The sequence below is a fragment of the Raphanus sativus genome, chromosome 2 (assembly GCF_000801105.2).
Source record: "Raphanus sativus cultivar WK10039 chromosome 2, ASM80110v3, whole genome shotgun sequence".
In the NCBI taxonomy this organism is placed as follows: domain Eukaryota; kingdom Viridiplantae; phylum Streptophyta; class Magnoliopsida; order Brassicales; family Brassicaceae; genus Raphanus; species Raphanus sativus.
Window position 1 is genome coordinate 30,913,009 of NC_079512.1, and position 70,380 is coordinate 30,983,388.

Below are 70,380 nucleotides of genomic sequence, written 5' to 3' on the forward strand. Positions count from 1 at the left end.
CGCAATTGGAATATATTTGAAATTTTCTATAATAAAAAGTTAATAAGTTAATAGTCACTAGTATATTGTTATTGCTTATTGCTACTGATTGACTGTCATCATCATCCATCAACGTTATTATTGTTTTGATATCTATTTCTTATGCATAAAGTTACAATAGGCTTATATGATTCAACAATAGCCACTAAGCAAAGCAACTTGAAGAAATTAATAATTCACCAAAAATGATTGATTTGGGTTGCTAAGTCGTACAAGGGATAGCTTAAACAAATATTTCTGGAGGAATTTTAAAAGATAAGTATATCATAACAGTGCGTAAATAACCACATCAGTGACCAAAAAGTTAATTAACAAACCATGTATAATAATAACATTTTCTTATAAATTCTTTTAAAGGAGCTGAAGCACCTTCTGACGGGTCCCATCCATTGATATATATTCTCTCTTTCGTTTAATAAAGAACTAATGCGTACTAATTTGTATTAGAGTTTATTACACTAAGAGACAGTTTTGAGTTTATTATTTCACTCTAAGACAGTTTCAGCTACCAACACACTTTTTGTTACATCTCAACACATTCTCTCTTCTTTTCATCATATGAAAACCCATCACTACCCTTTTCCATTATTTCTCACTGAAACCTAACAAAAATAAAAGAATCAAATTATGTGGCCATAAATCAATCTCCTTTACTCGTCTCTTTCTTATTTATTTAATTTTTTTCTTGTCTAAAACAAACCATGCCTACGCTCTTTAACTCCAGTTTCTCTTACGCCTCTACTCTCTAATGGTTTGTAACCGTCGCGATAACGATTTCGGAAGGGGTGATGATGTTTCATTCCAGTACTGAAGTTTTGCATCCAGATTTGAAGCCAAAGGACTTCTTTTACGGAGAACAAGAAGGACAAATCAGTGTTAAAAGCCATCAATTACAGTTTCTCTATGTTCATCAAACCTTGTAAATATTACATCTTTGCAATATTAATGTTCATCATATGAATTTTCTACTTATTTGAAGTTTTTTCCTTTATTATAAGAGATAGTTCAACATAGATTGTAGGGAGTTCATATTAGATAAGGTTTTGTTGAACCAACACAGTTTTTTATGTGTACATATAAATATGTATACATATGAACATTGTGAAATTGTGTACATGTGACATAAAGTCATAATGGTGTACATGAAAGAAGTGTACACATGGATATCAATTTTTTGTCAACTATTTTAAAAGATGCACATGTTTCTAACATTATCTAACTACCTTATTAGCCTTGCATTAGGAAAAATTAAAACAAAAAGATGTACATGTAGTCTCATCAAACGATGTACATGAAAACAATGTACACATGGATTGTGTACATGTGACAATGTACACATGGATTTTGTACATGTGACAATGTACATATGGATACATGTAATCTCATCAAACGATGTACATGAAAATAATGTACACATGGATTGTGTACATATGACAAACGATGTACATGAAAACAATGTACATGAAAACAAAAAGGTGTACATATAGTCTCATCAAACGATGTACATGAAAACAATGTACACATAGACTGTGTACATGTGTCAATGTACACATGGACACAATGTACATGAAAACAATGTAAACAATGTACACATGGATTGTGTACAATGTACACATGGATACTATTTTTTGTTGTACATATGTGTGTACAAGAACGCTTAAAACAAAGATCATCTTCGCTGTACAACGATATGTGTGTACATATGTGTTTTTATTGCTATTAAATGTCATAAATCTTACTATGTTTGGGTCCGTATGTCTCTTGTTTGTCCCTTTCGTTCTCTTAGCCATCTTCGCTGCATTCTCAAATGTTGAGTGCATGGTTATAAGAGTTCGGTTGAAGTGGTAGAAATGCGGCGAAGAAGATGATATAGAAGATGCCAAATAAAGCATTATAATAATTTTTCTTTATACGAGACTGATGAATACTCAATCTCGTCAAGCCATCTCTGTAACTTATATGGATTATTTGCCGCCGCCGAAGCTATATCAATTTGTTTCACCACCGCATCTTCACCACACTCTTCACTTTTAAATAAAGTAACTTTTTGTGTGGTTCAGATTAAAAACAATTAAATGAAATAATGTATTTTCACTTTTAAATAAAGTAATACTAGACCCACGTGACCAGAAAAGAAAGGAAGAGAAAGATATCAAAAGGTTTGGTTTCATTTAGGGATATTAGTGTCTTTGACCACCAACAAACTACCCTAGTATAACAAACTGTTTTATTTTGTTATAAAAACTTAAAAACTGCCCTGCAGTGTAATTGTTTCTATATATTATTACAGAGTCGATATTTTAATAAGTGGTGTGTGTACGTTGCTAAAGTATTTTTCTAGGATGATGACAAAGAAAGTCATATAGAAAGTAACGTGTGAACCTAACGATAACAAAATACGTACAATCTCTATAAAACTAGTATACAAAAGGATAAAATCTCATTAAATAGATCTTCTTCAATTGTCAAACGTAGTATGGAATATGGATTGGTCATTAAGATATATAATTAATATATACGGTGTCTCTGAAAACAATATAAAGCTTTCACATTATCTTATAAACATTTTTATAAGATCTAAACTAATCCCGCCTTTGCAATGATTACCTTTTTGATAGATTGATATTTACAAGTTGTATAGCTTGTATTTAAATTTACATGATATTTATATACAGTTATCATTATTTAGTTGCAATCGTGCATCACAAAAACTGATTATGATGATATATTTGATATCTTCAGTTATTGTAGTCCTATGTGAAATTATTTTTTGTTTTCTAAAAATGTAGTACGCATCATTACTTAAAATGTATATATTCTGATTCAGTTACATGGTATTCAAATAAAAGCAGATAGAATTTTCATATTCGCAAGAAATGTTAAAAGAAAAAAATAACTGTCGTTTTATTTATGTACATTTTCGTAAAAAAAACTTGAATATATTATCTCCTCGAACAAAACTTAGCTTCACCCCCTAAGGTGAACCTCTACATTCACCCACCAATAGGAATTAGTTAATTGAGATTTGATATCTCTTAAAAAAGGAAACCAAGTAATAAGAATTTAATGAAATAAAATTATATTTTTAGATAAATAAAAATAGTAGCAATTATAAAAAAAATATTTCTTTTTAGTATTGATAAATCCGTAAAAAAATACTAGACCCTAAACCCTAAATTCTAAATACTAAACCCTAAACTCTTGGGGAAAGCCTGAACCCTTGGGCAAATCTTATACCCTAAATCGTTAATCTTAAACCCTAAACCATTAATCATAAACCATAATATTAAACCCTAAATTCTAAACACGAAACCCTAAAACCCTAAACTCTTTGACAAATATTAAATCATAAACTCTTGATCCTAAGCTATAAACCATTTTGGAATTTAGGATTTAGGGTTTAGTATTAGAAGTTATGATTTAGGGTTTAGGGATTAGGATTTAGTTTATGATTTAAGGTTTGGTTTAAATTTAAGGGTTTAGGGTATAGGATTTGTCCAAGGGTTCAGGCTTTTTCCAAGGGTTTAGGGTTTAGTATTTAAAATTTAAAGTTTAGGGTTTAGAATTTAGGGTTTAGGGTTTAGTATTTTCTGACGGATTTATCAATATTAAAAAAATATTTTTTTTTGATTGATACTATTTTTTATTTATCTAAAAACATAATTTTATTTCATTAAATTCTTATTACTTGGTTTCATTTTTTAAAAGATATCAAATCTCAATCAACTAATTCCTATTGGTGGGTGAATATAGAAGTTCACCTTAGGGGGTGAACCTAAGTTTTGTTCTATCTCCTCGTTCCATTATTTCTCAGTACTACGTATCTCTCTCTTTCCATTACTTTATTGCCGCTTTTAAACCTGCGATTTGCTCATAGACCAAAAACATATACCTAATGATGTCTCCGGAGCATCACACTCACACACCAACAAAAGATCCACCGGATCATCCATCTTCTTCCTCCAACCATCACAAGCAACCACTTCCTTCTCAACCGCAACCGCTCAGCCGCTACGAGTCGCAAAAACGCCGCGATTGGAACACGTTCATCCAATACCTTAAATCGCAGAATCCACCGTTGATGATGTCTCAGTTTGATTACACGCACGTGCTAAGTTTCCTAAGGTACTTAGATCAGTTCGGTAAAACCAAAGTACATCACCAAGCTTGTGTCTTCTTCGGACAACCCGATCCACCAGGACCGTGCACGTGTCCTCTCAAACAAGCTTGGGGAAGCTTAGACGCTTTGATCGGACGGTTGAGAGCTGCTTATGAGGAACACGGTGGTGGGTCACCTGATACAAACCCCTTTGCAAACGGGTCAATCCGGGTTCACTTGAGGGAAGTGAGAGAATCTCAAGCCAAGGCTCGTGGGATTCCTTACAGAAAGAAGAAGAGGAGGAAGACCATAAACGACGCCGTAGTGGTCAAGAAAGATGTTGCAAACTCTTCATCGACTCATAATCAGTCGTCCACTTGATACTTTATCATATTTAAATATTTCCACTATATATAGGTAATCAATATATAAATTCTCTTTCTTATTTAATTTAAAATTTCATAGGCTATTTGAGTTGGAATTATTCCCTCTGAATAATTAGACCACAAAACTCAAAATGTATCGGTTTAATAATTGTGATGGATTCCATCAATTTTTCCTGATCTGATTATCTAGTGTCGTTAACCTTATGTAGCTTGAGTTCTTGGATTAGCCCATTTACATAAACCTGATTATCTAGTGTCGTTAACTCAAACTACGACTTGGTTTGTCATTAGCTATTAGACTGTGTCCTTTAGTAGATGTATTTTAAGGACATAAACATTTTTGTATACGTTGCATGCATGATGGATCTCTCATACACTGGTAGTCTGGTACATATGTAGGTCTGCAGGTAAATGGTTTTTCGTACATGTACATATATATTTGTTGTCAAAGGCAAGTTATATATACCTGTATAAATTAAGGCATGTGTATGTATGTAGCTATGGATTGGCTATCGACCATATTATATAATAATCTTGGCTTGGAGTCTGAACACTAGGTAGGATGATTATTAGGACAAGCTTATTTTTATATAATTCGAGTTGCCCTGCTTCTTGCCATTTTATCATGAGTTCCAAATAAAGAATTTGTTACCGGAAGTTCTAATATCTATCATACATAATTGCTATCAACTTCGCTTTACTTGCGCGCCCATTAGATGGTTGATTCTAGGTTCACTTGTTGACTCAAATGAGCATAAGCATTGAGTCAAAAGAGTGACTATAAATTATAACTGATGTTTTATTTTTTATTTTATAACTGATGTTTTAGAAATAAGTATTGTCATGCAATCGTGATATATATACTTCAAACGAAAATAAGTTTGTGATAACTGTAAGCGTAATGAGTCGAATCATTTACAATTCGAATAATTTACAATTGGTTGTTCATGAGTAGGTTACAAAAATAATATAAAGGATACTTTTTACTAAAACATAAGCATATTGTAAAGCCTTTATTCAAAAAAAAAAAAGAAGAAAACATATGCATATTGCATGTGAAGCGAAGCTATGGTGATCTCGTGGCTTGTGGGCTGGGCAAGTATATAATGTAAAATACTATGGTAAAATGTGGGCTTAGATGGAGCTCACTGGGCCTTCTTTTTAGTTGGTCTAGTTCTCTTTCTTTTTGCAGAATAAAAACTAATTCTCGTCTTTGTTTTCGCTCTCGTCGGCAAACCTTTCCGATTCTTGTGATAGAAAGTAAAGTTGTCAGTAACTACGATATGAAATGTTTCGCTAAATTACAATTGTATGCTTTTCGGTGTAAATGACACCATATTTAGCTCTCCCTGCAGCAAACTTCCAAAATAGACCGACTAAATTCTCATGATTGATACATTTCCTAAACATATATAGCAATATAGCGTGTGAATATACAAGGCAGTAACTCATATGCTTCAAGCCGCAAGATATATATCAAATTTTAAGGTCACATTTGTATGACAGATTCAGCCATACTCGATGATTTCAAGCACCCTTTGTAATATTTGTGTTACTATTTTTCGTTAGTATCTATATGAAAGGTCACATATTTGTGCTTTCAGCCAATTCAACCTATGCGACGGCACTGCATGTGATCATTATTTGGCTCCCTATGTCAATATGAAATATTTGAGTGATACATGGAATTCTGCTAATTTGTTTTGTAGTTTGGTAAGATTTTTTTTGCAGTTTCTGTTAACCCCATTTAACAAAAACGAAGAAGGAAATATAATAAAGTTATATCTGTTTAGATTTACCGACATGATTCATGAGTGTATAATATATCGCAGTGTTCTATTGTTTATAGATAGAGAACATATATACGGAGAAAAGTGCCTATTCTAACCCGAACAATTTGGATCGTGCCAAATACAATCCGAACTAATGGTTAGTGCCAAATACGATCTGAACTCAATTAAAACTTTAAAAACCTATCCGAACTTTTTAAAACGTGCATAAATCTACATTGAAATATTATTAAAAAGTTGAAATTACATAAACTACTATTTTTTCATCGTATTAAATTTTAAAACTTTGGTGATAATTTTTCTGATTTATATAAATACATAACATGTTTTTACTTATTATATCTTCAATAAACTTATATATTACTAAAATATAAATAATAAAATATTTATTATTAAATTATCTTAGATATACTTAAAATTTTAAAGTTATTTATAAATAAAAAATGTATAGATTATTTTTATTTTTAAAACTTAAGTGATTTTTTTTCAAATTTATTATTATATATTTTGATATTTTGTTCAAAATTTTTGAAGTTATTTATATTTTGAACCTTTTACCTTGCAAAATTGAACAAAATATTAAAATATATAATAATAACTTTTGAAAAAAATCACTTAAGTTTTAAAAATAAAAATAATCTATACAAGAAATTTTTATAAATAACTTCAAAATTTTAAGTATATTTAAGATCATGTAATTATAAATATTTTATTATTTATATTTTAGTAAGATATAAGTTTATTGAAGATATAATAAGTAAAAACATGTTATGTATTTATATAAATCAGAAAAAATTATCACCAAAGTTTTAAAATTTAATACGATGAAAAATAGTAGTTTATGTAATTTCAACTTTTTAATAATATTTCAATGTAGATTTATACACGTTTTAAAAAGTTCGGGTAAGTTTTTAAAGTTTTAATTGAGTTCAGGTCGTATTTGGCACTAACCATTAGTTCATGTTGTATTTGGCACGATCCAAATTGTTCGGGTTGGAATAGGCAATTTTCCCCATATATATGTGTGCAAGTTCTGAACCTTTAACCATTAATAGTAAAAAAGGAGAAGGAAAACGTCAAAATTTCACTAACTTCCGTATCAGACCAACCCACAGGATTCTGGTATCCTAAACACAGCCCACGGTTTTCATACACTTGCAATCTTTGGATTGTAATCTTTAGTTTTCGGGCTTGGTTCAGTTGGACCTTGACCCATAAATAATATTCCCAGATGGCAAAAAAAAAATATCGCAGTGTTCTATTGTTTATAGATAATTAACATATAGAAAAAATTACTAACACGTGTGCAAGTTGTAAACCCTTTTTTTTGAGAAAAGTTCTGAACCTTTAACCATCTATCTTATTAAATCAGAAACATTACAACTTCTTATAGGTAGATTTTAAAGGTGGACCTCATATATTTAAATTAAATGTCTCATTCTTTATATATAATACGTACTATAGTCTAACTTTGCATTGATGCATTTCCTTAAATACAATTCTTCTTTTTGTCCATATTCCATATATGATTTTCACATTTATTACATGTCGATTTAAATAAGATAGATACTAAAAATACTAAAAATATTAATCGTTTTAGAATTACCTTATACAATTCATTTTAAATTGATCAGTATACTTTCATTGATCATATTGATATAGAGTTGGAGGCTCAATTCGTTTATTAAACGTAAGAAAGGTATTTATACAAGTATACAAGTAGGGCTACTGTATTCTTAACTAATTACATAGAGGTCCTTTGTATATATATTATTTACTTAACACGCTCCCTCAAGATGGTGGGAGTTGACGCACACCAATCTTGCTTCTCAAGTCTTGAAACCGTGCTCGGGATAGTGGTTTCGTGAGCCCATCCGCCAGCTGATCATGTGTGGAGACATGAGATACACGAAGTCTACCATTCTGAATCTGACCTCGAACAAAGTGGTAGTCAAGAGCAATATGCTTCATTCGGGAATGAAACACTGGATTAGCACATAGATAGGTGGCTCCTATGTTGTCGCAGTAGATGGTTGGAGTTGTCGTTATCGGGACGCCAAGTTCATGTAAAAGCGAGCAAACCCAGCGAACCTCTGCTGCAGTGTTGGCAACTGAGCGATACTCCGCTTCTGTAGAAGAACGAGCTACTCCTCGTTGCTTCTTGGACGTCCAAGAGATGGGTTGACGACCCATGTAGATGACATAAGCGTTTGTAGAGACAAAGTCGTCGGAGTCACCTGCCCAGTCGGCATCAGAGAATGCATGTAATGCTGGTTGCTTCTGTTTAGGAAGGAAGATTCCATGTGTGAGAGTACCAGAGAGGTAGCGTAGAACTCGTTTAGCAGCTTGCCAGTGATCAGTTGTGGGACAATGCATATATTGTGAGAGCTTGTTCACTGCATAAGAAATGTCCGGTCGCGTGAGTGCAAGATACTGAAGACTACCAACAATCTGACGGTACTCATGAGGATCAGATATAGGCGAGCCGGAGTGTTGAGTTAACTTTGGCGAGGAAGGCAAAGGAGTAGCAACTGGCTTGGCGTGAAGCATATTAACCTTGGTGAGAAGATCCGTGATGTATTTTCTCTGCATCAAGTGTAGACCTTGTGGCGTCCGTATAGCTTCGATGCCAAGGAAGTAACCAAGTGTTCCCATATCTTTAATAGAGAATTTCTTGGCTATAGTGTCGATGATACGTTGAACTAGCACTGGAGAACTTCCTGTTACAAGGATATCATCGACATAAACCAGAAGATAAATATAAGTGCCATTGAGTTTCAAGATGAACAACGAGGTATCAGATAAAGAGTTCCTGAAGCCGATCGAGAGAAGATATGTTTTGAGTTCGGAGTACCAAGCTCGTGGAGCTTGTTTGAGACCGTAGATCGCTTTTCTGAGCCGACACACATGTGTAGGTTTACTCGGATCGTGAAACCCTGGAGGCTGAGACATGAACACTTCCTCTTTTAAATGACCTTGCAGAAATGCAGTGTTGACGTCAATTTGACGAACTGGCCAGTCGCAGCTAACAGCCAATCCAAGTATGATTCGAATTGTTGTAGCTTTAATCACCGGGCTAAATGTGTCCTTGTAGTCTATGCCTTGCTGCTGATGGTAGCCTTTCGCTACGATTCTTGCTTTGTATTTGTTGATGGTGCCATCTGGATTGTACTTGATCGTGAAAATCCATCGACATCCAACGACGTTCATCCTCTGTGTTACCTCAACCAAATCCCAAGTGTAGTGATCAGTCGTAGATGTGAACTCTGCACTCATTGCCTTACGCCAGTGAGCATGTTTCATCGCTTGTTGCCATGTGGATGGGATCCAATGAGGATCACATTCCACAGTCGCAGCTAGGTTGTACTTCGTTGCCGGCTTAGTGATATTGTTCCTAGACCTCGTTTGCATAGGATGTCGCGGAGCTATTGGAGCAAGTGGAGGAGGTGCAGGTTGTTCCACAGGAGGCGAGGGCTGTGGTGATGGTGCAGGAGAGACAGATGACTGTTGCGGAGCCTGTTCTTGTTGTGATCCTTCTGGTGTCGTCACAGTATCAGTGCTGGAGGGTTGTTCCGATACTGCAGGTGCAGGAGCAGGAGCAGAGGAACTCTGAGCCGGTGACGAGGAGGCTGATGAATCACTTGGTGACGACGAATCTGGTGGAGTATCTGAGCCCGGGGGTTGCGTGTTCGTGGCCAACGGAGTAGACTGTATGAGTGGCAATGTTGCAGGAACATTAGTGAAAGGTGGAGCTGAAGATGGTTCTTGGTTTGGTTCAGGTGGGGTTTTGGTTTTGCGATTGATGAGAGAGGTGTAAGGAAATTGTTTCTCATTGAATCTCACATGCCGAGTAGTGTAAACACGGCCTGTAGTTGGGTCAAGGCATTGATAGGCACTCTGGGTTGGGGAATAGCCAATGAAAACACAAGGTAAGGACCTGGTTTCAAGTTTGTTGGGAGCATAAGGTCGTAACCATGGGTAAGCAAGGCACCCGAAGGTTCTAAGTTTTGAGTAGTTTGGGTTTTGATGGAAGAGCTTCTGAAAAGGGGATTGGTTAGAGAGGTTCGGGGTGGGTAAGCGGTTAATAAGAAATACCGCGACTGCAAAGGCTAGAGGCCAAAGGGTTAATGGCATATTGGCTGTAGAGAGAAGGGATAAACCTGTTTCGACAATGTGCCGATGCTTCCTTTCAGATATACCATTGTGTTCAGGGGTATGAGGAGGGCTTGTGAGATGGGTAATGCCGTGTGTGGCAAGGTAAGGGCGTAGGGCTAGGTATTCTCCGCCATTGTCGGAGTAAAGATGTTTGATCTTTGTGTCAAAGCGGTTTTCGACTAGAGGTTTGAAAAGAAGAAATATATCCTTGACTTGAGATTTGGCTGTAAGCGGGTATAACCACGTATATCTTGTATAGTGATCAACAAATAGGACATAGTATTTGAAGTTTTGGGGTGAGAGGATTGGTGATTGCCAAACATCAGAGAAAATATATTGGAGAGGTTTTGTGGAGATGATTGAACTTGTTTGAAAGGGAAGTTTATGAATTTTATTGAGAAGACAATCATTGCAAGGAATAGAAATAGAGTTTGAAAAACATGGTAAAGCAAACTGAGAAACAATGGTTTTAAGGGTAGCAGGGGAAGGGTGTCCTAGGCGATGATGCCATTGATCTAAGGTGGCCTTTGTGTCTGGGTACGCAGCATAGGAAGCAGGAGAGGTTGATGCAGACATAGGCCACTCATACAGTTCACCCTTCGTTTTGCCTTGAAGCAGTTTGACCCCCGTGCTGAGATCCTTCACCTGAAACGAAGCAGGAAAGAATTCAACAGATACTTGATTAGCATTGCAGAGTCGATAAACAGAAATCAAGTTCTTATGAACATTAGGAACACAAAGTATATCCTTAAGATGTAAAGATTTGAGCCGAGTAGGGAGAGAGGAGGAACCGATATGCGTGATTTGCAAGCCTGATCCATCAGCGATGGCAACCTCATCACCTCCCTGATATGGTTGATGCAGTGCAAGGTTGTTCAAGTCAGAAGTCAGATGGTGCGTGGCACCACTGTCCAGGAGCCATGGCGCCGAGTTGTATGGATACGAGGCAGCTAGGTTCGCTCTTGGTGGCCAAGGCGTTGGATTTGTAGCAGCTGACATCGGACCTGCACTCGGAAGTTGATTGCAGCGCCTAGCACTGTGGCCAAAGACTCCACATAGTTGGCACTTCCCTTGATAGCCTCGCGGAGCAGAGTTAGCCGGAGGCGCATGAAACTGCTGCTGCTGCTGCCATGTCTGATTCCCACGGTTGTTTCCTTGATAACCACCGCGCTTGTTGCCTTGATAGCCACCACGATTGCTTCCTTTGTAGTTGGTGAAGTTAGCAGTGACCGGAACAGAGGTCGGAGTGGATTGCTTCGACTGGAGTTTTGCTTCATGATTGATCAGCTTTTCATGAAGCTCGGTGATGGAGGGAGTAGTGTCTCGGCCCTCAACTTGATCAATCAAGGTTTTGTAGTCCTCTGGAAGTCCCTCGAGTATGAAATCAATTTGATCTTCGGGATCTTCCGGTTTGCCAAGCAGAGCAAGCTGATCAAAAATAGCCGTTAGTCCTTGAACATATTCATTGATGGACTTGGTTCCCTTCGTGGTGGTTTTGAGTTGCTGTTTGAGTTGTTTGAAGTGTCCGCGACTCGGCTTGGCGTAGGTAGCATTGAGCGTACTCCATATCTCAGCCGCAGTGGTGGTGGTGGAGAGGATGGGTTGGATGGTAACCGTAATAGATCCGAGCAGTGAACTGTAAATCAACCTATCCTGGCGCTTCCAAGCAGTGTGCGCAGGATTTGTGGTCACCGCATTGTCTGTGGTGATTGTCGCAGGTGGGACAGCAAGAGAGCCATCGAGATGACCGGCAAGATCATAGCCATCTAGGAGTGCTTGGATCTGACGGCTCCACATCAAGAAGTTTGAAGCTGTAAGCTTTGTTACGTTCGCCATGTTGATGTTAAGAATGGCGTTGTTGGTGTTGGTGAGCAAGACGGTTTCGCTGGAGTTCGACGACATGATGAGAAACCGCGGAAAGAATGAGAAATTTTGAAGAAGATGATTAGGTCAGAGGTGGCTCTGATACCATATAGAGTTGGAGGCTCAATTCGTTTATTAAACGTAAGAAAGGTATTTATACAAGTATACAAGTAGGGCTACTGTATTCTTAACTAATTACATAGAGGTCCTTTGTATATATATTATTTACTTAACAATTGATTTTATTAGTATGAATAACATTAAGTAGATAAGTCACAGACACATACATAAAGATATGACTATTCTTTAACTACGTTGGGCCTAATCTACTTTCTAAAACAAATAACACATAGCTTTATATATTGTATAGAATATAGTAATGTTGTATAGTATTATACTTATACAATAATACTAAAAACAAACCAAACTGAAATATAATATATATCGAAAATGCTTTGAACCATTACACACAAAATATATTAGACCTCAGAGATAAAATTCACTTTGAAATTATGTAATAGTTATTTTAAAAAATTAAATTTCGTAATGTACAAAAAACATAAGTTTTATATAAAATTTTGTGTTACAATAGAAAGACACAACTCGCGCTTGCAAAGTGTTATTTTTACATAAAGACAGATTTGATATTGTTCTTTAAACACAAAATTGAATTATACAAACTCGATACTACATAAAACTAAACAATATAGAATACATTTTAAAAATAAAACCCGTGCGGGTGCGCATGGCCTTTGCGAAAAGTGTTATATTTAAAAAAAAGTGTTATATTTCAAATAACTTATTTGTAAGTGTCATGATGATAATTGGCATCTGATCTGTTAAGGAATATAGTTCATAATATCTTAATCCAATTATCAATTCCACGAATCAGGATGTAAATATTGCATACAATAAAACAATTTCATTATGTCATGCAGGTTTGATTAACATCAACAAATTGATAAAATCATGTCATGTATTGCAGCAAAAAATATCTGTTATATTTCTATCAATTGGCACTATGTCGGCATGCCCAAATTATTATAGAAGTTTTTAGACCTTTTTTGCTATATAAGTTTTTCAGACCACCAATTTTGTAAGGAGTTAATAAGAAAAAAAAACTTACGTCGAAATTTGACTCAGATATTGTTTTGTTCCAAGCAGTTAACTGGATTCACCGAATGAAATTATGGACTTGGATTATATACTACTATATATTCGCAAAACGTGATATTGTAAGTTTGTCCTGGTAATCCGACAAACTTAAATAGTTATTTTGTAACATGTATTAATTCAAAATAACTCATTCCTACGTGGCAATCAATTAGATAGTTAAATAGTCCAACGTGTCAGCTTTATAATGAAATTGAAAAGCATGTTGGTCCAATTCAATTTTTATATCTCACTAGAAAAATTTAATACAACTATATGATATCTCTTATATATTATAGTTTTCATTAAACTAATTATAAAATTAATTAAAATGTACAATTAATATTTTATTTTCTTTCCTTAAATAAAAGTTACGGAATTTCCAAATATGACTAATATATATATATGTCAATTAATGATTCTAATAATAAAGATTTGGTAACAATCTAAATCTCCTCCATAATTTTTTGTTTAATTTTATATTATTAAAATAAATTAAACAATAAAATTAACTATAAAACTAAAATTTATATTTTTCATATATGTTATATTTTGAATTTTAAAAACGACAATAAATTACTAAAACGGTTAAAATTATTTTGTTAAAAATTAATGATCAATGGTTTAACATTTTTATTATAAAAAGATACACATTATTTTAAAACCAGATGAGTAAAAAGTATCATTTAATAATAAAACAAAAATATATATAGATTAAACTATTTACCATATAAGATTACATAAATATTTTAATTTCAACAAATTTAATGAAATTTCAAGAACATTTATAAATTATAAACTTATTAAATTTTTTACATTGAAAATTTTGTTATCAATGATTTAAATAATTTGTTACAAAACGATATGAATGATCATAGAACTGTATGATTATGAAATCTCATTTAATAAATAACCATATGAAATATACTATTTATAAAATATACTATTCTTAGAAAAATAGGTTGGTCCATCTTAACTTATATTACATTTTTTTATTAAACTAACTATCAAATTGATAAATAATGTACAAAAAATAATCTCGCACTTTCCTTAAATAAAAACTACGAAATTACCTAATATAATTAACGTATATATGAAAATTAATTATTATGAATAATAAATATTTGATAACAATTTTTGTATCTTAGTTCTTTTTTAAAAAGAATTTTATATTATTAAAAGATATTAAACAATCGATAATATGGTTTTAATTTGGTATATACCATACAAACCGAATGTATGTGATTTTATAAAAACCGTAGGATTTGGATATGGTTTGATTTATAACCGATTAAACTGAAACATATAAATATATGTATATTTATAACGACACATGAAATTCCTATTTGTTACATGAGTTGAACTATAATTATAATTTGTAAATCACTTGAATCACTTGAACTATAATTAAGTAACAATTTACTGCAAATAAGATTTCTTATTTTCTTAGTTTTTTTGATATTTTTGCTTATTTTAACAGTAACTAAATTGAAGTTAAGATTATAAATTTGATGGACAACAATTAGTTAAAATTCTCAACAACTTTTTTTATCTTTAAACAAACAGAGTTGTGTTCAATAGAAGACATATTAATTTGATGAACACCAAATATGGAAGAATATAAAAACTTTTCTTTCATGCTTCTGTTTTGTTTTTTTCAAAATTTAGAGCTTTGATATTAATTCTAGATTTGATTATTTTATTAGATGATAGAAGTTTTTTTGTTTTTTTTATTCTTTTATTTAAATATATAATATTTTATAATAAATGACTTTTTGACAACATGACTCTAAAATTTGTATAATATATAATATGATTTCAAACTAAATAATTATGTTTTTTATAAAACTGAATAAACTGAAAACCGACGGTATATAAACCAAACCGAACCAAAGTAAATATGGACTTAGAATAGTAGTTATATTTTAATAACCGAAATACCGACAAAATCGAACCGAACCGAAACCCGATATCCGGATTGAATACTCCTAATCCAAATTAAACCGAACTATTGTTTCATTTTTTTTTTTGTAAAAATATTGTTTCATTTTTCAAAATATAATAAAATACTAACTTCATTCCGCGGAAGGCGCGGATCTTATCCTAGTTAAACTATTAAATTACAATGTTTTTGTTTTTTTGAACAGCTTAAATTACAATGTTAACGATCTATTTATCATCATCATGTCTTGTTATACAGTCGTGAGTCGTGCTACGTTATTTCTTTTGTTAGTATATAGTAAGAGGAATCCAAATGGAACTCGAAAGTTTCACATAACATGACGAAACGTAAAAAGATCTATTTTAGTCGGTGTTTTACATAACATATATATGTAGTTTCGTTCGATAAACTTTAGTAGAAATTGACAAATCATGAGAAAATTCTAAAGCTAGACACAAAATATATAAAAGACAAAAGTCACAAAACCCCATTCAAAAGAAACCGAAAATGGAAAGTTCCGAGCGAAAACGATGCCGTTCCACCGTAGTCGAAACTATCGATGCGCCACTACCAAAAGTGTGGTCGATATTACGTCGTTTCAACAAACCCCAAGCTTATAAACGTTTCGTGAAGAGTTGCAACGTTCGCTTCGAAGGCGACGGTGACGGAGGAGAAGGCTCCATTCGGGACGTGACGTTAGTCTCCGGCGTTCCGGGGGATTTCAGCACGGAGAGACTGGACGAGCTAGACGACGAGTCTCACGTAATGGTAGTTAGTATCATTGGTGGTAACCATAGGCTTGCAAATTTCACATCGAAGACAATGGTGGTTGCGTCGCCGGATGATGAGGCGGACAAGACAGTGGTGGTTGAGAGTTACATAGTGGATGTGCCGGAAGGAAACAGCGAAGAAGATACTATAATGTTTGTTGATACCATTATTAGGTATAATCTCGTATCACTTGCTAAGCTTACCAAGAAGAAGATGGGACCATCTACTTCTCTTTAATTAGTTAATAATAGTTATCTTTGGTTTTATAGTTAAATTACACAGTTATAAAGTTATATAAATCGTTGGTTTAGTATAGCCTCGTGTTAAAAATAAAGCATGTCTTTGGTTTCTTGCGTACGTTTAGTCATATATATTTCTTGTGCTATTTTTATATAAAAATCTATGTAAGAAATACAATTAAGCAGTGCTATTGAAGAGTTACTTCAATTAGTGATCTTTGAAATAAAGGAACGACAGCTAAAAATCACGAATCCATTGTTTTTCTACTAACCGTATGAAGCGTACGTGGATTTTAAAGTTTATTGTTTTTGCTAACATTTGGAAAAATAAAATGGATTTTAAAGTTGATCCCTGTGTTTGAACAACAACATGCATTTCAAGATTGAACTCATTTTTGTTTGTTAACTCTGTTGTGCTAATTGTATTATGAATTATTATGTTATAAACTCTACTTAGTGAGTAGTACAGATCTTTTAGAATATCCTCATCGTTTGAAATTCTTTTTTAGTTTAAGAAGTTCAGGCAGAAGCACATAAACTTTTTGGGTAAATAACAAGAGTCGGTTGCTAAATCTTTTCTATGCAGTTGTTGAAATTCGAATCTTACACCTCTATCTACATTTGAAGAAAAGCTTTACGAAGGCAAAAGTTAACAGCTCTGGATATCTCAAAAATTTATATAATTATTACTCCTTCCGTTTCTAATTATAAGTAGTTTTGGTTAAAAGCACGAATATTTAGAAAGTTGTTATCTTTTTAAAAATATCATTTAATCAATTAATTCAACCAATTAGAAAATGTCTAACATTGTTTCATTGGTCACACAATATCCAATAAATGAAAAAATTGTATTGAAATATGTAAACTATTTACATTGTGAAACAAACTATTTTTCTTTAAACTACTTACAATTGGAAACAGATGGAGTATATAGTATTAAATTAAAATATTAATAATATAACAAAAATATATTTCAAAAACTGAATATTTACTTAATAGTTTTCCAAGCTTAGTACCTAAAATTTATTTTTAAGTTTTAAAATAAATATTCATTATAATATTAATATTTTGGGTTATTAGTTATTATTATATTCATATTCTTTTGAAATATATATTAAGAATATATTTAAATCTTTGCAATAAGGATGTTATATCTATATATTTATATATAAACAATATAATACGTTTATTTGACTTTTCTCTTGCTATTTTCTGTAAAATGTGAAAATTAACATTAAAATTCTGATATTTTTATTTACTAGTTGTATGGGCTACTGGGCCTTTTTCTAACAGCTCAAATAGGAAGAGACAAGTTTTGTTACTTTTGCATGTGTTTTCTCGTTGGGCCTACTAATATGAGCTACTGGGCCTTTTCATAGTTTTAGACTTTGAGTGTGTTGGTGGGGCACCGTGTCTGTGACTGTGAGTGGTTTGCCACGTGAAAGAAACTTCATTCCCGCAAATTTAGGGATTTTTGGTCAACTAAACTACAATTTCACTTTTCTCTTTCAGAAAGAATAATAATACACACAAGGAGAGGAGACCACACAGAAAATTTAAATACTTGGTTTCTTGTGTATTTCACAAGCTTCTTTGTTATTGATAAGTTTATTTTATTAGTGTATTTTTCTGGTTCCCGACTGCTTCTCAAACGGTTCCTCCTTTCTCTTTTTGTATACGTAAACTTAACTTATACTGTAACTTTTTTTTACAAAAAAAAACTTAATACATTTATTTTACTGCTACTTCAGTCATGATTGATCTATAAAAAATAAATTTGGAGATCTGGTATCACTTGACATGTATAAGAGCTCAAAACGAAGTTGTTGAAATAATGTTTTTTTTTCTTCCATTACCTATAATTACGTTGTGTTTCCATGTACACAATGTAAAGTCAAATATTAATTCGTTCGTTTCTTTTCTTCATGAAGAACTAGTAGGTTTTCAACAATTCAACTTGTAGGCCCGTACATAAAAACTATGTCTCTAAACCTTGTAACTTAAACTCTCATTTTTAACAACAAACTGTTTTAAACAACTCACCTCCCAGATTCCTATTAGATCATTCAAGATTTTGAATATCAACCACATCATGGTCATGGTTTAGTGGCAGGCAAATTCCCTTGAGCTAAATGATCCAGATTCGAAATAACCCCACGATATTAAAACATGCGTGGACATGCAATATGAATCTCTATATTAGGATACTAAGTCACGTGATACTCACACTACAAAAAAACAATTGAATTGCATCAGTTAAATTGTATCACAAAAATAAGTGATATAATTTTAAATTACTTATTTGTAAATGATGTTAATATTAGTTAATTTTACATCAGTTCAGTAAAATGATGTAATATTTATTAGTTTATATCATTTAGACAAAAATGATTTTATTCTATAAATTTATATCAGTTAAGCAATTGATGCCTTTATTATTTTGGTTAACATCACTTATGAAGATGATACAAAATTTACATCAATAAAAAACTGATGCTAATAAAAATTATATAACCATATTTTTGTTTAACATCAGTTTAATAAAAGTGATGTTATGTTATCTGAATTTATCAGGTAGAAAGATTATATAATATTTACTTAATTTAAATCAATACAAATTAGCTGAAATTTCAAAGAACCCAATATTAGGAAAAGAAGTTACGATTTTTTTATTTAGTTTTTGTTTTGTTTCTTTAACTTAGTGGATCTTATTTATAACCGTTTTGCTAAAAAGAAGTTTTTTTCTTTTATAATCTCAACAAATCTTTTTTTTCTTCTTCTTCTTTTTCAAACCCTCGTTCATCTCCCAGTGTAACAATTTATAAGTGTTCTTCTTGTTTTCATATCTCTATATTTCTTATAAGTCAAAAACTAAATGACCACTTAAGACAAAAAGTTCTTTCTCAATTTCACAGCCTCATGTCTTCTATATATGCAAAAGCAAATGATGACACCTTACAATTCTGAAACTATGTGATTCTCACATTCGACTCCGCACTGTCTACTACCCCCACGATTCCATTGTACTAATACATGTATTTCTTCTTTTTCCATTTACAATTTTAAATCTTTTTTTATTTAGTAGTGATTCTTACCAGATCATCTGATATTCTCTTTTTGTTTTTGTTTCAGGAGCAGTTATCAATTTAAGAACACCATCAACAGAAGAACATACATTGAAGGAGAAGAAAAATATTGACTGAAGAATTCTCATGTGGAAAATTTAACTTTTTATCGTTTTCTTTTGCTGAATTCATCCTATTCATGTTTTTGGAGGCTTGCTATATATTTTTTTCCATATTGTATCTTCTTTAAAATGAAGAAAAAGAAAAAAAAATAATGAAAAATCTTTTTATTTATTTATTCATTGACATAAATGTATAGATCGATATTAATTTAAAATTAATTAAAAAAATAATATTAATATTTTAATTAATAACTGTAAACGATATAATTATTAAAATTACTTTTAAAAATAAAAAAATTTACTTCAGTTATCATTAAATGATATAAACCTTTAAATCAATTATTTGAATTGATGTTAATATTATCATCAGTTTAAAGAACTGATTTAACTGTTAAAATCATTTTTTACAACTGATATATCTTGACATCACTTATAATAATTGATGAAAATATTTGGTATTTTTACATCAGTTATTAGAAAAATGATGTATATTATTTGCATCACCACATTTAGAGTCATTTATTTAACCGATGTAAATTTCTTTTATATCACTTATAAGTAATGCAAAAATTGAAATTAAATGATGTTAAACCACTCTTTTTTGTAGTGTCACATGTATAAGTTAGTTAGAGTTAGCTTGTTTATACTCTGCTATATATACACTTTGTACATTGACATGATGATTAACGAAGATAATATTCATTCATAATCTTTCTTAATATGGTATCAGAGCCAGGTTGTTGAGTATACCCCTTTGCTACTAAGCGAGCCTTGAAACGATCAATCGTGCCATCGGCGTTGTACTTGATCTTGTACACCCATTTGTTGCCAATAACATGCTTCCCTTCAGGTAGAGAAACCACATCCCACGTATCTGTATCCTCAAAAGCAATCAACTCCACATTCATAGCTTTTGTCCACTTACCAGACTTCATGGCCTCAAGAAAGGATTTGGGTTCATCAATGCTTAGATGGTGAACAGGATCCATCGGTGTTGAACTGGGTTTGCAACCAAGCAGACCAGTGTCTTCGAGAATAGACAGAGCATATTTCCGTTGACACAGAGAAATGCCTTTTGATGAGCGTGCAATCTCCAAACCGAGGAAGAACCGAGGAGCACCAAGGTCTTTTATCCTGAAAGCATTGTGAAGAACCTTCTTCAAAGCATCGACGGCATTGTCATCATTGCTGGTGATGAGAATATCATCTACGTACACGAGCACATCAATGAAAACAGAACCAACGAGCTTGACGAATAAGGTGTTATCAGCATGCGTCTGCTCAAAGCCATCACCAATAAGAACCTTCGAGAAGGTATGATACCATTGACGACTGGCTTGCTTGATACGCTTCATGTTACCTCTGATAACAACCTCGCTGATATCTTGACGAAGGCCTTACAACCAGCTCCATTCCGGTTCCTTCTTTCCAGATTATCAGTCTCAAGTCTTTATCTTCCTCTCTCTGTTCCAGATTAAAGACTTGTGGGGGCGTATTAGGATACTAAGTCACGTGATACTCACATGTATAAGTTAGTTAGAGTTAGCTTGTTTATACTCTGCTATATATACACTTTGTACATTGACATGATGATTAACGAAGATAATATTCATTCATAATCTTTCTTAATACTCTACTTCACGTTGCAAACAACCAGATCTATTTAGCACTGCTAGACACATCCTCATGAAAGTAGTCAGTTAGACCTCAAAAAAACATACTTCAAATATATTAGGCCAATTGGTGTTAATTTGTTTGTGATCAGTCACCAAAAAATCGTTACCATGAATTAATCGGACGTTTGAGGAATGAAGAATGTTCAGCTCCAAACAGACTTTTTGTAAGAAACTTTGAGCAAATATCAATTAGTGCATCCGGAGAAAAAGAAAGAAGATTAGGCACCATGATGAAACATTGTGTGTGGCTCGGAAAAGGACAGAAAAACATGTGTTCCATTACCAATGAAGATGGTCCACTTCACTTACTGCTTATTTGGCTCACATAAAAGTCTTTTCTCAGTTTTACTTTATTTTATTTGTTTTATTGCTTTTGAAAGAATAGTTGAAACACAACCACTCCTCACGTTTTGCCTGAGGAATCATTTACACTAATGCCAATTTTGTCTCTGATCTTCTTGTATTCTAATGTCTAAAGATATACTAATTTTTGTGCAAACCACTTTAAGTTCCAATAGCAAAAACAAAAATAGTTGTTGATCTCATCATTAATTGTCAATCAAACATTCCGGTGAGCCGATGGGATTGATTGATATGAGCTCAATTATATGCAATGAAAACATAAGATCTTACATTAAATTTCCCCCTTAGACAAATATTGAGAAATTAAAATTTTAAGGAAAATAAAATAAAATAGAAAAGTCTCTTTTTTCAACAATTCTTTTATCAAAATTCATCTGCTATTTCCCTAAACTCAAGCCTTCAATCTCGGCCCCAAACATTCGGCGATATTACAATATTTCTATGTTTCCTTTTTTTCTTCTTTTTAATCGGCTACATTATTAAGAACAACTACAATCACAAACACAACAGAAGAAGAGTTTCAGTGGTTTCTGATTCTTGCTTGAGCTAACTTGAACCTTTTTCTCATTTTCATGTTAGTTTCTATATTTTATGTTCTTCTCACTGTAGTTCTTTAATTGTTTGATCTGCTTCAGACAACATAGAGATTATATTTCTTTTATCTCTATAATAACTTTTTAATCTTTTTATTTTTTCAAGAATATATGGAGGGGAGGAAGCTGAATCTGTATGCACCATTACCATCAATAAGACGAATTTCAAGTAAAAAAGAGCATTCAAGTGAACCAGAGAACAAGACAGCCATTACAAGACCAGAGCCGAGCAAAGAACAAGAAACGTCTGTTTTTGTATTACCAGACCAGAGTTTCGATCATCTCACAGAACCAGTTTCAGTTCCTTTTGTCTGGGAACAGATCCCTGGAAAACCAAAAGATGACATGGCCACATTGATCCAAGAATCAGGCTTACTAGAAGAAACTGATGAAGAAGACGAAGAAGAAGATGATGAAGATACTGTTTCTTCTACCGGAAGCTTCTCTGTTAACTGCAGCACAAGTGGAGTGAGCGAAATCGAGATGAACGGCGAGAGATCTGAAGATGCTTCGTCTAGAGAAAGTCTCGATCTGATGATGTCGAGGTTCTTACCAGCTGCTAAAGCAATGGCGTTCACACATCAGAAACACCAATCTCCTTCTTATTCTTCTTACAACTCCTCGGAACAGAAGCAAACCGTACAAAACAGAGAAGCTCTTGTAACTCGCCAAAGACGTCAGTTAGCAGCTGAGCATGAACATTTTGCTATTGTTCAGAGCCTTTATGATGATCTAAACATCGAAGAAGATGATGATGAAAGTGATGACGACGATGATGATCACCGGATCCTCCCAGAAGTCACTATCAAGAAAGCTTGTGGATTCTTGCCAAGGCTTTGTGCTAGTAGGAACTCGTTCAAGTTCTCAAACCCGGTTCCTCTGGATTCAGGACTAAACCGGAGTTTGAAACATTCGGGTGAGCAAACCGGGATACCAAACTGGTCGACTAGGCGTCTCTCCGGTTTCATCTCTCCGTACCGAACCTCTTGTTCGGAAACCGGTTTTCTCGGAGCTCCGGTCAAACCGGAGAGCTTCAAGAGGCTAAACAGAGGAATAAGCAAGTCTCAAGAACTGTATCCACCGAGAACAAGAAGAGAGACTCTTCCTAACTACTCACATTCTGGAGAAATCAGAACGTTTAGAAACTCGACCTCGACTCCTTCCAGGATCCAACGGACGACAATGCACGACTCGAGGTTCCTTGTGGAGGAAGTAAATAGAAGGAAAAGCAGCAGCATCAACAGGTCAGGGAATCTTTTGAAAACATCGCCGGAATACACCGCGGCGATCTCTCCTCCACCATTACCGGAAACCCCGTCTCGGTCTTGGCTCGGAAAAACACTCCTCCCGCCGGCGAAGCCTAGGCTTTACGGTGTCGTTTTAGGTCAAGTTGGTGTTAAGAAACTGGATCAAGAAATTCTTGAATCGACGAAGTGGGAGACGATTGTTAAAACATCATATGTTCACAACGATCACGTTCGTTATTCTCAGGTATTAAATAAAATACTCTTTGCACATTTATTTTTCCAACCAAAAATCAATTTTTTATTTAAAGAAATTTGTATTAGTGAGAGCATCTGATTTATATATATCTTCATTTTGTGAAATCTAATGCAGGAGCTGGTTGTTCATCCCTCTCGTCAGCAAAATACATAAAAACCAGAAATTACTTCTTTTATAAAATTTAATAAACAGCTTTAGAATTTGCCTCTCCTTTTTTTTGCAGGCAACACAAATTTACCTGAAAATTTCGTGTGTGAGAGAGAGAGTGTGTGTGTTTGTGAGGATTATAATTGTGGCATTTGTTTTCCGACCACATGTTTTGTAATTGAAGACCTAAATATTATTGATGTTTGATAAAACATGCATTATATGGATAACCAGTTATGACATTTACACAGCATTCATAGCATTGATCCAAGAATTTGGCAGCTTCGATTTGAGTATTTTACCTCTACAGTGAAAATATTTAGTCTATAAAACCGGGGTGTATATCAATTGCTTTAGAATAATTAAAATCCCCATATCTGAAAATAAAGATAAGAGTTATAATAATCTCATATACATTTATGTTGTTTTACTTTTTTTTGTCTCAAGTCTTAACACATTTGAAATTTGATATTGACGGTAATTATATATTAAGAAAATAAGAAGTTATGGGAGGCATGTCGTGATGAATAATGATGGTTCATGCACAAGTGCACATGACATCAACTGAAAAAAAAAACATTTATCTTGTGTGACAGTGCTAGTTATAGATGACGACTTGAAAATCGTTATGTACCGTTAGATTAAATGATAAGATATCTAACGGTCAGAAATGTTTACAATTTTATTACCGGCCCTACTACTAGTAGTAAAGTATAAGGCAGGCACGTCTCATTGGTCCTACTATACACTTCTTTTTATAATAAAAGAAATACAAAACATAATTATTTTAATTTACTTTAAAATATGTACACAACAATGTGACGTGTCTTAATCAAATTAAGCACATATGATTTTATTAGAAGAATTAAGCATCTATAATTATGTAAATTGTAAACTAAAAGCAAAATTACAAGGAATTAGGATTGAAGAAATTGGAAATTTTTATTCCAAAATATTTTAAAAGGAATACAAAATTCTGCAGAGAGAGAGATAGGGGAAGAAAAGGGAGAGGGAGGAGAGAGAAGACACCACCACCCTTTGGCCCCTAGAGAGACCAAAGATGATCGAAGAGAGAATACTCTGAGATCATCATCATCATCCTGCAAAAACAAGAATTCAATTATTTATTTTATTAAAAGATTGGATTTGTTATATTGTCATCGATTTTTCTGGAAATATTTTGATTTCTTAAATCCTCCACACCAACATTTTTCTTGCCCTACCTTGCTTCTTGATTTCTTCTTTTTCGGGAAACACAAAAACAAAACGCATTATACGCAATCCCTTTTTACAGTAAGTTTTTCTTAACCTTCCAATCATTTGCTTGATTCCTTTACGTAATTTGCAATGTTCTTCATTTAAAGAGGAAAGAGATTAAAAAAATATTTAGGGCTTTCTATACATTGCTTGTTCGAGAAGGTATCCCTTTCGTAATTATTGATTATGATGTCTCATCTACTTTTTCTTTTCTTTTTTTTTTCGTCTTGTCAGGTATTAAGAAACAACGAGCTGTATAGAGATCCAAGAGATGTATACTGTGATCAAAAGGGTTTTGTGACATTAATTTTCAAAACCTGGAAAAATGATCAAGGACCCTGATATTCGAGAATTTTTTGGATTTTGATTTGTAATTAGAAAAAGAATTAGTTTAGTGTTGTTTGTTAAAAAAACACCTTATAATGGGTTGTGGATTCCACTACTCTTGCATCCTCTTCTTGATCATTAGTCTTCAAACTCCTCTCTCATTTTCTATCAATACCCAAGGTCAGTTTTTTTTTGTAAATCCCATATTTTTCTTATTATTTTCAAGATTTGTTAAGGGTTTTGATTCAAATATTTTTGGTGAAAATTTAGGATACGCATTGTTGAAGTTCCGAGCAAGAGTCTCAGATCCTCATGGAACTCTTGCAAACTGGAATATTAATAGTGATCTCTGTTCTTGGTCAGGGGTAACTTGTGTTGATGGTAACGTGCAGATTCTGTAAGTTCCTCTGTTCCACAAAGCTGCAAAATCATTACTATCTCTTAATGTTCCGATAAGGTAATGTCTATGTGCATTTAATAGGGATCTTAGCGGATGTTCTTTGGGAGGAACGTTAGCTCCTGAGCTTAACCAACTAATTGAACTAAGATCTCTGTAAGAATATCTTTAATGGTCAAACTCCAATTGTTTTCAACTTTTGGGTTGGTTTATGGACTAAACCGGTTTTTGTTCTTATAGAAAACTCTCCAAGAACCATTTCTCTGGAGAGATTCCAAAGGAGTTTGGGAGTTTCACAAAACTTGAAGTCTTGGATTTGAGAGACAATGATTTAACTGGAACAATGCCTCCTGAACTAACCAATGTCTTATCGCTAAAACACTTGTGAGTTTATGGTTCAACGCTTAGCAAAATTTATTAAAGAATAGTTACTTAAACATAGTTTGAATATGACCTTGTTGAACTATTCCAGGTTGCTTTCTGGTAACAAATTTTCGAGTGATATGAGCATAAAGATCCTGAGACTGCACCCGCTGTACTCTCCTTTTGCTTTTCTTGGCTGTGCAAATAGAAAACTTGGACACTGGTAAGCTCTATAATATTCTGATTCATCTAGCACCATATAGGATCTTCTCAAAACTGGAGATTCTCTCTTGACAGTATTTCAAGAAACCATGTTATTCGAGTTAAAAAGGTTGAAGCATTTGTATTCCGTATCAAAGCAACTTCAAGACGTTTCTTGAAAGCACTCCCAAGTAAGTTTGGACACAACACTTCATAGCGTTGAAACTAATGATCAGTACTTAAAAACATTTCAATCTGATTCTTGCAGGTTTTTTGGACAAAACTGATATCTTCAAACGACGTGAGTTACTCGAGGAGACAAGTAACTTGGCAGCTGAGCCTGCTCCTCAATCTCCTAGTCCTTCTCCTGAGACTACAACTGAAGCCTCTCCTCGAAGCAGCGGGTCTTTCCCTGCAGTAACCAACGCAAAGAAGAGGATACCACCTTTAGTCCCTCCTCCAACATCTCCTGATGAGGACACTAGTTCCGTCCCCTCCAAGAATCAGCCACAAGATAATAACCACTCGAAAGGATCAAAACATGTATGGCTCTATGTGGTTATCGCGGTTGCTTCTTTCATCGGTTTGCTGATTATAGTAGCTGTCATATTCTTGTGCCGTAAAAGAGCTGTAAAGAGCATAGGTCCTTGGAAAACTGGTCTTAGTGGACAACTACAGAAAGCTTTTGTCACCGGTAAAAAAGTCTTAGCCCTCTCTGTTTCCCTTTATAACACTCTGTTTCTTATAGGAACATTAACGTTGAAGCTGAAACTTCATAGGGGTACCAAAGCTGAATAGGGCTGAGCTAGAAACTGCATGTGAGGATTTCAGCAATATCATCGAGACGTTTGATGGTTACACTGTTTATAAGGGAACTCTGTCAAGTGGTGTGGAGATAGCTGTAGCTTCAACCGCGGTTTGTGAATCTAAAGAATGGAGTAGAGCCATGGAAATGGCTTACCGTAGAAAGGTTAGTTATACGCCTTTTTTAAAAAAAAAAAATGGACTTAAAGAAAATCATTTTGGACTAGAGTTAGTGTATAATATAACTTTTATTTTGGGTAGATTGATGCACTTTCTCGGATCAACCACAAGAACTTTGTGAATCTGATTGGATACTGTGAAGAAGATGAGCCTTTTAACAGGATGATGGTCTTCGAATATGCTCCTAATGGAACCCTTTTCGAACATTTGCATGGTAAGAAGGAAAAAAAACATTGGTCTCGGTTTCATAATGTTCTCTAGTCAACATTCTCTCTCGGTTGATATATAACGTTTTTGGCCTTTATCAGATAAGGAGATGGAGCATCTTGATTGGAGCGCAAGGATGAGAATAATAATGGGAACTGCTTACTGTCTTCAACATATGCACGAGATGAACCCTCCCATGGCACATTCGGACTTCAACTCGTCTGAGATATACCTAACCGATGACTACGCAGCCAAGGTTTGCTCCAACATCTCTTAAAAAAAATTAATTAGTGGTATTATTAAACTTTACTCTTTTAAGTTTCACAAAGATAATATTTTTCATTTATTCATATATAAAAATAAAATACATTAAATTTGTTATCATAAAAGCATCATTTTTTGTGATTAAAAATATCCAATAAAATTAAATCATTAATAGCAATTCAATATATTTTCTTAAAAATTACAATAATTAAATAATGTAAATTTATAGAAAACACAAAAATTATATTTTATGCAACAATTTTTTTATTTCCCAAAAACATTTATTTTCGTGGAAAGGAGGTAGTATATGTCGAGAAGCTATGAAACATTGAAACTTAATGTTTATATTACATAGTTGCTCAAGAAGATGTTCTTAATTAGTTTAACCAAACTTTGCAGGTCTCGGAGATTCCTTTCAACTTAGAGGCGAGATTTAAACCGAAGAAACACGTGAGTGGTGACTTAGAGCAAGCATCATTGCTACTACCTCCAGAACCAGAGACTAACGTCCATAGCTTTGGACTCTTAATGCTCGAAATCATCTCCGGAAAGCTCTCGTTTTCAGACGAATACGGATCTATCGAACAATGGGTACGCATCTAAATCGCTTTCTATACGGATATGATCCGCGTATATTAACGGTCTTGGCAATGTTTCAGGCATCAAAATATCTGGAAAACGACGATTTAGGAGAGATTATAGATCCATCGTTAAAGACATTCAAAGAAGAAGAGCTTGAAGTGATATGTGATGTGATGCGAGAATGTCTGAAACCAGACCAGAGACATCGACCTTCAATGAAAGATGTAGCGGAACAACTAAAACAAGTTATTGACATAACTCCTGAAAAGGCTACTCCAAGGTCATCTCCTCTTTGGTGGGCAGAACTCGAGATCCTGTCCGCTGAAGCAACTTGACCCTCAGTGAAATGCTCTTTGTCTTATACGTTGTGCCATATTTTTTTTCTTTTTTCCTGCTGGTTTCTTGTATCAGTTTTCTTATACGAGCTTTGGGTTCTTGATTCTTCACATTCAGTTTGTTTTTGATTAGTGTTTGCTTCTTGATGAATTTGATATATACGAGTTTCGATATGTGTTTGTATGATGAGGCATAGTATAGGCATATATCGTATTCACGTGTATATTTGTGATGAATGTGGGAGTATAGTTTTCTCTTATTGTTACTATTAGTTTTTCTTGTTCTTTTTTTGGTTTCCTTGTATGAAAAACCCCGAAACACATCCCAAATCGATTAAAAAGAGCAGCAGCTGAAGACATATGGTGGCAAGATTAACAGATGTGCGACAGCTGTTTTCCTTCTTTTTGACTTTTTGTTTTACTTTTTCTCCTCGTTATTGTGGGGTTCTACACAAGTTCTCAAAATATACAAGTATATATTTTGAACCTTAGTGGATGGTCCGAACAACTGATGAGGCAGAAGATACATCACGAATCTAAAGCTGCCACGGACGCTGAAGACGACGTGGATAAGTGATGTTGAGCTGTCAAAACATGCAGAGGAATCAAATATTCGCTGCTACCAGTTTTAGAGTAGATAAATTTTCGAAGGAGTAAGTTTCCTCCCTGGATTGATAGAAGATACTAGAGCTAACTTTAGGCATTGTTAGTTTGTTACATATAGGTCTGAGGATTGAATTGTTTTGAGCAACACTCAAAGTCCTAAGATGATAGATGTGTTGACCTTGAAGTTCTTAGCGGATTAGCAATGTTCTTGTTTTATTGTTCATAAAATAAATCAGTAGTACATATGCAAATACATATGCAAACCGAAGATTGATGGCGCAGCCCTCTTAAACATTTTTTCAAAAGTGTTCAAAATAGTTATCTTGGACTGTTAAATATTATTTTGAGTAAAATTCTTAGCCCAAACAAAGTTGTTATGACTTGTATGACTTTTCTTTTCTTAATAATACAGACGACAACTAGTCAGAAAAAATACAGATGACAGAAGAAAAAGTAAAATCACATCAAATAAGTTGTTATGGCAATTTTTTAGGGGTAAAATACTGTTCATATATATGTTCGCTTACTTTATAGTCTTTGATGTTCGTGAAAAAGATTATATTTCATGCCATACACAGTTCATTATAACTACACTGATCATTATTAGTAGTAAACGAATAGATAGTGTAATGAGGAGAGAAAGAATATCAAAAGAACTCCCTCAGAATTAAGATTATCATTACTTGCTTTGGTCAGACTGGACTTGGATTGAAGACTAAGTGTTTATGATAATAGGTTATAACAGATGACCGTCCGTCCAAGAAATCTATTTCTTTCATTCGACATTTGTGGAAAGACATTCCAAACATGAATCAGTTAATATTGTAATCAGTCTACTCTATACTACTGGTAATCAGTCCACTCTATACTACTGTATACCACCTATGTACGTTCTCTCTCTCACGTTCGTCCATTTTTTTTTTCCCGTCAACAGATTTTATTGATAGCAAATTTGTGAGCAACACAAACCAACAGAAACCAACGGATACAAGACTTTTCCGTGGTTAGCTTAACCGGCAGAACATAGAGATATCTCCGGGAACTAGAACCCACAACGGGGTAACATACAAGATTAAGAAATATTACAACCTTAAGACAAGTGACTAATCTTCCTCACTACTAGCATAGGTCTTACAAAAACAGGAAATCTGACCGATAAAGTATCAATGGCATCTGCTTAGTGGAAATGCCCTCGGCCAGACCACCACTAAACCTCCTCCCCCTAGAACTCTGAGGAAACACCTCAAGGACCCAATAACAGAATCTTCATAATCCGGCAAGTAAAGAACCTTGCTAACACTCCCGGAAACGGCTTGAACAACGACGAACATTGAACCTAGGTATGAAGCGACAAAACCAACAGATCTCCGCACGATCTGCACAAACAACTAAGGGTTAGGCCCATCTAATCTGGAAGCCAAGAACAGGCTGAGGACAGCAGAAGCCGTGAACAGCAAAATAGAGGATAAGATGAAAGCCAAAGCAAATTCAAAGAGGACAAACATCACCTGCAAAAGAAAACCAAGCCAGCAGCAAAGGAGACCCGCAAAAACAGAAGGACAAATAGATCTAGACGAGAGCTTCAGGACAAAGCTATTGTAGCTAAAGCTACACCGTCAATCCACAGATCCGGAACTTTTGAAACCAAACTCCAATCTAATTCTGAAAGCCAAAAACGAATTGGCAAGGGCGAATCTCCTCCCAAAACGAAGGTAAGTCACACACCATAAACAACACACAAACAGAGTACACAGGAAGAGATTTCGAAGGACACAACACCCGTAACTGCTTCTCTCTACAGCGTCGAGTCTCCAGAACAAGTAGATTCACCGAAGATTCACACACCTTCACGAGTGAGTAACGAAACCAACAGCAACCTCTGACCAGAGACACAGACAAGGCGGTAGCAGAGCATAGACGGAGGCCGAGCAAAGGAGAGACGAGATGACTGGAAAAGGAAGCCTCCGACGCCGTTACGTATGCTCATGCGCCGTCCGGTTGTCAGAGTTTTTTTAGGTCGAGAGAGAAAAGGGGGCGGTTTTGTAATCTACTAGTTTTTCACGTTCGTCCATTCTACAGCACTATTTCAGAAAAATATATATATATCAAAAGAAAAAGAAAAACAGAAGGCAGTGTAATTTCTTTTCCACCTAAACTATGACTATGAGGGAAATTTAAGCAGAGTGATTATCAGTTCTTACGTTCCCGCTGAATAGTAACAATCGTAAGGGATCCATATGCTTCTTTTGTAGTTCCAATTTTTTATACTTTTCGACACAACAGAAAAAGAGGCAACTGAAATGGAATTACATTTTCATTCGTTCATATATATGAAAAAAAAAAAAAAACAGGTACATGGAAAGGAAGAAACAACAGTACTTATGTATGTGTCAGGAACCATAGGAGTGAGTGACATTATGCCTTTCGTTTCCCCACCGACGTAACTGAACCTGAAACGCAGCAGCCGCTGCCAAAAACTCAACACACTGGGGCGGAGCTAAAACGTCTAAAATACCCTTAAGCGTTTTCAGCCGCACACAATCTGCCGCCTTCACCATCTTCTCTAGCCTGGTCGCTAATCCCTTCACCGCCGCCTCGACCAACACTGCAGATTCTCCTTCTGCTCCACCCACATGACATCCAAGTCTCGCCAGCTCCACCATTTTCCTATCAGCCATAGCCACCTAGAGACAACCCCAAAAGTGTACAGATTATTAATCAAAAATAACTTAATTCTTTGCATATTTGACGTTCGCTAGCTTTCATTGGTAATAGTACCATGCAAATATAAAATTGTTGTAATTAAATTCTAAGCAAAAAGAAACATATAATAATATACTCCCAATTCAAATGTATTCGAACATTTAATCCCAAGAGGAAAAAATAATTTAAAGATCTGAAATCCGTACAAATCCAGTTGTGGACCCACCTGATATCGCTCCATCTCTGTCTCAATTCTTTCTTCGTCGAACCTGATCTTAACTCGCAGCTCCTCCAACCTCCTCACCTGAGCCTCCGCAAGCACCACCGTCGGCCTCCACGACTTCCTCAACCTATCAAGCATCCGAAACGCCGTCGAAGGTTTCCATCCGGTTAACCAAAAACAAGATTTCTCTAACGGGTTCAGCCAAACCGGTCCGAAGAAGGCCAAAACGTCTTCTCCAATGGCTGCCCATTTCGCTGTGTAGTAAGCTTTGTGATGTGTAGTGAGCTTCGAGATCAAACCTCGAAGCTCGATCTCACTCATAGTGTTGATGTTGTTATGAGCAATTAAGAGTTGATGAAGATATTGCTCGAGTTGAAATATCCAACTCTCGTAGAATTCGAGGAACTTTTCTTCTATTCGGTTTCTCATTTGGCTTTTACGTTGTGATATATCATATGAAGTTGTAGCCTTTTGGGACAGTCTATGGGTATACCTACGACTCTCTATATATACACTCTGTTATAAATTATAATTATAAATATGTATGTCATGAATATATAATATAATTATATTTTATATAGTATATTACCTCGTCATGAATTTATATTACTAAACCGATTAACTACTCTAATTGAATCACAACCTTTATCCCACTAACAAAATAAAACAAATACTAACACTTTTTTTTTTCAAATACTGACACCACTACAAGAAAACAGATATTTAACGAGGGCCATTTAACGAGGAAAAGTGTTTCGTCGTTTATCGTCCGTCGTAACAAAACTTTCGTCGCCATTTCCTCGTAGACTAGCGAGTCTTCTATTTTCTCGTAAGGACGAAGTTAATATTTCGTCGTAAGTTCCTCGCCACTTTTCCTCGTAAATCACTCGCGGGATTTCCTCGTAGAAACCACGCGGAACACGCGTCGTTACTTACACGTAAGGTCCTTGAAAATAAATCCTCGTAAATTCGATGTAACCTCCTTGAAAAGGTTCCTCGTGAAGTCCACGTAGATTCCTTGAAATATTTTCCTCGTAAAAACCTCGAAAGGCTTTCCTCGTAAATTCCTCGGAAATCTTTTCGTCGTAAATAACTCGTAGAGTGCCAATTTTCGAATTAATAAAAATATTATTTGATAAATATAATAATTAAATTTAATAAAATAAAAGTATTTAAATATTGGATTTATAAATAAATTTTAAATAAAATTCAGAAGCAACAAAATATTTTATATATAATTAAGTTTTGGATTTTATAATACATAAACCGAAAAAAAACTAAAAAAACTAAGACTCGTTCATCGCCTCGTAGAATTCCTCGCTCCTCCTCGTAACATCCTCCTCGTTATGTGTGCCCGATGACTCGCCTGGAATGGGATTTTGTTGTTTCATGTTCCTCAACAAAGCTTCCCATTCCGGATTTGTGGACGCTATAACGTCGATGAAGGCCTCGAGTCCACTCACACGGCTTTTGGTCGCGCCCAGCTCGGAACGCAACTGAGTGACTTCTTCGGTCCGTCTCTGAGCATAAGACGATGTCGCTCTCGGGACATCATTGACGGAACCGATCCCCAACGTACGTCCCTTTTTCTTAGGGACAACCTTAAAAACAAAAAAAATATATTTGTTAGTTAAATTTAAAAGGTAAATTTAATGAATTAATAATTAAAAAGATATAATGTTAAAAAATTTACCTCCTCGTAAATCTTATCCACTTCAGTTGTGGATAAGGTAACCGGTAATCCGTCGGCGGACTGCTGGGTCAGCTGAGTCTGGCGCTCCTCAACCCGAGAAATTACGTCGTTGTAGATTTGCTCGGACTTGCCATCTAAGAACTGGCCCGCCTTGTTCTTGTGGGTCCGCTCGTAAAGTTCCGGAAGAGTCGGGAGACGTCCCAACTCTTTGGCCTAAAAACATTTAAGAAAATTGTTAGAAATATATTTAATTATATTAAAAATAATAATTAAAAAATTATTATTTAATTACGTACCATTTGCAAACGGACACCGGCATGGGATTTTTGGCCCGTAGAGTGTTGCATCGGGCCGTTACCGTGCTCGTCTACCGTGTTACGGGCGGCAGCACAAATGTTTGCGATCCTAATGGAGTTGGGATCCTTCCAGTAACGGATGAGGCCGTCCCAAACATCCGTGGTAAGCTCAGCGGGTTTGCCACGGGTGTACCCCTTGACGATCCAGGCACCCTTCCAGTTGCAAACCGTGTCCGACAAGCGAACTTGCGCCTTCTCGTAAAACGCCTTCCTCACTCTCTCACTGACCCCGATGGACCAATGATACTTTTGCTGCAAAAAAAAAAATTAATAATCAGTTATTAAAAAAAAATATAAAATAATTAATTAATAGAATTATTTACAGCGTAAATCTTGAACCACGTCTTTCGGATGTAGATCGGCGTCAATTTCCAGTTTGGATGCGCCATGGAGAAGTAACCTTTAATCGTCTCGGTTACATCTGTCGCAAGGCAATTGTCAACCCCAAACCGGAAAAAAATGAAAATTTAAATTATTTAATGAAGTTATAAATTAAAATAATTATTTAAAAAATGCACTTACCACATAGTCCCGTCGGGTCTGTTAGGGTCTATGATTGGTAAACCAGCTCTGCCTGGCATACCGAGAATATCCTCGACAGTGTACTGCGAGAAGGGAACAGTAGGTGGCACCATGAGATCGGAATGAACAGCGGCGGGGATCTGAGGAGGAGCCATCGGAGGAGGCACCGGAGGAGCCATGGGAGGAGCCATCGGCTGAGCCATCGGAGGAGGCATCGGAGGGAAGAAATGCTGAGTCTCGGGAACAGACTCCTGATCCGAAGAACCTGAACCGCCGGCACCTGAAGAAGAACCTGGCGGGTCTAACTGACTACCAGGCTCACCGAATATCTCCCTGTAGTGAGCAGTAAGCAAGTGCTTGCGAACCTGCAAAAATATATTTTTTTGAGATTATGATCATCAATAATTAAAAATCTATCATCAATAATTAAAAAATCTATCTAACGAACATAAAATCCGTAAACCTATCTAAATTCCCTAAACTAACCACCTAAACTAACCACCTATCTAAATTGTCTAAACTAATTATGGGGGCGAGGAAATTACCATTTTCGGAGGAGAGAGGAATGGGAGAGGAGTTGGAGACGAAATGGGGAGGAAATGGAGAGGAAGTTGGGAGGAATGGAGAGTGTGAGGTTTGTGCGATTGTATATATAACTTACGAAGGTCTCTCAATTTCCTCGTAAGGTTACGAGGAATTAAAGAGGCCCGTCTTTCTGTTCCTCGTAAAAACCACGTAAACTTACGAGGAAATTGCGAGGCCCGTCTTTCTGTTCCTCGTAAAAGCCTCGTAAGTTACGAGTTATTAACGAGGTTATTTTCTAAACCTCTAAAATCGAAACCCCAAACCTTAAACCCCATCTTTCTTATATTCTACTTCATATATTCATAACATATCTTCCTTTTAACCTCAATATTCTTAACATTTCTAACCTCAAAATTTATAACCACAATTCTTTAACTTCTAATATCAATCTCTTCTTTCTAATATAAACTTACAAAATCAAATTATTTATTTAAAATTTTTATCTTGCAACAAAAATATAATCCTTTGAAGATTTGAAAATATAATCCTTTGAAGATTTAAAAATATAATCCTTTGAAGATTAAAAAATATAATCTTTTGAAAATTATAAAATTATTAATGGGGTTTGGAGTTTGGGATTTAAACAAAATAGATAAGAAAGATGGGGTTTGGGGTTTAGGGTTTAGGGGTTTAGACAACATATCTCGTTAAAACCTCGTAACCCCACGAGGAAATAACGAGGAAATAAAAAAAACAGAAAGCCTCGGTAATTCCACGTAAGCTTACGAGGTCCTTACGACGATTCTGGCTTACGTGGAATTAACGAGGCCCGCGTTTTTCTTTTTTTCTATTTTCCTTGTTATTTCGTCGTCAACTACGAGGAATTAACGAGGTTTTCTTTCTAAACCTCTAAAATCAAAAACCCCAAACCACAAACACCATCTTTCCTATCTTCTACTCTTCATATTCCAATCCCAAACCTCAATCTTTTATTTTTCATTCAAAACCTCAAACCTCAATATTTTTTTTGAAGATTTGAAAATATAATCATTTGAAGATTTGAAAATATAATCTTTTGAAGATTTGAAAATATAATCTTTTGAAGATTTAAAAATATAATCTTTTGAAAATTATAAAATTATTAATGGGGTTTGGAGTTTTGGATTTAGACAAAATAGATAAGAAAGATGGGGTTTGAGGTTTAGGGTTTAGGGGTTTAGACAACATATCTCGTTAAAATCTCGTAACCCCACGAGGAAATAACGAGGAAACAAAAAAAAAACAGAAAGCCTCTTTTGATTTCCCACCCAGTCGCCCAATCTGGCTAAAGATGTCTGGAACACCAGCAACTGCGTATGTTGGCGCGACACCACCATCATCATATCTCCTTGGAGCTTTTTTCCGAGTACGTACTTTTGACGCAAAGTAGTACGATGTGAAGTGAGAAGTTTCTTCCGTCAAACTTCCAGCAATTATAGAACCTTCAACCTTTGCAAGGTTCTTTGCTTTTCCCTTCAAATATTTCATGGCTCGCTCATACTGATACATCCATCCGTAATGTACAGGTCCACGAAGCAATGCCTCATATGGGAGGTGGACAGCTAGATGCTCCATTACGTCAAAAAACCCAGGAGGAAATATCTTCTCCAAGTTGCACAATAAGATGGGAATGTTCTCTTGAAGCTGTTCCACGACTTCTACTTTAAGGGTGCGGGTGCTCAGATCCCTGAAAAATGCTCCAATGCCTTGTATATTCCAAAAACAATTATACACATATTAGTTATATATATTTCAAACTAAATCATTATATATAAAATAACTGCAATATATAATATAGTACCTGCAAGTGCTTCATGTACGTTTGTAGAAGTAGCTCCGCAAAAGCAAAGGGAAGTAGTCGTTGCATAAAGACATGACAGTCATGACTCTTCATCCCGGAGAACTTTTGACCCTTTTCAACGCATCTAGACAGATTTGAAACATACCCATCGGGGAATTTCACTTCTGATGCTACCCAGTTGAACAACACCGACTTTTTTTCTGAAGACAATCTGAATATCGGAACAGGAACTTGCCCATTACTGTTTATATGTAACTCGCTTCTTGAGCAAATATCCGGCAAGTCTAACCTCGATTTTATGTTGTCTTTTGTCTTCCCCGGGACATTCAATATTGTATTCATGATGTTCTCAAAGAAATTCTTCTCTATATGCATCACATCGAGGTTGTGGCGCAGAAGAAGATCCTTCCAATATGGCAACTCCCAAAATATACTCTTCTTATGCCAGTTGTGATGAACACCGTAAGAATCATGCATATTAGGGGGGACATGCCAATTACCACCACGAGGAACTATTTCCAAAGCTCCATAGTAATCGAGTTGCTTTTCAGTTTCTTCTCCAGTTAAATATGGAGGAGGAGTGTCTCTCACAACCTTTTTGTGCCTAAACAATGTCTTGTTTCTTCGGTACGGATGGCCAATGGGAAGAAATCGACGATGACAATCGAACCAACTTGTCTTCCTTCCATTCTTCAGTTGAAATGCATCTGTCGCTCCATTACAATATGGACAAGCTAATCTCCCATGTGTAGTCTATCCCGACAACATCCCATAGGCAGGAAAGTCACTTATGGTCCACAAAAGCATCGCTCGCATCGTGAAATTCGTCTTCGTTGAGCAGTCATACATCCTCACCCCAGTTGACCACAAATCCTTCAACTCTTTTATCAGGGGTTGCAGGAAAACATCCAACGACCTTTTAGGATGTTTTGGACCAGGTATTAATATGGTCAAGAATAGCAACTCCCGTTGCGTGCACATCTCTGGTGGCAGGTTGTATGGCGTAAGAAAGACTGGCCACAATGAATATTGTCTCCCTGACATTCCGAATGAACTAAATCCATCTGTGCGTAATCCGAGATACACATTCCGGATATTGCTAGCGAATTCCGGATATACTTTGTTAAAATGTTTCCAGGCTCTTGCATCTGATGGATGTGTCATCTCACCATCCGTCTGAGTATGCTCGGCATGCCATCTCATCTTTCCGGCAGTCTGCTCTGATTGGTACAATCTTTTCAATCTGTCTGTAATTGGTAGGTACCACATCCTTTGGTACGGTACCCTATTACGTCCCCGTCCTACCGGCTTGAATCGTGGTTTCTTGCAGAATCGACATTCTTCTAACTTCTCATCATTTCTCCAGTAGATCATGCAGTTGTCGATGCAAACATCTATCATCTCTGAAGGCAACCCAAGACTATAAACCAGTTTCTGAATCTCATAATAAGAATCAGCAGACACATTGTCTTCCGGCAAATACTCTTTAAACAAGTCTGCCCATTCATTCATGCAACTTTCAGGTAGATTGTGATCAGTTTTAATATTCATCATTCTAGCAGCCAACGACAATTTAGAGAGACCTTCTCTACAACCACTGTAAAGTGGTTGATTCGCCGCATTTAACATTTCATAAAACTTTTTTGCATCTATGTTAGGTTCTTCATCTTCATCATGAGCTACGAATGCATCAGTTACCATATCATGAACCCTATCAAAATCTACCATCTGCTCCTCCTGATGGTAACTATGTTCATTATGCAAATGATGAGCAACCGGTTTTTCCTGAAAATTGCTATTACTACTACTAGCTTCATTCTGATCATAATTATTATAACCTTCTCCATGTTGAAATCAGATATAGTAATTTGGCGTGAAACCTCTATTTATTAAATGCTTCCAAACATTTTCACGATTTGATTGTTGCATTTCCGACATGGACAGAACATCTTACCGCTTTCTAGGGCGAGCGGTGTGGAATCTGTTTGATGCATAAATGTCTCCAGTCCCGCAACGTATTCTTTCGTCACTCTCCCGTTAGCATCTCTATGCATATACATCCAGCTCCGCAACTCGTAGACATTCCCGGGCCTGACATTTTTTTTTTTTCACTTTTTTTTGTTCTTGTTGGTGTGTTTAAAATGATGTTGAAACTTCCATATTTATAGAAAATTTTCGAATCTGGTAGTTGAAGTTTTGCGATGAATTTGCGAGGAAAAGGTAAGTAGCAAAAAAAAAACATGTTTTAAAATTCCTCGTTAAGTTCACGTAAAGTATTTCCTCGTAAAGAAGACGCGAATTTACGTGGGTTTTACGAGGATAGTATATTTTCTCATTTCCTCGTAAAGATAATGCAAGGTTTACGTGGTGTTTACGAGGAAAGTGTATTTCCTCGTTAAAACCACGTAATGTTACGATGATTTTACGACGAATTTTTTTCTTCGTTACTTTACGAGGAAATAACGACGTTTTGTTTTTTCTTTGTAATTTCCTCGTAAACTCGTCGTAAATTTACGAGGATCATATTTCCTCGTTAATTTTCCTCGCCAAAGTGTTGTTTTCTTGTAGTGCACTTTCGTACACTTTTGAACATATAAACGATCAACACACATTACCATTTTGTACTTGTGTATGAGACTAGTGAGAAAAGTTGAAGAGTAGTCAAACTATGTTATATATGTTAGCTACACTTTTCTATAGTAGACTAGTGAGAAAAGTTGAAGAGTAGTCAAATTCAAACTACGATACACTATGTTGGTTACTAAGAAAACCTAGTAATATTTGAATGTTGTCACTATGAAAATGTTTGACAATATAACTAAACTTGGAGAAGTCATCTAATCTATTAATTTAGGGATTATCTACTATTTGAAATTCTCATTTAAATTTTGGACTCTTTTATAGTTGTTGCTAGAATATATCATGCCTCCTATACAATGCAACCTACCAACTTAAATTAAACCAAATCTTAACCAACATAGATTAGTTAAACCTAACCAGTAACACTTTTATATATTTTTGGTTAGTCTCTTAATATAATTAGATCATATAAAACTGAACCACTTTAAATCAACGAGTTCCATATCATTCCAGACATAAGAAAAAAAATATCCGACTCATTTACAACGTAAGTATACAAAGACCGTGTATACTTATGCTCATTGATCTTCCAAAAACCAAATAATTATGGCATAGACCAACATATATAGGCTCATGTTCGTATCACTAACTTTACTTCCATATATTTACTCTTCACCTACATCATATCACAACATACACAGTTCTGCAAGAACATGCTTTTTTTTTGTTCAAACAACCAAATAATGGTGGCATATGGTCAGTAGATTTTTTAAATATGTTTTTTATATATTACATTTTACGAGACTATGTGTATAAGTTTTTTTTTTTTTGAAAAAGTGCATAACTATGTGTATAAGTTAAAAGGTAAAAAGTGTGACAAGGCAAATTATTATACTAAAAATGAAAGAAGATTAAATACAAACTAATAACAAGTACAACACAAATTATAATACTATTAAATTCTATATATATTTAATAAAATATTATATATATGTCTAATATGTATATATATATATATAAATGTTATACAAAATATATATAATATTATATACACATATTATATATACCATATATTATTAATTGAAATTTGACAAATCAATTTCCGCCCTTTAGGGCATGTCCTAATCTAGTATATATTGAATTAAGCTAGTTACATTGACCAAAAATATGACCTCGAGGCATGCAAGATATGAAAGTATTTCTATCTGTTTTTTTTTCTTGGTTTAATTATCTGTCTGTTTTAAGTGTATACGTTACAAATCAATTAATATATATAAATGAAAATGATATGTACAGATATATGTATACGTGTATATTTTTTAAATTAATAATTAACTAAAGATTTTCTTATGGAAGAAAAATCAAAATCTTTCAAGCTAAAAAGTTTTAAGATAAAAAGTTTCTCTCTCTTGTTTTTTTCTCTGCCTTCTCTCTAGAAGTTTCAGCCGCGACAGTTTCGTTTCCGGCTTCTCTAGCCACCGCCGGTCCGGCCTTAGCTTTAGTTTTTTCTTTTTTTTTCTATTTCTTTGTCTTATCTTCGTTTGCGGCCATGTCCCCTCTTCTTAGATGGTGGTCCGCCGTCGGTTTCCCGGGACACGGAAGCTCACGCTCCGTTTGTCGCCGGCGTATGCCTCTGAGACCGTACCGTTCCCACCTTTGGTATTGGTCGCCGGCTTCTGTCTCCCAAGGATGTGTTCGGGCTGAGAGTGAGGTGATTTGTTACGGTGGTTGGGGGCTGAATTCGGAGGAGTTCTCGGCGGCGCCGGTGATAACTCTCTGAAGATCGAGTCCAGGTTGCATGCCGATGATTCTTTTACCTCTAATATTTGTCGTTGGAGGTGGAATCGGAGGCCTTTGGTGTTCTCCCGGTGATTCCGGTGGTTTGGTTCCGTTTACGTCAGCGTCGATCTTCGTTGGGTTGGAGTTGGTGATTTGAATCCGGTGAAGGTGCGGTTGCGGACCCGACGGTAAGCTCTAGCCGATCGAGACGACAAGGCTCCGGCGTCTGACACGCGTCTCCCCGCGGATCTGTGGTTTCTCCACGTGGGGATGAGGTGGGCTGAGCGGTGCTTGTTGGGCTCGGATTTTTCTTTTAGGCTTGAAGTTTGCTTTGTCTCGTGGGCTTGTAGTTTGGTATTTTGGGTCTGGGTTTGGGTCTGTGTAATTTACTCTTTTAATATATATATTTCAGATGGTAAAAAAAAAAAAAAAAACAAAATCTTTCAAGGTAAGACGTAATAGATGGAAGAGAAATAGAGATTATCACAGTTGCATGGCTTACGCGCATCGCACGCCGACTGCAAATGTGTGACGCTTTGCAAAATTAATTAATATTCTGTCAAATTGCATTATTCTACCTACTTTTTATAATAGTGAATTTAAATACTAATACTCATACCATTCTTAGTAAATCACTTCTACGATATTTTTTAAAGCGATGAGGATGTTTATGCATATATTCAGCAGCTACAGAAAATGATGTATCGGCAAAATCAATATGATTGTTACTACTATAAAAATGATCTTTCTTCAGTGTGAAGAAGAATTGGAAAATTGCATACGCAGTTTTGGCCTCTGAGTGAACTGAAACGGCGGATTACACAGAGGAACAGATGGCTCACGTGGATCCACGTGTCGATCTTTAGCCATCTTTATCGTCAACGTGGAACATAGCTCCCACGTAAGTTGCCAGTCAACATTTACTAATGTGTAAATTGTATATATATATCCCGGTATATCTGTATATCAGTATATATACATCTGCTTATGTACCTCTTGAAATCTACTAAAAGCTCAGCATCATTAATATTAAATATTTATACTAATTCCAGAAAAGAGATTTAAACATAATGACCGAAACCATTTCTGAAAAGTATAGGATTTGTGTAGGTTCTATAAAATAGCTTTTCTCTAAATAGTTTAACATAAGAAATCAATGTAACGAAAATACATGTTATGTGGAAAGTTATAGAGCAGAAGATTTGACAAAGCAAGACATAAAATACCGAGAAGCAACTTTGCAGAACATCCTTTTCAAAAAAAAAAAAACTTTGCCGAACATGAAAAGATGATATTTTACTGATGCATTATGAAAAGACCAAAAAGATTATTCAAGATGAAGATGGTAATAATATTATGATGGTTTAACAGGAGTAAAGATTAGCAGAGCCAGCCAATCACACCATTCCAATCGAAAACAGTGAAATCTCTATTATTATTTTTTGTCACTGAACAGTGAAATCTCTATAAATTAATAATGTTAGGATTATACCAAAACTATAATTTTTTATTAATTTATAGAAAATATTAATTTATCAATATACTAATTGAATCAAAAACTCAATTTGGAACTATAAAATTATATTAATTTATAAAAAAAAATTAGTATATATTAATTGATCGAGTATTAATTTAAAGAGGTTATACTGTATAAAAAATTCACGTCAGTTTACTATTATAATTCCTAACGAATTGTTCTCAATTGATAAAAATAGTTTTAGAAATAGAAGAATATATGTACTTTACATATTATTTGGGAAAGATCAAATTTTGAAAAAAAAATTCATAGCTCATAGCCTATTCATATACCGTGAACACATAATTTAAGGATGATAGATTAATATGTAATGTCAAAAAATATTTATCATTTATTATTTATATAGATACAAAATTACATGTTTAGTTTGCAGATTTTCATATGACCCCGTCAAAGTTGATGATAAAAAATATATAATTAAAATACTGAATTCCGCATGGTTTATATTGCAATTAGAAACTCACTCTCTCTATTTAGTTGATAGAAAGTATAGAGTTTTTTTCTGTAATACAATTAATATAAATAAAATATGTAAAAGAAAAAAAAATTATCCACTTTTGGAACATGCTATAATTCATACTATATAATATATTTTTACTAAAAATAAATTTCAACATATCTCAAAATTTCTTATTTACGAATATATTATATCCAAAGTACTAAACATAAAAAGAAATTGTTCCCAACAATAAACTAAAATCTCTTAAAGCTAGCAAACATACCAGCATTTAAAAATTATTTTGGAATCTAACAGAGAAGAAACCAGATCAACATGGTTTTGGCAATCTTTGTGCAAACTCAGACAGCTAGCTAGGCCATTCGTCGTTTGCGATATTGGTTCTCGAATCACGGCAAGCTTTTGGCATGAAAACTGGACTTCTTTGGGATTTCTGCTTCTTCTTACAGGAGAACAAGGACCGAGGACTTCGGGTCTACCGATTGATGCAGTAGTTAAGGACACTATTGTGAACAACAACTGGTGGATTCACTCTTTTAGATCAAGGAACCCGGTTATTAGCTTACTCAAGAACTGCTTACCTGATCCCCAAGCAATAGTTACTTCAGAAGTGGATGATTGCTTCCTTTGGCAAACTGGTGATGCGCCTCCGGTAGCGAGCTTCTCTTCCTCCCTCACTTGGAATCACCTATATGATAGGCTTCCTGAAGTCACTTGGCATAAATCCATTTGGTTTAAAGGTAGGATCCCAAAACACGCCTTCCTCTCTTGGTTGATTGTGCTAAATAGGCTATCTACAAAAGACAGAATGCGGAGTTAGGGGATATCGGTCACTCCTACTTGTGTTCTTTGTGGTTTGGCGGACGAGACTCGTCAACACCTTTTCTCTGAGTGTGATTACAGTAGAGAGATCTGTGATTACTTCTTTTCCTCGGCTCATCTCTCCCCTCCTCCTTTGATTATGGATACTATCCATTGGATCAGAGCTCCAACTCGAGACAGTAACATCAATTTGATCCTAAAGTTGGCTTATCAAGTCTCCCTCTATGTGATCTGGAAAGAAAGGAACTCTCGTATACATACTCAATCGTCCAGACCTGCAGCTTCTCTTATTCAGGAGATTCAGTGCCTCCTTCGAGCCAAGATGGACATCCTGACTAGAGAGCAATGGAACCTTCCGTCGACTGTTACGTTCTTATCCTCCTGGTATCGCCTCTTCGATAGGTAAGGGGTTGGGGCTTCTTCTATTCGTGTCTGTTTTCAGAGTCTGTAGTTTTTTTGTTTTATTTGCTGTTTTGTCTGTAATTTTCTTTTATTAATAAAAACGGAAATTTTAAGTGGAAAAAAAAAAGAAACCAGATCAACATAAACCCTAGAATTATTTTTCGAAGCTCAAACTCTTTTTCATTCATGTTTTATTTTCATCATTATAATAATGATTTGCTTGCCCCAAATGGACGTAGAGAAATTCCTTTCGTTAGACATTTCATAAAATAAAATCGAAAGCCTCTAGAAAATCAACCACATTGTTGTGAACTTTGGAATTATTATTGGATTTTGTTTGTTTTTTTGTTTTTTGTTTGTTTTTGCTTTTGATATTTAGTAAATGTATAATCCCTAGCCCAAATAGGTTTTTGTCTACAGGCCTAGCCCAAATTGCTTTATGATTTAGTTAATAGTTTTAGAGATCAACTTTTTTTTCATTTTTAACTTATTTGAGTTGAAGAAGAGGAGGAAAGATGATTTGGTTTCTATTTGGATACTAAAAGATCACGCTACTGCAGTGCATGACAAATTGGTTTTAGCAGCGTTTTAAAAAAGTGTTTTAGGTGACTGTATAAAGTATAAACGGTGCCTAAAAGCTGAATTTACATAAATTTGTTGCTTATTTTTCTATATCATTTAAAAGTTTACAATATGTAATAATAAATATTACAAAGGGCGTTACTTATATATTATATATGATGTTATTAAATATTTTCATGATAATAAATTAAATACATTAATTTACTATTCATACGTTTATATTTTTATATATTTGATGTTTTATTTTAATATTTACATATTTCTCTTTGTTCTCCACTGTTTCGGAGTTGCTGCATCATAATGACATCAGTGTGGCTATTTGGCCGACATTTATATTTTTATATATTTGATTTTTGATTATGATATTTACATATATTTCTCTTTGTTCTCCACTCTTTCCGAGTTACTGCATCATAATGACATCAGTGTGGCTATTTGGCTAATAGCTCTTTATTTTCAAGGTTGACGTGTTTTTTTTTAGGTCTCCCGATGCTTTTTATATTTGGAGTATTTTAGGTTCAATTTTGGAGAAAAACACTTTATTTGAAGTTTGCAAAATTTCTTATTTAAAATTTGTAAAACTTCAAATATGAAATTTTAAATTAGTTCTTTAAAAATAAAACTTCAAACATAACTTCAAAAAAAAATTATAATTTATTATGGTTTTATATTTATGATATTTAATTTAAATTTATAAAACATTATAATAGATAGCACATGTATAAAAATGCTATAGGAATATTAATTAACAAAATGATACAGTAAAATATAATTTTACATAGAAATACATAACTAAATATTAAATTATAATTAAAATATTACATTATTCTATAAAACTATTTTCGTAATACTTTCATATATGATCAATTGGTGTATTTGTTAGTTTTTTTCTAATGTTGTTGTTATCTAAATCTAGTTTAAAAAAAATTAACATTTTCTATTTAACTTTATTTTTTGAAGGATTAAAAGATTAAAAGACAAAATATTTAAAAAATCATAAATATAATATATAAATATAAAGATCAAAATGTAGTAAAAGTATGAAATTTCAAATTTAAAATTTTGAATAGTGATACTTTATATTTGAAATTTCATTACTCAAAATTTTAAATTTATTTATTTTGAGTAAAAAACTAAGTTATATAATGTTTTTTTTGGGGATGCTCACGTTTTACTAGTTGCACTTACTTGCATCTCTGCTTAAGTTTTCGAGAAAAATAACGTTTTAGAGTGGGAAAAAAAAACTTGAGAACGAGAGAAAAAAAAGGGTTGTCGTCTGTACACCTTTTCCGGTCGACAATGTTGGTGTCGTTTGTACTGTGAAAAGGTGGGCTTCTGTTTTCCATAGTTTAAGTTCTTTCTCTTCTCTAGATGTACTCAAATCTGGTCTATGGATTGAGCGGGAAGATGAAATCGGAATCCACCGACACAGATCTCGTCAGATCTATGATGTGTGGTGTTAGTCAACGGTTACTGGCTGTATTGAAGGGGTTCGGGTTCGGATGGCTTCGTTTGGCCTTGCCAAAGTGTGGAGGCGCGTCTGAGGCGCATAAAGAGTCTTATCAGAGGTTAATGTCGAGTTTAAGTTGGATCTGGAAACTGGAGAATAAGCTACAGCGACGGTTGTGTATGGCTAACAGACCGGTTTCTTTTCTTTCGATTGGTATTGTTTAACATCTAGGGTTTTTAGTATATGGTATTTTTAGTTGTTTTTCTCTGGGGTTGTAATCTTTTAACCGCCAGCTAGTGGCTCCGGGATTGGTGTGTGTTTTGATCGCCGGCTTAGTTTGGTCTTTAAATTTTATGTTTCGGTGTTTTAGTCCCCGTTCGGGTTCATGATAATAAAATTCTAAAAGACAAAAAAAAAGTGGAAATATGACTCGTCTTTAATTTGCTAATGGACTCCCCCCGCTATTAAATTCCTTTTGCTTTGTTTTTCGAGGTGGAGATGCGGCTTATCTCTGTTCGAGCTATTGCTATCGAACACTGTAGTATTTAAGAATCGATATACAGTTTGGCTTCGCGAGCGAACTCCTACTATTAAATTCTGTTAGTACTGCCTTGGTATTTAGTCCTGAAAGTGAAAAGATTTCGAGATGAAATATCTTCTTTTTGTCTTACCGGTTTGTCATTTTTTTTAGGATAAAAAATATATCCAAATATATTTTCTTCCTCTTTTTTGCTTTCATGTTAGTTGAGATTTCATTTTCGCGTGGATTCGTATTGGATCGGTGGTGGTTTGTCATTTTTTCTTTCCTTTTTCCACGTACTTTTACCATTTATTATCTTTTTTTACCCATTAGTCTCTATCATTTTTTTTTTTATAATCGTGGGAGTCCCAGACTTCGCCCAGACTAATCCCACGAGGCCGACGGCAATCCACGTATTCTTGCGATTTAACACTAGCCTCGGTGGCCACCGCATAAACCCAGGACACTTCCTCTTTGGCGCTTACCACTGGACCACCATGTGATGGTTCATTAATATCTATCATTCACTGAAGATGTTTTCTCTATGCTCTTTTTTGTTTTTTTTTCTTTTGCTGAGGAATCAGTTAATTAGATTTTACAATTTGTCAATTATCTATTGTAATACTTTATCTTCATTTTTTGAAATAATATTATATACATAGCAAAAATATATATACTGGAAACAGGAGGCGTCTGAGAGGTGTCGACGAGCCTACACGAAAAGTTATATTAGTAATTTTTTTGATCAAATTTATATTAGTAAATATGTGTCTAGATTCACAACTGTAAGTCTGTAAATAGAAACTCTTAATAGTTAAATTAGAAACTATAAATAGAAACAACTTTTCCGTAGCGATTTTATGAACGAATAACTGTAAAAAGGATAAATTTAAGGTTTTGGGTATCTAAATATATATTTTTAGAAAAATATATCCAAATATTTGCTTCCTCTTTTTTGCTTTCATGTTAGTTGAGATTTCATTTTCGTGTGGATTCGTATTGGATCGGTGGTGGTTTCAGCATATTTTTTCTAAAACATCAACTAATTAATAATCTAAAAGTTCTAAGCATATCTATGTTCGGATATATTAAAGCAAAATTGTTTTTGGCCTTTCTTTTTTTTTTTATATGAACAATTTGTCAATAATATAAAAGAAATTCTAAAATGTAGCGGAAAGCCCATGACTCGGCCTCGATTAGTAGAGAAAGGTGAGAAATGAGAACAAGACAAGAGAGAACAATGAAGATGCTCTGTAGCGTACCTCCACACTAACTTTAATGAACCTACTAGATTTTCACCCGCCCTTAAAAGGGCGGGTACTTTTTTGTTTTAAATTTAATTTTTGATATTTGTTTTTATTTCTGATTATATTTGTATTTTTCGTAATTATATTTGTTTATAAATTTTAATCAAAATATATTTTATTAAATAATAGCAATTTAAAAATTGATCTGATATATGCACAGTTAACACTGGGTTACGGGTCAAACTCGCCGCGCTGACCCGCCAACCCGCGGATTTTCAATTTTGTTTTGGTTAAAAAATATGACTCGCACAATCCGCAAACAAATAATTTTGTATCCTTACCCGCTCCGCTTAATTTTATGGTTATCTGCGGGTTATATATATTTTAAAAATTATTATTTAATTTAGTTATTATAAAAAATATATTTATATTAAAAAATTTATACATGATTTAAATTTTAAATTATTATTTTCAAATTCCTGTATTTTAAAAAATATTTACTTTTTAATTATTATTTTTTAAATACTTTACGGATCGACGGGTAGCCGCGATCCAAAATCCACCAACCCATTCTCAACCCCGCATAAAATACTTATAACCTGCACCCGCAAATTGATTTTGTAAATATAATCTCAATAAGCAATACTATCAGAATTTAGTAGGATATATTTGGTTTTGTGAAAATAGAATTTGTTATGTACGTATTGCTTAAAAAATAGGATATTAGTGGTTATGAAAATATTTTTGTTATTTATATGCGTGTGTATATAAAAGAGTTATATATTTTTTTTCTAGATTTTACCAAAAAAGTAGGAATGATAGAATGTAGAAGCAGTTAGAAAAATTGTTAGTTATTGTATCTTACGTTTTGTAACCGTGAACAATTATTTTTTTTTCCAGATAACGTTATATACACACATAAGCAGTTATATATAGCAATGATATTTTTTTTATTGGACCTAACTATTATCAACAGGACATCTTCATATTTTAATAGTATTGATTATGACCCGCCTTTTTAAAAGACGGGTATATTTTTTGTTTTTTTTAGAAACTTAAGTTTTAAATTTGTGTGTGTGTTTTTAAATTATATTTGTAATATATTAATTTAATTTAATATCTTTTTAGTATCTATATTAAATATGTCAAGCTGTATAATTATACACCTATGCCATATGCATTTCAGAAACCATTTTAAATTTTTTAAATTTTATTCATAAAATTTACAACATATTATATTTCTTAGTAGTTACTTAACATAATTAGTTAAGAATATTCGTACTCAAAAAGACCCGACTCGGAATCGACCAAAAACCAAAGTTTCATACTCAGTGTTTTGAAAACTGATACGGACCCACGATTGAACTGATAAATCCGGTGATCCAAGATAAATAAAGTTTGGATTTTGTGAAGAAAAACTAATATTTAAAAACCTAATAAAACCCGCTAAAACTCGTTAAACCCCAGAAACCAATTATCGATTAAACCATTGGTTGAACTAATAGATAAATTTTACTTTTACCTTTTTCCTTTAGTTCTTAATTATGTTTCTAAAATCTGTTTTGTATAGTTTTTATTAAATAAGTTAGGTTTTTCAGTTTTGTTTCAGTTAATATATTAATAATGTTTTATTTTTGATTTACTTTGAATTTGAAATTTAATTTGTTATTCACATTACACATATAAATATTTATGATTTTTAAGTCTTGATAATATTTGTTAGATGTTATAAATCTTAATTTGTTCCAAAAATAATTTAAATACTCTAAACTATGTTTGATATTTTGTATGTCAAATGAAAAAGAAATATGTAAAAACTAAAGAAACTAATTTAGGTGGAATACTGACAAAAAGAAAATGTAACCGAATACATGATAATATCACATTGATATTTTAATAAATAAACATAGATTACCGATCACAATTTTGGTATAAACCCAAAAGGAAAAGAAATGAATAATTGTTATTGTATATAATATATATAACTGTCAGGTTAATATATGTAAAAGAAAGAAGTGGTGCCGAAAATATTGGAGTGGAAGTTATAAAATAGGCATCGATTATTAGAAGGTGATTATGGTTGTACAGATTGTTTAATTTGTTTTATATTTATTGGACCCAATATATATCAATAGGGCAAACTGCAAAATTAATGGAATAGATGTTAAATTTCGCAATGTTTTTTTTTTTTTTTTTTTTGCTAAAAAACATTATATAACTTAGTTTTTTACTCAAAATAAATAAATTTAAAATTTTGAGTAATGAAATTTCAAATATAAAGTATTACTATTCAAAATTTTAAATTTGAAATTTCATACTTTTACTACAATTTCGCAATGTTATAATAATATATATTGTATTGGTTGGCTCTGTGAGTATGCTTAAAGTTCGATGAAAATTTAATAAACAAACACAAAAATTGAAGGGTGTTTTGTTTAAATAGTAGTGGAAGTATATTAGCATACACTTGCACTATTTTGTTGATTTATCATCGTTATTCGTTTACATATAGGTAATTATGTTGATGAACAAAGTAATCTCGGTTAATGATATAACTAGCTAAATAAATCCTCTCGACCAGCTAAACTATCTTCTTACATTTAAATTATCTTTTTTAGCAAACATTTAGATTATCTCTGTGTTAACTTTTATACAATTAAAGACTACACATATTACTGTTTTCATTACTGTATTATTATTATATTTGACAAAGGGCTTTTTCATTAAGGTATTATTTACGTAAGGAATTAAAAGAATCATTTTGTTTCATTTTACAAAGTTACAAACACATCTTTTTGTCCGAATTTACAGCACATATCTATCCTTCACTTAATGAGCATGACCTTCGATTATGATTTTATCAGTGATGCTCTCTAAACCCTAGATTTATGGAATGATTTTTAGGAGATCTTTTTATGCTAATTGGTTTAACCCCTTATTTTTAAGAGCTCTGTATATATCGATGACATTTTTCGTTCAGTATACATCTAGTCTTTGGTAGTTAGAGCCCCTTCATGTATCTTCTGAATTAATATTTGTCGCTATCTTTCTGTCCTTTCTCTTCTATTTTTCATCAAACTGAAGATAAATTTTCAGTAATTTGAGGAAGATGCTTACTCTTTTCCGCCTACAATAATGACCACTTGCAGCGAGAGAAGAACATACATATAAACAAATGCTCTTTCCGTTTAATACTAGATGTTTCTAAAATATTTGTATTGTTTCGAAATAGATATATTATATAATTTTTAACTTATTAGAAACTGTTTAACCAATTAAATTTCATAGTTTTTAATAATTAACTAAACTATTTTTTATTTGCAGTTTTAATATTCCCTCCATTTCATTTTATTTGTCATTCTAAATTTCGACACACAGATTAATAAAACATTTAGTTTTATATATTTACTATGAAAAAACATTATTACCAATACACCTAACCAAATTTCAACCAATAAAAAAATAGATTAAAATAAAAAGTCAATAAATTTTGCTTTGAAATCATAAAACGACATTTATTTTGAAACAAAAATTTTGTTCTAAAACGACATATAATTCGAAACGAATGAGTAGTATTTAATTAAAAATATAAATTTTATTTAACATTTATGCTTTCGTCCATAATATCGTATATCATGAAATAGAAGAAATATTTATTTTATTTAAAAAACAAATACAGTAAAATATATAAACAAATTTCAAAACCAACTAAAATAATACCAGAAACATGGATCTAAGTAAAAATTAAAAGTTTTATAGATTTGTATATTTTATTCTGTTCGAATCAGACTTGTAACCGAAACATTTTCCGACTTTGAGTTAGAATTTATAAAATTTTCACTAAGAAAAAGAAAAAAAAACAGTGCCAAAATAAATATATTCTTTAATGTTTGGAAAACGTTAAATCCTCCGTAACCATGGTTCTACATATCCATGCACTATTTTGTTTGTTCACACTTCACACCCTCAAACCACTCACTTTCTTCTCACATCCTCTAAACACATATACGTTAAAAGTAATATTTTAACAAATTAAATTGTAGATTTAGTACTGGTGCATAATTTGGCACTATATAATAAAACCCCACGAATCCAAAAAAAAAAAAAGAGAATACAACCCCGCCCCCAAGAGAAAAACAAAAACTAATGGAGAATCCGAGCTCATCAAACATAGAAAAGCTTCAACAAGATTGTTATAATGAGTGGATGTGTTTACAAGCCAAACGCATGACTGATCTTAAACGAGCGTTAACCAACGGTGAAAAAAACGAAGGCGAGCTTCGAGAATTGATACGGACGGTGATTGAAGATTTTGAAGACTACGCCGGTAAACGTTCGGAACATTCTCGTCGTTTTAGCTCAAACTATTTTGCTCCGACATGGAACACTTGTCTTGAAAACGCACTTCTTTGGATGGGCGGTTGTCGTCCTTCTTCGTTTATACGACTCGTATACGCCATGTGTGGGTCTCAAACCGAGCTCCGTCTTGCTAACTTCCTCCATAACGACAACATCATCGGTAAGGTCACACGCGCGACCTTGTTAATTAGTACAAGAACAAAAAGCTACTGATTAATATGTTCTTAGGGTTTCATAAATGTTATTATTCTCTTAAAATTTGCTGATTAAAGATTGGTTGCATAGGGACTACTGGACTAGGATGTATAGTTCGGAGTGTACGTAGTTTAAAAAATATTCTAGGATGGTCTTGTTTATATTCAAACGAAATGATCTACTTCCTTGAAGTCCCAAAAATAATTTTCTTGTATAATTCAAGGTAGGAGACCATTTTTCTTTGAATTTTAAAACTCAAATTGCGTTTTAAAAGATAAGGATCCTGATGTATAGTTCGAAACTCAGCTGTTAACAAGGACGAACCTAGAAGATTTATTTGATGGATGCACTAGCTAGTGGATAGATTTACAAAATTTATGACACGTAACTATAAGTATTAATATTATTATGGGTGTACATGCTCCGTAGAGCATTTTAAACTCATTTCTGTTTGTTTCTTCTAAAATAGAGGCTATAAAAATGTAGGTATTACTTCAATTCAAAGCATTCTTCTAAAACTAAATAATGCTATATTTTACAGGAATACTTTTTTTGCCAACATACTTTACAGGAATACTTTTTTTGTCAACATATTTTACAGGAATACAGTTTAGTGGAATACAAGCTATATTTATAGTTTTCTATTTTAATGATTTGAAGTTATATTGTTTATCTTAAAAAGACTGTCATATATAATGTTTGAATAATTGTCATAGTTCTTATTTCCCTAATATCATAGCAAAAGTAGTTTTAAAACTTGTCATCCGTAGGTCTTAGCATGGCTCTGGATGAGACACATGGCAGGATCGACGTAGGAGGCGAGTCGATGAGTGATCTAACGGCTGAGCAATTATTCAAGATCAACGAGCTACATATGAAAACGGTGCAAGAAGAGAACAAGCTGACTAAGCAATCGGCTACTTTACAAGAAGACACGGCGGATATGCCTATCGCCGTCGCGGCGTTCTACAAAGAAAGGATCGGAGAAGCCGACGTGGAGGTGGAGCGTGCGCTTGATAAATACGAAGAGGAAATGGCTCGTATACTAGCTGAAGCGGATAAGCTGAGGTTAACCACGTTGACTAAAATCGTTGAGATTTTAACGGCTGTCCAAGCGGCGGATTTTCTTCTCGCCGGGAAGAAACTTCACTTGTCGATGCATGAGTGGGGAAGACTGAGAGAACGTCGCCGGCTTGAAGCTTGCGGTGGTGAACCGGGTGGAGATTCCGGAGAGTAATCGTTGTAGATCGGACGTTATCAAATACGAAATAGAGGACATCGGGACAATAATATTTTTAATATTCGTTTTTGAACCCTTACTTTGTTTGTAGTTACTAGTTACTAGCTACTAGAATATTTTAATACGTAGATTAGAGGATGATAAAAGGTAGATTGTTTTTTGTCTTGTTTATGAGCGAAATATATATGAATAGGATGCTATTAGGTTATGTTTACGCTACAAATTTGGTTATGACTCGGATACTCTGTACCCATACACGTGTGGTGTAATACGTTACATTGCTACTATATCAAATTTATGTCGACGTTGCGAATGGTGGCGAGAACATTCTGATACCCCGGCGAGAACATTCTGATACTGGGATAGATGATACATGACGAACAAAACGTACTAGTCATGGTAGCACGTGGCAGTAACATGTTTTAGAAGTTTGGCATAGTTGGAAACATGGAGAGTTTTTAATTCATGATTTAACATCTTTTTATTTTTTATATTTTTAGCTAAAAAATAATTTTAAATTTTTTAGTTAAATTTTTTAAAAAAATTAAAAATTGTTTCGAAACTAAAAACCCCAGTTAAAAAACAGGAGTTAATTATGATCTAAGTTTTTGAGCGATAAAATAATATTTTAAAAGTAAATAAAAAGATTGGAAACATAGTTGGACAACAGAAATTAATTATGAAAATTCTATATAATTATATATAATTATGCTAATTTTATAAATTAATACATAAAAGTATAAAGTAAAGTTTAAAGTACCGTTTGGGGAATACTCTTAGACTGAATTTAATCACACACAAGCTTCACGCAATTAAAATCATCATATGTAATATAATAGATATGTAAACGATAAGTTGACAAGTCTTAAAAATGCTTTTAAATAGAAATGCGAAATACAAAACATATGAAAACAAAATTTCAAGAGGAGTTTAATTTATAAGACAAAATTACAAAACAATTTAAGCAACAATGCTTTTTATTTTATAAGCTAAACAAGACTAATGAAAGATACAAGGAGCATAAAGATGAGTTGCTCCACTTTTTAATAATTTCTCTTATACATAATATTTCCTCGCAACGCCAAATTTATCTTCTTAATAATTTTCCTCCTGGCGAATATATATATCTTTCAGAGAATCTCTCACCAGTCCACACTACACATACCTCTGAAATAAATGTTGTAAACGACGCCGTATTCTAACTTCGATGTGAGACGACAACGTTTCGGTTTCGGGTTTTAGCATAATGGACGGGACCCGTAGTGAGAAAAAGCCTGAAAAGAATCAATAGAAGGGAGGCGGTGGAGGAGAAGCATATGATACTCCGGGAATCGGCGGTAGTGGTCCCTCGTAACCAGGAGGTGGCGGTGGTGGGCTTTGGTGAATCACCGGCGGAGGTGGCGAAGATGGCGGCGGAGTATAGTGGACGGCCGGTGGTGGTGGTGGAGGTGAGTTGTGGTAAACAGGTGACGGCGGAGGAGTGTAATGTACGGCCGGAGGTGGAGGCGGAGAGTGTTCTATGCAAGGTGGCAGAGGAGAAAATACTGGCGTTGGTGGAGGTGGTGGGGATAGATAGTGATAAACCGGTGGTGGTGGTGAGTGCGGTGGTGGAGGTAACGAGTAATGTGGCGGCGGTGGTGGTGAGCTGTAATAGTAAGGAGCTGGCGGTGGGGTTGAAAATTGGGGTGGCGACGGAGAGTGAGGAGGTGATGGAGATGGCTGCGGTGGGTAGTATGTCGGCGGCGGTGGTGGTGGTGATGGAGGAGAGTGTCCTGTCGACGGTGGAGGTGATGGAGGACAGTGACCTCCCGACGGTGGAGGTGATGGAGGAGAATATCCTGTTGATGGCGGTGGTGATGGAGGAGAGTAACCTGTCGACGACGGTGGTGGTGGGGGAGAGTGACCTGTCGATGGCGGTGGCGATGGAGGAGAGTAACCAGTCGATGGCGGCGGTGATGGTGGAGAGTGACCTGTCGATGGCGGTGGTGATGGTGGAGAGTGACCTGTCGATGGCGGTGGTGATGGTGGAGAGTAACCAGTTGAAGGTGGTGGCGATGGTGGAGAGTGACCTGTTGACGGTGATGGCGATGGTGGAGAGTGACCTGTTGATGGTGGTGGTGATGGTGGAGAGTGACCTGTCGACGGTGGTGGTGATGGAGGAGAAAACCCTGTCGACGGCGGTGGTGATGGCGGAGAGTAAACCGGAGTGGGAGGAGGAAATGGTACTACACCCGGAGGACTAGGGGAACCAGGCGGTGACTGAGAACCCGGTGAGGGTGGAGTTAACGGAGGAGACGGACCAATGCTTGGAGGAGGACTAGATGGCGTAATAGGACCAGGAATTGGAGAAATCGGAGACGGAGGCACCACTATCGGAGGACTAGCTGGCGAGATAGACGGCGAAGGAGGAGAGCCACCAGGAGACGGTGTTGTCGGCGGTGAAGGAACTACAACCGGAGGCCGAGGACTAGGAGTAACTGAACGCCCACATCCAAACGACGCACAATTCACCGGCGGCAGAGACAAGAAAGCCGCACATTGCCCCGGAGATCTCTGCGCAGGTCTCGCCGGTATACAGTTACGCCGATCATCGACCCCAGGAGAACCGATACACACCGGCGGCTCTCCGGTGAAGAAATTGTAGCTGAAGTTAAAGTTCTCCAGTCTCGGCAACTGACAAATACTGGCCGGAATCTTCCCGGAGAATCTATTATGCGCCACGTTTAACTGCTCCAACGAAACCATCCCGCCGGTACTCGCCGGTAACGACCCCACCAGCTCGTTGATACTGAAATCAAACACGGTGACGTTTTTCAACCGTCCGATCTCCGACGGCAAGCAAGAGTTGAACCCATTGTTCATGAAGATGATCTCCTCTAAGTTCCTCATATCGCCCAAGCTTGTCGGAATGCAACCGTGGAACTGGTTGTTCGCCACGACGATGACGGAAACCGGTGAATCTCCAAGGTTATCCGGTAACTCGAACCGGAACCGGTTATGGTTAATGAAAATCGCATCTAGATCTTTACTGAAGAGCTCTCTCGGTACAGGTCCTTCGAACTCGTTAAACCGTAGATCCAGAAACTTCAACGACGGTAACTGGAGGACAACCGCGGGAAATATACCGGCTAACCGGTTATTGCTGAGATCTAGTTCGAAAAGAAGCTTGAGCCGGTTGAACCGATGCGGTACGGTTCCACAAATCCGGTTCGAGTTAACATGGAACAGAGCAAGATCCGTCAACAAACCAAGCTCTTGAGGCAAGTATCCGGCAATGTCAGCGTGGTTGAGATCTATCCCGGCGACTGTACGGATCCGTGGATTATCCAGCGCCGGAGCACAGTAGACTCCGGTGTAACTGCAGACGTCGGAGCCGATCCAGTTGGTGGTGAAGTTGTTTGGATCAGAGAGAATGGCTTGTTTCCAAGCTTGAAGAGCTATGTAAGCACTTCGAAGACGTGGATTCTCGAAGACGAGAGATGGGTCGACGACGACATTCTCGCCACGGTCGCCAAAGTCGTCGCGGTAATAGAGAAGCTGTCGCTGTCGGATCAGATGGACTTCTTTGTCTGAAAGATCGCTGTTGGAAGAATAAGAGTGAGAGAGACTAGTGAAAAACAAGAAGGCAAAATGAAGAACAAAAAGGACGTAGATCTGAGCCATCTTCTTCGTCTTCATTGCTTCAAAGAACCATACATTTGAGTAGAATGGCAGATAGTGAGAGATTTGAACGATGCCAAAGAGTAAAATGAAGACAAGAAGTTAAAAAACAACAGTGTGAATTATTAGAGAGATAGAGAGACAGGTCTTTCACAGCTCAGCACTACACGCATATACTCTCTCTGTACACTCTTATTTTATTACACTTTGAAAAGCAAGATGAATTATTAAATAATGTGTCCATATAATTCATAACATTTTAATAAATGTAAGATCGACTTTTAGTGACCTTTTTTTGAACTGATCACATGAATGATTATATACGTTATGAATTATACAATTGTTTAAAGAATTTGAGTCAACACTAAAGCATGGATTAAAGACAAATTGCATTCCTCTAGGCACTTGGCAGTAACTTCTGATCATTAACAATTCCAATACAACTACTAATAGTTTTAATGATCAACGTCCGATATAGTTAGAAAATTTGAATCGGAATGTTAAATCAAACCCGAAAACAAAATAGTTTCAGTGATCAACGTTTTTGTTCGCTTTGACATGGATTATCATTCTTGTTTTTAAGCCCATCAAATTAAATGCAGTTGGGCTTTGTATTTTACGGTTGTGATAATGTCTGACAGTAAAGTTAAATGAATTAGGTGAAACTTGAAAGTCACGTGCATTCATTTTCTTCTGAGGTGTCCTAAAGCCATTTAAACTTTTCAACAATTAACTGTACTTATGTCGGAATAGTCTTAAAACGACATGGCCCACAGTATACAGTCTAAAATTTGCTCTATATTAGATTGAGATAATATTAAAAACCTAGTGCTGTGGGTTTTTTTTTTTCCAAAATTGCCCAAAAAAAAAGTCTATAACCGTTACAAACTAAGGCAAAAACCCGACAACAAAGTAAAAGCCCGAGGAGGCATAAAAACACAAAAGGGCCCAAGCCCAAACCGATAGATCGAAACGGTGCCAACCTAAACACGCGTCTGAGAGCGATGGTAAGCGTTCCACGTGTCCGTCATCTCCAACACATGCAACACGTGTCACCTCTGCTTCACATCGCACCGAAACCGCCGGTGTAGACTTCCGGTCGCCGGTTCTCGACTTCCCACCAAACCCAATCGGAGACTTCTTCTCCGTCATCTTTGCTGCCGACAACCCACCTCCAACGACAATATTGGAGGTAAGGGGTTCCTCAGCGAGTCATTTCCGGCCGAAGACTACCGCTAGACGAGCGATGCTTCGCCGGCCCACACCTTGGCCTGCATGAAATCGCAGCCAACTTCACCACTTCCAGCGCAGAGAATCGATCAAGACAAAATCGAGATCTCCTCCTAGATACACGAATTTGGGAACGCCTGAGAACCACCGAAAGCCGGCCGTCCACACCAGAGAAAAGGTGGTGACGCCAGAATCGAAGCCGGACGACTACCGTGAGACAAGCGCGTCGCCGGAGTCAAAAAAACATCGGATTAAAACGAGCCGCTAGAGCTACAAGACAAAAGAGAAAAGAAAAAAACAAACTTAACAACCGGACCGACGGTGACTATGGTAGCCCACCACGTCGACCGGAGACGGGAATCACGGCAGAGCTTTCTTATTAAGAGATAAGGCAGAGGTTTACCGTTGATGTTATTTCTAATATTTTAAAATATGAATTTATATAGTTTATTATGTGATTCTAGATGTTTAATATTTTTACTTCTTACAAAATTTTACTCCGTAAATTCAATCATTAAAGCTTCAGAGATACATATGAAATCTTACATCTAAAACAAGTGTATATGTGGAAGTACTATAACCAACTGATTAAGATTTTTTTTTAAATTAATTAAGTTAGGATTCGATTCTCAGAAATGTTTTTTTTAATTATGATTAAGTTTGAATTTAATATTAAATTTTATATAATAATAAACTGAATTAAACAAGGTTACGAAAAAATTGAGTTCATATAAACTGAACCAAAGGAACTAATTCATTTTAACATTTTTACTCATCCTAAAAATGTTAAGATTTGTGATTTTTTGTTATATACACTTACCAGATCATCTTAAAAATATTAAAATTTGTGATTTTTTTTGTTTCTTACGGATATTGTATATTAATTTTTTTTTTCATAAAATTATGGATATATGTATTTTGGTTCAAATTGCAATGGATACAAATACAATTAAAAAAAAGTTTCAGCAGGAGAAAACATCCGATTAATAAAAAGTTAAATAAGGATTAGGCCAAAAACGGCCATCTTAAGATTCTTAAGGCACATACTATATGTAAGGGAAAATCCCATGAAAAACCTTCAAAGTGGCAAGTACTTCCACTTTAAACCTCCAAAATTTATGTTTCCATAATAAACCTTGAAATTAAAGATATTCTTAACAAAAACCTTCAAAATGACTAACGTGTTTTATGTGATGTTAAGATAACTAACGTGTTTTATGTTTCTTAGAAACGACGACGAAGAAGATAGCTTCTTTGAAGTCTCTGATGTATCTGTTCATCATTTTCGCCTACGGTATTGCAATTTCATCATCGGTTTTTGCCAGAGCACAAGATGAAGAGAAGCAAAAAGAAAACCATAGGATGAAGAGACGAGAAGCATTGGACGTAGGTTCCTTCTAGATTTCAAGGAAATTCCGAAGAAAAGCAACATCACCTTCGAATGATCTCTTTGAAGTACTATCTTACTCCATGGACTCGAAAATCTAGAATAAGAAGATTCAAAATATTAGAACTATCTTACTCCATGTTGTGTTATTTCTTTTTCACTTATAAATTTTTTTCTTAGATTTTCTATTATTTTCTTTCACAAACACTTATGATGACTCATGAATAAAATAAAAAATAGTTTGTTAAAAATATAAGTAATTACAATAAGTCACATGTTTTATCGAAAGGAGACAGAGTTAATAACAACATTAATAGAGTTTATTATTCTGTTTATCTTAACATCACATAAAACATGTTAACCATTTTGAAGGTTTTTGTTGAAAATATCTTCAATTTCAAAGTTTATTATGGAAACATAAAATTTGGAGGTTTAAAGTGGAAGTGCTTGCCACTTATAAGGTTTTTCATGGGATTTTCCCCTATATGTAATATAAACTTTTTGTCGGCAGTACTAATCCAGTGAATATAATAGTAACAAGTGCACAAAATAGTAACATTTAACAAAACTCACGAGTGCAACCAACCAAAAAAGATGGCGAGTAGTACTAGGACTACTGTTTTTTTCCTACAATAGGGCTACTTTGAGTTCTGGGATTGGGAAAATTAGAGAAGAATGTTACTATGAATGAGTGGACAAGTTTACAAGCTAAACACATAATTTTGTCTCAAAGACGTGCTCATGTTTGACCGATCCAACGCCGAGAATCATCACAAACTCGAAGACCTCGTTGGTAAAATCGTCAGTGACTTTCAAAATACGCCTGAAAATGATCGGAGCTATCAGACCAAAGCTGCTCTACCTACTTTGCACCAGCGTGGAATTCTTCTCTAGAGAATGGTCTTCTATGAATGGAAGGCTGATAAGTTGAGGCGAGAGAGACACTTAGGAGGATAGTGGTGGTTTTGACTCCGGTTCAAGCGGCGGATGTTTTGTTCGCCGGGAAAAAGATTACACATCTCGTTGCATGAATAGGGGAGAATTAGCGAAGAGCCTCTTCTTAGGTGTGCACGTGCGGAGGATGCAGCCGCTAGAGGTGGAGCTTGGAAGTCAAAGAGACCAGCCACTAATTATTGATATGGGAGTGTGAGTTTTGTAAGGCTTTTAGCATATAATCTTGTGTAATAGCTGGTCAAGTAGAGATGAGATCCTGTGTCTTTATGTGAGCGTGGGAGAGTGAGACGTAGTTATGAGATGCTTAAACTTTTTCCTAATTTGTGTTATATAAGGACAAAAGCTGTAAAACGTGAAGAAGACATATTGAGTATATGAATACAAACGTCAAGTTTTATTTTGTTTACTATTTCCCAAGTTGAACTATTTTCCCCCTTTTATTGTTTTCGCCATGTGAATGTTTCAGAAAAAGAAAAAAAAAGTTCTATATAATGTGTTTAGACATATTGAGTATCGTGTTTTACTCTGGTTGTTCTTTTTTTTTCTTTGATCAATACTCTTGGTTGTTCAAAATGGAAAAGCATTACAAAAATGACCAACTTTAATAAAATATTTGTATTGTTTCATGTAAATACATATAAGCCCTAAATTAAACTAGTGGGAAGTGGTAAGTTGTGGAAATTAAGTGAGTGGCTGTTGAATCTTTGTAACATTGGAATATTCCTTCTTTTAGATTCCGTATCCATAGTTAAAAAAACACAAGGGTATGTACTATGACTCTATGACAATAGATATATACAAATCGGTTGGAGCGTGCGTGGTCCTATTCAAGCCCTGTTCCCAATTGATGCAGTCATATTCTTCGGTTGGTCTCTAAGGACGGTGTCGGTGTTGGTACTGGAATTTGGTTCTGGTGTTCCTTTTAATTCCTTCTTCTTATGTATGTTAATCGTTTTTTAGCGTTTAGTGGTCTGTTAGTTGCAGTGCGTCTCAGTCTTGGTGGTTGGAGTTTGACAGTTCTGTTGCAGTACTCTCTTCTTGGTGTGGTTGTTGCAGTGATCTCTCGTCGTTCTGTTTCTATAATGCCGATGTATAAGGTTGTCACTGATCTGAGTAGGGACTAGGGTTCATCATTTGGGATCGGACTTTGGATCATATTGTGTTTTTCTCAAGCCGTTAATGTAGATAAAAGTAGAGCTTGCAGTTCTCAGAGTTTTACCTCATGGATTTTCATTTAACCCTTACATTCAGATTAAGCATGCAGTGGTCTCAAGGTTATGACTCTTGTTTAAGCTTCTACCTGCATGTTTAACGGGCATTCTTTCCATTCATGCTTCTGCTCGCACTCGTAAGATTTGCTTTCTTTTTTGGAGTGTTCTACACGAACATTTGATGATACCTTTTTTTTTGTCACGGAAATTCTATTAAGAAATAGAAGCTAAAACCCAATGGGCCTTAGCCCAAGTTTGTTACATCCTGATGCAGAGTCGTTTTCGCTAATCGATCACAACGAGAGTTTTTTGATCTAGAAACATGAAAGAAGAGGATAGAGGCGAAAGCAGAGGAGATTGATCTGATGTCAGAGACAACACCAATAATTTCCTTTCGCTGCGATTTGCCGTTGATAGCTCCAAGGAGCGTTGTGCAATCGGTGTAGACTTTGAGATTGGAGATCCCTAGTTCTACTGCCCTTGCTACTGCTGTTCGAACCGCGAGGGCTTCAGCCAGTAGCGGTGATCCGACGAAGCCTGCGGTGGTTGTTTCTTCCACTGCGATAGACGAAGAGGGATCCGAGATAGTCCATGCCAGTCCCGCTTTCTTTTGCTCCTTATCCCAAGCCGCGTCTGTGTTGCATGTGGCTGCGATGATTGTTGTTGTCGACGTTGTTGGCTCTCTATCGGTGTGCGAATGGACGGTAGGCGCTTGGGTTTTGTATTGAGCCAAGTTCCATTCTTTAGCTGCTATTAACCCTTTTGTTGCTGTCTCTGCAGGATTGAAGGTTCTATTCTCAAAAACCAGGGTGTTTCTCGAGGTCCAAATCGCCCAACAGATCCAGGGTAGTATATTGCCACTGATTCCTGATGGGGGGAGACAAATCGCTTTGCGGAATTTGATGATAGCGTTTTCGAAGCTTTCATTATCAGCTATGTGAACTGCTCGAAACAGAGGAATGGATTCCCACACTTCCTTGGCGTAGGGGCAGGTAAAAAAAATGTGGGTTTTTGTTTCCTTTTCTTGGCATCTGATACATTTGACATCCGGTCCCATTCCTCGCTTTTGTAGGTTTTCCCCTAACGGCAGGGCGTCTCGTAGTATAGACCACACAAACATCTTCATCTTGGGTGAGAAAGAGCCGCTCCATACGTCCTTCACCCAGTCAAAGCCCCCTTGGGTTGCTTGTACTGCAGTAGATGTAGCTGGTGTTGCAACAGAGTTATATCCTGAGCGTGTGGAGTAAACCCCCGATGGCAGTGGGAGCCAGATGACTGAGTCTTCCGCTCTGCTCTTACTTGGGTGGATGCATTGGATTTGGGAAGCGAAGTCAGGTAAAAGCTCCTCCAATCTTGCTTTATTCCACTCTAGTTCTGAGGTTAATAGGTCTGCCACCATTAAGTCTTGCACTGTTTCTTGGATCGGTCCATAGGGTTTTAGGGATGTGTCGGTAGATATCCACGAGTCTCTCCAAACGTGTGTAGTATTTCCGTTCCCTATGGCCTTTCCTAAGTTGCCTTGTAGTAGATCTCTTCCTGCTAGTATCCCCCTCCAGCCGTGAGAGCAGGACCCAGTTGGTGATACCTTTAGGAAACTTTGCTTATGGCAGTATTTCCCCAGTAGAACTCGTGCGAGTAAACAATTAGGGGCCGTTAGGATTCTCCATGAGATTTTTGCAAGGAGTGCTAGATTGAAGAGTTGTATATCTCTGAACCCTAAACCTCCATTACCTTTAGGTTGAGTTAGCTTATCCCAAGACACCCAACACATCTTTCTTTGCCCTTGCGGTCCATCCCACCAGAATCTAGTTAGTACTGACTGTATTCTCTTGCACAGGCTGACGGGAAGCAAGAAGCAAGACATAGGATAAGTTGGTATTGCAGTGAGGACGGATTTTAGCATTGTCAGTTTCCCAGCCTTCGACAGAAACCTTGTTGAGAGGCTTAGGGCTCTCTGGCGGATTCTATCCACTATAGACGTGAAGAGGTCTCGCTTTCTTCTCCCAAAATGTTCAGGTAAGCCTAAGTACTTCCCCACTCCTCCTTCTTTACTTATTCCCAGAATTGATTTTGCTTCCTCTTTGATTATCGCAGGTGTTTTGGATGAGAAGGTGATGGATGATTTAGCTCTATTAATTTGTTGCCCTGACGCTTCCCCGTATCTGGAGAGAATCTTCACTAATGTATTGCAGCTCGTTGCAGATGCTTGGGTGAAGAACATAGTATCATCTGCAAAGAGCAGATGATTGATGCGTGGACATCCTCTTGCTACTCTTATGCCTTGGAGAGAGCCATCAGCTGCCGCTTTCTTGCAGAGTCCCGACAGCACCTCTCCGCAGAGGATAAAAAGGTAAGGGGACAGTGGGTCTCCCTGCCTAATCCCTCTCTCTGGTTGAACTTCTCCATAGCTTTCCTCGTTTACTAGGTAGGCATAGGTTACAGTAGTAACACACTGCATTATCCAATTCGTCCAAATATCATGGAAACCGAGTCTTTTTAGGACATTAGCTAGGAAACTCCACTCCACTCTATCGTAGGCCTTTGACATGTCAGTTTTGACTGCCATTGTGCACCTCTTCTCTGCCTTAGATGCTTTTAGGAAATGTAGTACCTCGTGGGTGATCAAAACGTTGTCTGTGATTGCCCTATCTGGGATAAACGCTGATTGATGTTCAGAGATGATCGAGCTTAGGACTGGTTTAAGTCGTAGAGACAGCAGCTTTGATATGATCTTGAAATAGACGTTGCACAGAGCTATAGGTCGATATTCCTCTATCTTTGCAGCTGTAGTTGTCTTCGGGATCAGTCTAACAAAAGTTTTGTTCATTGATGGATTTAGGTACCCGGTGATGAAGAACAGTTGGATTTCCTTTGCCACTGCATCTCCCACTATCTCCCAATTGGATTGAAAGAAAGAAGCAGAGAAGCCATCCGGGCCTGGGGCCTTGTCAGGATGGATAGCAAAGGTAGCCTCTCTTATCTCATTAAAGGAGGGGATTTCTATAAGCTTCTCATTTTGGTCTTGTGTGATGCAGGGTTGGAGAGCATCATCTACCGTGTCTTTGCCATCCAAATTGTTTGATTTGAAGAGATCAGTATAGAAGTGGCAGATCACTTTCGCTATCTGTGTTTCTTCGTAAACAGGTAATCCATTCCCATCTTCCACTACTGTCATTCTGTTTCGTGCTTTTCTCCCTTTAGTGACAGAGTGAAAATACCCAGTGTTTGAATCTCCCAAAGTTAACCACATTTGTCTGCTTCTTTGTTTCCAAAAATCTTCTTCAGACTTGTAAGCGAGGAGGAGTTTCTTGTTGATTTCATGGATTAGTACCTCATCTGCTATTGGGTTTGCCATAGCGTTCTCCAGTTGTGCCTTAAGAAGATCCATTGCCTTTCTGCTACTCTCCTGGTGGGCTTTACTCCATTTCACAATTGCTCTTCGACACAAGATAAGTCTTTCTTCAACTTGGAGTGACTGTGACTGCAACCAAACTTCATTGATTATTTGTTTCACCTCCATGTTTTCTCTGAGTCTCCTATCGTATCTGAAAAGTTTGCTGCCTTTTTTCTTTGTCGCATCCAGGTAGGAGATTAGAGGACGATGGTCTGACCCCTCGTACTTCAGATAGTTGCTTCTGCAGGAAGGGAAGAGTTCTATCCACTCACTGTTGCTGATTGCCCTGTCGAGTCTACACTGAACCAGGTGTGTATGTCTTTGACCTCTCCACGATAGGAAGCTGCCTGAGTGTTTTAGGTCAAATAGGTCATTGTGAGATAGAAATGATCGAAATGCACAGAACGTGCCTTCGGCTCTTTCTGGTCCGCCACATTTTTCGCTATTATCTATGATTTCGTTGAAATCGCCTGTCAGTAGCCATGGCTCTCCTTGAGTAACTTGTAGATTAGTTATCTCATTCCATACTGCGTGACGTTTTGTCTGATCAGGCTCACCATACACGAAAGTAGCATGGAAACTGACTCCCTTATAGATGATTTTTGTATCTATGAAGTTCTTTGTTGCGTTTAACACTGTGAGCTTGATGTCAGGTTTCCATGTCAAGAAGAGACCTCCACTTCCTGGCGTCTCTGGTGGGACCACGTAGTGTTGGTCAGGGTGTAGCCAATCCATTTTTTCCAAGACTACATCAGTGGGATTTTTGGTTTCCATGAGGAAGAAGATATCAGGAGCATTACGCCGGTTAATCTCCTTCAAGCGCTGGATTGTAATGGGATTCCCCAACCCATTACAATTCCAGCTAGCTACGACTAAGGAGCCGGGTGTGGAGAGGCCCGAAAATCCGAGCTTCTCTTAGTCCTTGCTGGAATGAGATTAATTGGTGGGTTTGAATCCTGATTTCTTTGGCTTCTCGATGCTCCTGCTGTTGTCTTACTTTTGGTTGCTCTTGCTTGTGTTGTAGGTGATGTACCTTTAGAGGAGTCTACTCTTCTAGCTGGTGAGTTTTGGATCTGTGAGATCTTCCTTTTCTTTGAGCTAGCTCCCCTTAAGATGTTAGGACTGTTCCCCGGTACTCTCGTTTGTATTGGTCTTCTTCCTTTCTTTTTTATTTTGCTTTGGACTTCTTTAAGAGTTTCCTCTTCCATTGGCTGTTCAGAGAGCTCATAGGGACTCCCTGGTGCAATCTCTGGTTCGAAGACAGGGCTAATGACAATCGATTTCAACTTCGCGGGTCCTCCCGAAGCTCTCTTTGGTGTCACGTCCATTTCTCTGGTGACAGGATGCACACCATGGTCTCTTTCTTCCACGTTGATTACTACAGTGTCCTGTAGGTCGTTAGCACTTGAGAATCCTGGGAGAGGAAGACCGTTAATAGAGGGTGCTTGAATTGGTGGTGGAGTATTAGGATTGCTTGCAGATCCTCCCCCTTGGGAGAAGAAGTAGTGCCTACGAGTCTCTGCAGCAATGATAGAAGCTGCCACTTCTTCCGTCTGTCCCAAGGCATCTCCTTGTAGGACCCTTTGTCTCCTTGCTGCTGCTTCGACTGGGTCAGGGCAATTCAGGTATTGTCTCGTTGTTTCATGTAGCTCCTCTAGTACTTCATCCATTGTTCTAATGCCTGGTTCAGCTACGATTGACTGGGGGTTTGCAGGTAGGAGGCTTTCTCTAGGTGGAGGGTTAGCTGGTTCTGTATCTCTTGTGTGCTCCTCTTCTGGGCCTGTCAGCTGTTTAGCCCTCCACTGCCCTTGGCTTCGTTGGGGGAAGAGGTTGCGTCCTCTCGACGTCTCTCTGTAGCTGCTCTGTCTATGATGAGTGAAGGGTGGGGAGAGTAGGTGTTGAGATCTTTCTTGCATAGATTTCTGGTTCCCCAAAGGCTGAGAGGGATTGTCAGATCTCTTGCTGGGTGGTGGTGGGGGTGCTCGAGTCTGCTTCGTGCTCACTCTCTCCCCATATGGGTTCCCGTGTCTGTCTACCCTTGCTCTGAAAGCGTGGAGGACAGGTTCTGTCCTTTCCTTGCTCTGTTCTCTTTCCTTTTCAACTACTTGTAGAGGCCTTACTCTTGAGGTGTTTGGGTTTTCGATAAAGCCTTCTGAAGTTGTCTTATGGATTTGGTTCCAGGCTGAGTCTTCTTCTAGTCTCTGTGGGCAGTCTCTCCTCGCGTGTGATAGCGAGTAGCAGTGAGTGCAGTGATATTCCAGCCTCTCATACTCTAGGGTAATGGAGGTCTCTTCCCCCGAGTCAAATTCGATTATTAGCTCTTTTATCAAAGGCTTTAGACCATCCACTGACACTTGTACTCTTGCTGTTGTCTTTGTTAACTCGTGGTTCATCAGGATGCCCACTTCTTTCCCCACTCTGCATACCATGTCGTCTTGCCAGTAGTGAAGAGGAATCCCTTTGATTCTGATCCAGAAGGGAATCATTGAAGGAAATGAGTTAGATATCACTGGTTCCCACCTCTGAAGGATGACCATCCAGTATGCGAAGTGATACGGTCTGTTGTCGAGGACCCTCCTCAAGTCTTCTTCTCTTTCAAAGCGAAATTGGAAACAGTTATTCCCCAAGTCTGAACCAACTGCTTTTCCTTGAAGGTCCCATTTGCGTGGTAGACCTGGGATTAGGGCCCAGATCTTCTGTTCTTGCGGGTTAGTGATCCTCCCTATGAGTGTGAGAGCATTGTCTTTTATTAGAGCAGAGGTATCGATGCTCGGAGCCTTGATTCTGGGGACCTTGTTTTTGTTTCCATCTCTCAGTTGTTGCTTGCCTTTCTCTTTCTCAGTGTATCTGAACGCCATGGAGTTGTAGTAGTAATCGCTGCTGGAGGAGTTTTTGTCGACTCCTAACACACGCTTACTATGGTAAGACACTCTGGCTTGTTGGATTGAAAGTAGGTGGGACCTGAGATCTTTGTAGTGTGGGAGAGATTGATGGTTGAGGGCCGTTTCTGTTGCAGATCTTGAGAAAACAGATTGCAGACGAAGGAGTTGCTTTGGAATCGAGATTTTGCGAATGTTGTGGAGTTAGATCGAGTTCTTGGAGGATGCTAGTTCGGGTTAAAAACTAGGGTTTTCTTGCGAGAGGTTTGGAAGTATCCAGTGAATTCTTGCCTTCTGAGGAAAGAAAGTGAGTAGTCACTTTCAAGCTAATATCCGTTGGTCTTCAAAGAGCTCCTCGCCTTGGAAGTAGTGCCTGGGAGAGAAATCTCGAGGTTATGTTGGGTCATTTGATGATACCTATTGGTATCTTTTGGTATCATTCCAGTCATAACTGTGGTCTCAAGGTTATGACTCTTTTGTTGTTTTAATGTTTTGTTATATTGTCTTATGTTGGGTCATTTCAAATAAATTAAATTCAGTGTTAACAAAAATTATACTGTACATAATTAAGGCTGACAATTCAGTATTAACGAGTTTCTAACTTTCTAACAGATGTCTTTTTTTTTGTCAACAGTTTCTAACAGATGCTGTATCAAACGTATTATGTTTTCAAAATTCCATTTAATATCAAAAATTTCTTTTCTACACAAACTTTTAAATTATTTTATTAAATATACATTGTCCAGTTATCTTATAAAGATTTGTACCACTATTATTTATATGCAATTTAGAAGTTTCCTATAAAAAAGAACTAAAAGACATTTTCAAATGGGCTTTAATAGGAGCATGTGGTTGGTTCTGATAAATTGGGTCACAGACACCACTTGCAAGAACCATTATTTACATGAAGAAGAGACAAGGAAGATCTGAACTTGTGGCTTTCTAAATTTAGAGTAAAACTTCTGTTTCCTTTTTTCCTCAGCAGGTTATTATGTTCATCATTTACATAAAACTAATCCTCGCTGATAGTATTGCCAGATACCATCTTTTCAAACAATAGAGGGAAAAGAATAAAACAGATTATCAATAATCACATTCAAACAAAAGCTCCGAAAGAAATTTGCATCATTAATGCATCATTCATATCAGCATCACAAACATATATGCTTTACACTCACATGTAGAATCGAGCAAGCTTGGCCACA

At 35.8% G+C, this 70,380-nt stretch overlaps 8 protein-coding genes across 9 annotated transcripts; 5 read left to right on the forward strand and 3 right to left on the reverse strand.

Moving 5' to 3' along the window:
* The first annotated feature begins 3,841 nt into the window (after positions 1-3,841).
* Positions 3,842-4,701, forward strand: LOC108828922 (protein LIGHT-DEPENDENT SHORT HYPOCOTYLS 9). Its single transcript, XM_018602580.2, has one exon. The coding sequence runs from the start codon at positions 3,935-3,937 to the stop codon at positions 4,517-4,519; it is 585 nt and encodes a 194-aa protein (XP_018458082.1). The 5' UTR covers positions 3,842-3,934; the 3' UTR covers positions 4,520-4,701.
* An 11,168-nt stretch (positions 4,702-15,869) lies between these two features.
* LOC108839418 (abscisic acid receptor PYL13) lies at positions 15,870-16,696 on the forward strand. Its single transcript, XM_018612182.2, has one exon. It carries the CDS (start codon positions 15,934-15,936, stop codon positions 16,432-16,434), a length of 501 nt encoding a protein of 166 aa, XP_018467684.1. The 5' UTR covers positions 15,870-15,933; the 3' UTR covers positions 16,435-16,696.
* A 5,267-nt stretch (positions 16,697-21,963) lies between these two features.
* Positions 21,964-24,147, forward strand: LOC108843701 (uncharacterized). The gene is made up of 3 exons (XM_018616955.2): positions 21,964-22,236; positions 22,362-23,746; positions 23,873-24,147. The coding sequence occupies exons 2-3, from the start codon at positions 22,367-22,369 to the stop codon at positions 23,909-23,911; spliced, it is 1,419 nt and encodes a 472-aa protein (XP_018472457.1). The 5' UTR covers positions 21,964-22,236; positions 22,362-22,366; the 3' UTR covers positions 23,912-24,147.
* A 695-nt stretch (positions 24,148-24,842) lies between these two features.
* Positions 24,843-28,996, forward strand: LOC108843719 (protein MALE DISCOVERER 2). The gene is made up of 13 exons (XM_018616979.2): positions 24,843-25,198; positions 25,397-25,669; positions 25,760-25,886; positions 25,971-26,042; positions 26,127-26,270; positions 26,359-26,472; positions 26,547-26,641; positions 26,719-27,144; positions 27,230-27,420; positions 27,516-27,648; positions 27,743-27,897; positions 28,305-28,496; positions 28,565-28,996. The coding sequence occupies exons 2-13, from the start codon at positions 25,585-25,587 to the stop codon at positions 28,820-28,822; spliced, it is 1,992 nt and encodes a 663-aa protein (XP_018472481.1). The 5' UTR covers positions 24,843-25,198; positions 25,397-25,584; the 3' UTR covers positions 28,823-28,996.
* A 2,730-nt stretch (positions 28,997-31,726) lies between these two features.
* Positions 31,727-32,867, reverse strand: LOC108839419 (protein DOG1-like 4). Its single transcript, XM_018612183.2, has 2 exons — positions 32,358-32,867; positions 31,727-32,112 (listed from the first exon to the last, which is right to left on the reverse strand). Exons 1-2 carry the CDS (start codon positions 32,781-32,783, stop codon positions 31,819-31,821), a joined length of 720 nt encoding a protein of 239 aa, XP_018467685.2. The 5' UTR covers positions 32,784-32,867; the 3' UTR covers positions 31,727-31,818.
* Positions 32,868-36,847: 3,980 nt separating this feature from the next.
* LOC130499072 (uncharacterized) lies at positions 36,848-39,204 on the reverse strand. Of its 2 annotated transcripts, none has more exons than XR_008937987.1 (2): positions 37,291-39,204; positions 36,848-37,195 (listed from the first exon to the last, which is right to left on the reverse strand). XR_008937987.1 is itself a non-coding variant. In XM_056992979.1 (2 exons), the coding sequence occupies exons 1-2, from the start codon at positions 37,765-37,767 to the stop codon at positions 37,169-37,171; spliced, it is 504 nt and encodes a 167-aa protein (XP_056848959.1). In that variant the 5' UTR covers positions 37,768-39,197; the 3' UTR covers positions 36,848-37,168. The 2 variants fall into 2 exon arrangements, 1 of the variants encoding a protein (XP_056848959.1); XM_056992979.1 differs by having other exon boundaries at positions 37,291-39,197.
* A 13,546-nt stretch (positions 39,205-52,750) lies between these two features.
* Positions 52,751-54,668, forward strand: LOC108840972 (protein DOG1-like 1). The gene is made up of 2 exons (XM_018613766.2): positions 52,751-53,185; positions 53,991-54,668. Exons 1-2 carry the CDS (start codon positions 52,813-52,815, stop codon positions 54,455-54,457), a joined length of 840 nt encoding a protein of 279 aa, XP_018469268.1. The 5' UTR covers positions 52,751-52,812; the 3' UTR covers positions 54,458-54,668.
* Positions 54,669-55,323: 655 nt separating this feature from the next.
* Positions 55,324-58,286, reverse strand: LOC108842463 (leucine-rich repeat extensin-like protein 5). Its single transcript, XM_018615384.2, has one exon. It carries the CDS (start codon positions 58,136-58,138, stop codon positions 55,745-55,747), a length of 2,394 nt encoding a protein of 797 aa, XP_018470886.1. The 5' UTR covers positions 58,139-58,286; the 3' UTR covers positions 55,324-55,744.
* Between the last annotated feature and the right edge of the window lie 12,094 nt (positions 58,287-70,380).

Excerpts from the sequence above, each read along its gene's own strand:
- LOC108828922 (XM_018602580.2), top strand. The coding sequence starts at position 3,935 with ATGATGTCTCCGGAGCATCACACTCACACACCAACAAAAGATCCACCG.
- LOC108839418 (XM_018612182.2), top strand. The coding sequence starts at position 15,934 with ATGGAAAGTTCCGAGCGAAAACGATGCCGTTCCACCGTAGTCGAAACT.
- LOC108843701 (XM_018616955.2), top strand. The coding sequence starts at position 22,367 with ATGGAGGGGAGGAAGCTGAATCTGTATGCACCATTACCATCAATAAGA. Across the intron at positions 23,747-23,872 it reads ATCACGTTCGTTATTCTCAG|GAGCTGGTTGTTCATCCCTC; the intron begins GTATTAAATAAA and ends AATCTAATGCAG.
- LOC108843719 (XM_018616979.2), top strand. The coding sequence starts at position 25,585 with ATGGGTTGTGGATTCCACTACTCTTGCATCCTCTTCTTGATCATTAGT. Across the intron at positions 26,642-26,718 it reads TTTCTTGAAAGCACTCCCAA|GTTTTTTGGACAAAACTGAT; the intron begins GTAAGTTTGGAC and ends TGATTCTTGCAG. Across the intron at positions 27,649-27,742 it reads CCTTTTCGAACATTTGCATG|ATAAGGAGATGGAGCATCTT; the intron begins GTAAGAAGGAAA and ends GGCCTTTATCAG.
- LOC108839419 (XM_018612183.2), bottom strand. The coding sequence starts at position 32,783 with ATGAGAAACCGAATAGAAGAAAAGTTCCTCGAATTCTACGAGAGTTGG. Across the intron at positions 32,113-32,357 it reads CAGAGATGGAGCGATATCAG|GTGGCTATGGCTGATAGGAA; the intron begins GTGGGTCCACAA and ends GGTTGTCTCTAG.
- LOC130499072 (XM_056992979.1), bottom strand. The coding sequence starts at position 37,767 with ATGCATGATTCTTACGGTGTTCATCACAACTGGCATAAGAAGAGTATA. Across the intron at positions 37,196-37,290 it reads CGTACATGAAGCACTTGCAG|GCATTGGAGCATTTTTCAGG; the intron begins GTACTATATTAT and ends GGAATATACAAG.
- LOC108840972 (XM_018613766.2), top strand. The coding sequence starts at position 52,813 with ATGGAGAATCCGAGCTCATCAAACATAGAAAAGCTTCAACAAGATTGT. Across the intron at positions 53,186-53,990 it reads CCATAACGACAACATCATCG|GTCTTAGCATGGCTCTGGAT; the intron begins GTAAGGTCACAC and ends TGTCATCCGTAG.
- LOC108842463 (XM_018615384.2), bottom strand. The coding sequence starts at position 58,138 with ATGAAGACGAAGAAGATGGCTCAGATCTACGTCCTTTTTGTTCTTCAT.